Source organism: Drosophila sulfurigaster, chromosome 3, assembly GCF_023558435.1.
Source record: "Drosophila sulfurigaster albostrigata strain 15112-1811.04 chromosome 3, ASM2355843v2, whole genome shotgun sequence".
NCBI classification, from domain to species: Eukaryota; Metazoa; Arthropoda; class Insecta; order Diptera; family Drosophilidae; genus Drosophila; species Drosophila sulfurigaster.
The window spans coordinates 19,231,610-19,303,698 of NC_084883.1; the positions used below are offsets into that span (position 1 = coordinate 19,231,610).

At 38.9% G+C, this 72,089-nt stretch overlaps 8 protein-coding genes across 8 annotated transcripts in view; 2 read left to right on the forward strand and 6 right to left on the reverse strand.

Annotated features, from left to right (window-relative positions):
• The window catches only part of LOC133844784 (uncharacterized), a 785-nt gene extending 188 nt beyond the window's left edge, over positions 1–597 (forward strand). Inside the window, exon 1 of the mRNA XM_062279041.1 lies at positions 1–597. This exon is cut by the window's left edge and continues 188 nt beyond it. Coding sequence (XP_062135025.1) covers positions 1–532 — 532 coding nt within the window. The 3' untranslated portion in view covers positions 533–597.
• Positions 598–27,028: 26,431 nt separating this feature from the next.
• LOC133845984 (serine protease 1-like) lies at positions 27,029–32,857 on the reverse strand. The gene is made up of 2 exons (XM_062280682.1): positions 32,765–32,857; positions 27,029–27,829 (listed from the first exon to the last, which is right to left on the reverse strand). Exons 1-2 carry the CDS (start codon positions 32,855–32,857, stop codon positions 27,029–27,031), a joined length of 894 nt encoding a protein of 297 aa, XP_062136666.1.
• Positions 32,858–44,020: 11,163 nt separating this feature from the next.
• On the reverse strand, positions 44,021–45,189 carry LOC133843712 (putative phosphatidate phosphatase). The gene has a single exon (XM_062277365.1). It carries the CDS (start codon positions 45,122–45,124, stop codon positions 44,165–44,167), a length of 960 nt encoding a protein of 319 aa, XP_062133349.1. The 5' UTR covers positions 45,125–45,189; the 3' UTR covers positions 44,021–44,164.
• Positions 45,190–47,832: 2,643 nt separating this feature from the next.
• LOC133842469 (putative phosphatidate phosphatase) lies at positions 47,833–49,036 on the reverse strand. The gene has a single exon (XM_062275562.1). It carries the CDS (start codon positions 49,030–49,032, stop codon positions 47,986–47,988), a length of 1,047 nt encoding a protein of 348 aa, XP_062131546.1. The 5' UTR covers positions 49,033–49,036; the 3' UTR covers positions 47,833–47,985.
• A 47-nt stretch (positions 49,037–49,083) lies between these two features.
• Positions 49,084–53,565, reverse strand: LOC133842470 (putative phosphatidate phosphatase). The gene is made up of 2 exons (XM_062275564.1): positions 51,692–53,565; positions 49,084–49,472 (listed from the first exon to the last, which is right to left on the reverse strand). Exon 1 carries the CDS (start codon positions 53,253–53,255, stop codon positions 52,311–52,313), a length of 945 nt encoding a protein of 314 aa, XP_062131548.1. The 5' UTR covers positions 53,256–53,565; the 3' UTR covers positions 49,084–49,472; positions 51,692–52,310.
• A 592-nt stretch (positions 53,566–54,157) lies between these two features.
• On the reverse strand, positions 54,158–56,314 carry LOC133843637 (putative phosphatidate phosphatase). Its single transcript, XM_062277273.1, has one exon. It carries the CDS (start codon positions 56,229–56,231, stop codon positions 55,200–55,202), a length of 1,032 nt encoding a protein of 343 aa, XP_062133257.1. The 5' UTR covers positions 56,232–56,314; the 3' UTR covers positions 54,158–55,199.
• An 8,882-nt stretch (positions 56,315–65,196) lies between these two features.
• On the forward strand, positions 65,197–67,123 carry LOC133841971 (putative phosphatidate phosphatase). Its single transcript, XM_062274839.1, has one exon. The coding sequence runs from the start codon at positions 65,251–65,253 to the stop codon at positions 66,358–66,360; it is 1,110 nt and encodes a 369-aa protein (XP_062130823.1). The 5' UTR covers positions 65,197–65,250; the 3' UTR covers positions 66,361–67,123.
• A 3,540-nt stretch (positions 67,124–70,663) lies between these two features.
• Positions 70,664–72,089, reverse strand: part of LOC133845698 (trichohyalin) — a 2,555-nt gene continuing 1,129 nt past the window's right edge. The window contains exon 1 of the mRNA XM_062280240.1: positions 70,664–72,089. This exon is cut by the window's right edge and continues 1,129 nt beyond it. Within this exon, the coding sequence (XP_062136224.1) occupies positions 71,359–72,089 (731 nt within the window). The 3' untranslated portion in view covers positions 70,664–71,358.

Below are 72,089 nucleotides of genomic sequence, written 5' to 3' on the forward strand. Positions count from 1 at the left end.
TCTGCTCATTCTCTCACCCCTGGTGATGCAGACAAACGCGTCCAAAAATTGCACCTTCATCGACGGCCACATTCTGGAGTTTGTGTGCCACGGATTCTATAATCGCGACCTTCGGCTACAGTTCAAGGATCGCATACCGGCCATCGATGCGCCCTACGCCATCTGGCAGAGAGCCGATTACTTTGCCTCATCGATGCTCCTGATTGTCTTCTACGAGGGTCCACTATCCAATTGCTATAATCTCGTATTCGAAGATGGTAAATTCTATTGCGATGGCCGCAACTATGCAATGGACGTTGAAAACTCGATACTTGTGAACTGTATGCCCTTTCCATTTTCCTACTCCGACGAATTGCACAAGAGTTGCAAACGTAAGCGAAAGTCACACTCGGCAGAGACGGTGTCGTCGGTTATCATTTACATGGAGTCGAACATCTATGAGAACTCAAGAACAACAAGGTCTCAGCATTGTTCGTATCTGTATTTTTGTATATCCACATTACTCATAGTTTTTCACATTTGTCTATACTGAAACTCAAATTTTGTTGGTAATCACTCTATTATTAAAAAAAACTAAATGCAAAGATGGTGGTTTTGTAGTCTGCAATTAACAGACTATTTATTGAAATATTAGAATCTGCTGCATGAGCTGCCATTAAAATCGATTTAACTGAAATTTCAGACAACGCAGGCTGGACAATGGCAGACGCAAATGCACTGGACAGCATAACCAAAGCAACTGTCCAGCTGCCATTTACACACACACACACACACACGCAAAATAGACATGAACACACACTAACTGACACTGGAGCATCGCCTTTCATTGTCATCATTGTCATTGGCGTTGGCGTTGGCGTAATTTATGTGCTCATATGAACTGCCGCCATATTGGCCTGTGGCGTTCAACTACACCAACAACAATTATAAGGACAACAACTACAACGACAAGAGCAACAACATATACCCTGCCACACAGCTTTTGTTTCTGTCAGCTACTGGCCATAATCTTGCAACAGCTTTAAGGCAAATGTGTTAACCATATGTGACTTAAGAAGCTGCATTGCAAAATTTCAAATTTATCACATTTCTCTTGGATGAAATTTCGTCATTTACACATTTAATTTAATCCATTATTTTAGAATATTTGCAGCCACATTATTTGAGTAGCCTTTTGATCACGCGCTGACAGATTCGCTTCGGTTGTGGTCGCCTCCAAGCGTAGATAGTTGCCCAGCTTAGAATGTGGCCTAAATGGAAACGATCCTTTAGCTCTTTTCTTTGCATTCGCTGCTCACACTTTTTGGCTATGTAAAGCAAAACAAACATGGAACAGAAACGCACATTCTTCAAAGTCCAAGTTGTTGGCATGTTTATTCATAATAATTGTTTTTTAAAATATATTTGACATTTATTTCGCAGCCAAAATTTAAAATAAATATAAATGATAAGGATTTAGTATTTCACTATTAAAATTTTAATTTAAAGAAAGTTAAATTTGCGCTGTCAACTATAAAGTTACAAGGACATAAAACATACTCGGACACTCCACCAAGCAGCAAATTCTCAGCACTAAATTTACATCCTTTTACACAGGCAGAAAATATAGATTCAAAAGATTTAAGATTTTTTTGAAGCTAAAATTCTTGTTTTAATATTCAAAGATCAAAAAATCTTAAATCAAGATTTATAAAAAAAATGTCAAGATTTCTTTAAAAATCTTTATTTCAAATTGTTTTAAGCTTAACATTTTATTTCAACATTTCACAATCGAAAAGCAACATTAAAATCTTGGATTTCAAGACTGGGCAATTTTGAATTTTTGTAGAACATTGATCTTGATTGAAAAAGAAACCTTCTTGGTTTAATTTTGTCATCATATTATAGATTTTAGCACGTTTTTTCTTTCTGTGCACCCCTTTGAAATGGTTTAAAGAGTTAATGTCGAGTATGTCGTCTAGCAAGTTACTTGAATCTATTATGTGTTGTGGCAACTGCATACTTTCTATGGGAGTCGTTCTGTATTTGTTTAAATTTTTGTGGTTGTAGCTTATCGCAACATTCACACTTAAATGACGTCGCACAAAATGTGCGGTTCACTTTCGCATAGCAGAAACTGGCAGCCAGGCAGCGATGATTATCCTTTGATAGAAAAGCAGCAGTGAGTTTTCTCTTATATATTCTTTTTTTCGGCCCACAAACAACACACATAGAGAACACAACATAATACACAGAGGAGGGAGATAATCACCATTAGTTCAGAGCATGCAAAATAAAAGTGAACAAAAGGTTTTCCTCTCACGCGCATGTCCTGATTTTTACGCATGGCTGATAATGCACACACGCACTGAAAGGACATGGAAAGGACACCAAAGAAAAGTGCGCATTTGCGCGCGGCTTTTTATGAATTTTATTTTTTTGTGAAGCAGCCTTTCGCTTTTCACACACACATTCATTCACACACTCATACGCACACGCACATCCACACGCGATCATATAAATATGGTTCTAAAAAAGAAGGAACACAAAAACAAGTTGAATGTAAAGAAGTGTATGTGTGTTTAATGTGCCAACAAGGACATTCGGAATGGCGGGAGAGAGAACAAGGACGTTTGCCAAACGATTTAGTGAATGGACATAAACGAGATGCAACGCTGAAAATCTTTATCTTTTGTCAAAGCTTTCGTCATTTCAATTCTATAAAGGATCAGTCGCGTATCCTTAAATTTCAATAGTCTGCAGTTTGTAGTACTGCAATCAGTGTGTTGCTGAAGTGCTCTTTGCTTTTCATCATATTTGCAGAATCCATCTAAACCCATTACGTGTTTTCCAATTCAAAAGGCGAAACTGTCAAAGCAGAATTGAAATCTCAGCTCAAATATGCAATGAGAGAGACAGAGACAGAGAGAGCGAGAGTACATAGTGAAATATTTTATTTGATTTAATTTACTTTGATTGAATTAAAAGTCATAAATGGGACGCCGGACAGCTGGATTGCGCTCTCATAACGGAAGCAAATTTAGTTGACTCCGCCTTCCCCCTATCGCTCCCTTTAACCCAACTTCATCTCTTGGGGTCGCTTTTGAGCAATTAAAATTTCTGTGCGCTGTGTGCCATTTTTTCGCGTTTTGTTTTTGTTATTTGAATGCATTTTTCAGTTCAGAGTCTTTTTGGTTGTGTATGAGCGTAAAATAAAAATTACGTATACGCCAACAACTTCAAATGGCGCAACATGGCGTATGCGTATTCTGGTCGTCGCCGTTATTGCCATACATACATATTTCGCTGCACACCGGTTGCCATTTCCGCGCGCCAAACAAAAGCCAAACCAGCCAGCGACAACGCCAGATACAACACCTAGCGACACTCTCCTCCCCCTCTTCCTCTTAAAGACTGTGTATGAACGTGTGTGTGTATGTATCTATAAAATACGCAATTACAACATGTTGCCGCAGTCACCGTCGCATGCTCTCTTTATGAATTTATACATGGCCCACCACAGTTGCTCCACCTCCGATGTGCTCTTCCTCTGCTCTTCACCTGCTGCTGTTTGCTGCTCGAGAACCTGCCGTGTATCCCTTTCTTCATGTTCTACCCCTCCTCTTGCCCTTTGCATCTGCACACGCTTTGTTGCATCCACTCAGCAGTTGCCATTAGAAGAGAGCTCTGCATGAAAAAATTGTCAACGCTTTGGCAATTCAACGAATTGAAAATGCTCTTAACATGCGAGAGACAAGATTAATATGAAACTCCTTTAAAATATTTGTATATTATTTAGTTTTCCAGTAATCAGCTAATAAATTGATAATCAAAATGAAAAAAATGTCAACGTGTGGTAAAAGTAATGTGAAAGAGTTGATTAATTTTAATATAATTCAAAATAAAATATGTATATTAACTATAGAATGATAAATGGTATTATTTTGGTTGTCTTCTATTGTTTAATATAAATAATGATTTCTACAATTTTAAAGCCCCCATTATTTGTATTGATTACTTTATATTAAAAGGAACTCTATTGACTAACTATGTATATTAAAATAGTTGCAATAAATTGCAATTACAGTAGATACTCATATATGTAGAATCTTATTAATATTAGATTTATTTAAGTAAGAAAATATATATATTCTCGCACTATAATATTAAATTAATATAAGTTTGCATACCTTCCTCTTTTCTACTACTCCAATTTATTAGTCACATTCATAATACCCTCTAAGAGCAAGAGCATTCGAGCTGTTGCAAATGCTAGTGCAAGTATTATGGCAATATTTTAGTTTAGTCATATCTAAAAAATGGGTAACTACTCGACCGCGGGGAGTGTGAGGCGAGGTAAAAAGTCCCATCCCCCAGTCGGGGTTAGGGGACCGGCAACCGGCAACAGGAGACTGGGGCAATCCTCTGGCAGTCACCTCAGTGACGCTCGTTAGAATTGGTTTTGCAGTTACCGTTGCCGTTGTCGTTGTTGCTGTTGTTTTTATTATCACGGCTGGACTGTTGTCTTTGTGCAGTCAGCTGCTCTGGGGAAGGCTGTGAAACATACCCAGGACACATTCAGGTTGCACTGTGAAGGGCCATTCGCATACAAGGGTATTTTTGTATGCGGATTCTCATGAGTTATGCCCCACGATGTGCGGCAACTAAGTTAGTTTTTGTATATTTTATGTGCAGTTAAGCGTTTGGATTGTGCCATCTATGAAACTGTTGTGTCGAGATACAGTTTGCTTTGCCATACAAATGCTGAGTGGCAAAATACCTGTGTTCTTAATTGGCAACAGCTCGTTGTTGTTGCTGTTGCTCGACTCTCGACTGTTGGAAATCAAAGTTATCAACTTGACAACAAAAAAAAAGTAGAAAACTCAACTCAAAAATCTGTCAACAATTTGCTCACAATATTTTCGCACAATTGGCCAACAAAAATGGGAGAAAACTCAACGAACTCGACGCGATAAATTTAAAAGCAAGTTGAAAACAAAAAAAAATAATAAAGAGAGAGAAAAAAGGAAATCGAGGTTGCGGATGAGAAATGTGAAATCTACTGAAGTGTCGTATACGGCGAGTACAACATGAAATAATTGGAGCAATAAAACCAGAAAACCGTGTGAATAAAAATAAAGAAGGCGACATGAAGAGCACCAGGATAATGATGCAGTGTGGCTGAAGTGCCAACCAAACGAGAGCGTGAGTGGGAGAGAGAAATGGCTGCATCCTGGCAGGTACTAAAGGAACAGAAATCAAAATAATAAATCAAAATACTGGCTGCCACTGTTGCTGTTGCTCTTGCTCTTGCTATTGCTGCTCCTGTTGCAGCCAACTCTTGCAACAGGCATGTGTGAGTGTGTGTTGCATCGCTGCCTGAGCATCCACCCACACTTTTCAAATTGTTAAAAATGGCAAATAAAATAAACGTACCATGAGCAAACACACACAGAGAGAGAGAGAGAGAGAGAGAGAGACTAGCTAAAGGAAGCAGCGCCACTTGCCACTGCAAGATGTGGCATTTGATTTACGTTTGCAACTGCTGCAAGCTGTTAAATAGACTTTTTTGTACCTTCTAAGTATACTGAAAATTATCAGCTTACTAAGAGACTCGAACTGTAAAAGATCCATAAAAAAATAATGATTATTATATTATTGAGCGGAATAGTATCAATTAAAGCATTCAAAAATTCTATTCGGTTGGCAACAAGCAGCAAGCACTTTATGTTCTGTAAATTCCATTTAATACTAGACTGAATATAACATATAAATAAGTAATATTTGTATTGAATTTTTGTAACCGCTACTTATAGGATAGAAGGGTATTATAATTTTGAGCCGTCAGTTGTCGAAGTTATTAAAGAAATACTCTTGTATGGATGCTTTGGCTGCCAATCTAGAATAATTTAACCTCTATAGTATATTGTTGTGCTTTGATTTAAAATAGGTAGCTTTCTTGTTTGCTTTATGAATCTCAATATATAGGTATGCAAAAATGAAATATTTAGTGTAATAGATCTATTAAACTAATTTCTAATTTTAAATCTCAGCAATTTAATTATTTAATGCTAAACATCCTTTAAACTCAATTTCACAATTTAACTTCACCACACTGCGTATAACTAATATAACTTTTATGTAGAATAAAGTGCTTTTATACTATAGTAATAAATTTCTCTTAATTTCAATTCCAAATTTCGAATTTTAAATGCGAATAACGGATGTATTAAATGCTAGATTCTCTTTTAACTAATATGCAGAAAATAACATGACCATTCAGCGTATACTTAATATAACTTATATGTAGAATGATGCGCTTTTATAGCTTGACAATCGACTTGCTGGCTTTTAGATAAATTTATTTCTTGGCAGTCAACATTCTAGAGTCATTTAAATTTAGCACATTACTTGACATGTTGCCCTACTTTCGAGTAGCATAAGTTATAAATACCCTGCATAAATACATTTGCAAATGCAAAGAATAAAATAAGAAGAAAAACTTCTGAACTATAAAAGGTTGTTATATAGTTATAATAGCAATAAAAAACGAATCTACGACACAACCCTTATTTATATTCCTTAGAAATGCAATTAAGAAGTAACTTAAAAAGTTCATGCTCGCTCTCTTGTGAATATGAATTTGTCAGTTGACAGCATTTATCTTTGCCTGCTCTGTGTGTAGTAAATATATGTTTAATTGCATGCAATATTTGAAAATCTGGGTCATGAGCAAACAGCTTGGCAGTAAAAAAAACAACAACAAGAAAGACAACGCGACAAACAAATGGCAAATATTATGCAAGAAATACTAAAATGGAGATTTCGAGTGTGAGAGGAGGAGGAGGAGGAGGAGGAGAGCTAAAAAATAATAATAACGCTTGACAAGCGACAGTCGACAGTCGAGTGGCGAGAGAGTAGACAGGCTGCAGGCTGCAAACACACTTTTAGCATTTGCAGCACTTAAAACGCCATAAAGTATGCAGCAGAATGCAACGACATCGCGACTGTCGTGCATTTTGCCATAATAATTCAAATGAGATTTAAAGTCGTCCCCAGTCTCCCAAAGAGTGAGAGAGAGAGAGAGAGGGAAAGAGGGGTAGCGCTGTCTCCCTCGCAGCTCTCATATGCAAAAAGCAAACAGCGTTGATGGCCGCATCCAGCCGCAAAGTATGCAACGATTTATTTAAATAACAGAGCTAACGTCTTTCTCGCCTGCTGCATTTGCACAACACAAATGTAAGCACTTTCAGTTGCAAGCGAAGCAAGCAAGCGAGGCAAGCACCATGGCCATGCCACAAAGATAAGCAACACAATGCGCCAATGGAGGATTTGCGACGGGATAACGCGCCCAACAGCAATAGCAATGGCGAGAGCAGAGAGCACACACAGTGTAAACAAGCAAACAAAACGGAGCACAAAGCGGCAAAAACGAGCTAGTGAACTAACGAACAAAACGACGCAACGAGCACCAAGAATACTTTATGCAGAAGAAGAATCAGCAGCAGAAGGAGCAGCAGCAGCAGCAGCAGCAGCAGAATGCCAAGTGCTCAACTCGGATGAAGGGGTTACCCCTAATGATGTTAGCAACACCAACACCAACACTAACACCAACATCAGCAATGCCATCGCCATTACCAGGACAATAACAGCACTTTCCTCTCCGTAGGGTCGATCGTGTTTCTAGGCTCCTGGGGCTTTGGGCTCTGCGAGTGCAACTGCGACTACGACTACGACGTGGCTTGTGGCATGTGGGCGCAGGATTATGCAATTGTAAATGATATGCGAGATACATATTTGTGTGCGCTTTTGTCTGCGCTCCAAATGCATTCAGGCGAAAAGTCTTCAGAAATGCACAATGAGAAATAAACCCATAAAAAGTTAACGATCTTAAATACTTTACGAGCTACAATTTGTTTAAAATTTAAGCATTAAGAGAGAAAGAGTTTTGTTAATTTTGTATCCAAACTAAAGATCGATAAGCAAACTGAAAATAATCATCATCTCATTAAAAAATCTGTAAATTTTTGCATGTTTTTAATTTATGGCAAATAATTGGATAATGCTGATAAATGAACAAACAATTTAGTTTTGCAATTTGTGCTTTAAATTAATGTTTCAATTGAAGTGTGGATGCGTTTATTAGTTCCATTAGTTCCATTAGTTTAAAACGACATTAAATGAAAAGCAAAACTATTGCCACGCCCATAACACGCTGTTGGATATTGCCAACCTAATGCTGGGGCAATAAAACAACCTATCAAACTTAACTTAATTAACAATTTTTATAACCAAGCCAACAAAGCAAATGGCAATGGCAACGACGTCAAGTTTTACAACCGTAAAAAGGAAAAAAATGGAGAAAACATGGCCCGAAACAGAAAAAGGCGAACCAATTTAATCGGCTTATGAACCCAGTGGCCACGAATAGAGGGCTGCAAAATACGAGCAGCGACTACAAGAGAGAGTGAGAGAGTGAGCAACGAGTGCACAGCAGCAACAAGCATCGAAATTGCCACTTCGCACAACTTGCTGCGATTTTTTGGGGGGCTACACACAGCAAATCGAGGAAAAAGTCAAGCGACGGCCATATACCACAATAAATACCGCACAATAAAAGCAAATCTATAAAACCCGCAGCGGGTGGAGTTACCCTCCCCCTTCCCCTATCCACCACCACCCCTCTCTCACTTTGTTGCCAAGCCCAGAGGCCCAACCTATTCAGTTGCACGCAAAGAGCTAACGAATTGCTTGATTTTCCAAAAGTTTTTCCCATCGATTTTCGCATGTTGCCCGTTGTTATTGTTGTTGCTGTGTTGTTAGCTGCCTTTTTTGCATACATACTTCACGCCATTGACGCGCCCGCGGCCAAAGTGCCAAACCCCTGATCCTGTTTCCCTATTCCCCATCCCCCATATTTCCATTCTCTTCTCATTCGAATACCCCGCTCGATATCCGATCCCCCGCGCTTGGCACAAAACTGAACGAACGGAAAGTGCACGAAATCCCCAACACTTTATTTTATTACATTTTAGTGTGAGTTCTGCCCCTGCTTCCGAGTGCCAGCAATAAAGGAGTGCAAAAAAATGTTCTGTCCTGCAGAACACATAACATAAAAAACACAGCCGAACATTGCACTAAAGTTCACTTAGCGCGTTGCCAAATACGCATAAAATTGCCCGGGATCCTCATCTTTTTCGCTCACATCGATTATTTATTTGTTATTGCAGCCTTTTGCTAGAACAATTTTAATTTGCTCTTTAATCTGCGCCTTTTAGCTCCCAGCACAGAGATCTGCCTCACAAATTGTTGGGGCTGTGTTGGAGTTCAGTTGTTGTGTGTTCCCTCAAGCTTATGCTTCCCCCACCATGAGTAGAAAGTTCATTGCTGCGAGAAGTCTGCACGTAGCTGGTCATCGATTTAAAACTAATTAGCAATAAGTTGCATTCTTCAGGGGCACAGTGCATTAGCACAGTGGAACCAAACAAGCAATTATATTGTTCTTTAAAAGAGGATTATATCTCTAGGATGTTATTTAAAGATATTAAATAGTAATAATAATTGTTGTTTTTTTTGTTTTTTTTACCTAATTGTATTTTCCACTTGCTGATGGCTTCGATTGTTCTTAAATTAATATTTTAATTCACATTATTTAAGCACTCAGATAACTTTGTAATGCATTGAAATGTAGTCAATGATTGTCTAGCATGTATATTAATTCTAGGCATAAAGAAAATAAGGTTAATTTATATAGAAATTGAAAACATTTCAGCAAAACAAAAAATACAAAAAAAAGTATTTTTTATAATTGATAATATTTATCAGCATTTCAAATATTTTGATATTCCTTTTTATATTTTCAACAATTTTTTATATATATATATAGATTTTATAATTTATGCAATTCTAATTTGAATTTGAATTTATAGAAAATCATAGGTTAAAAAAACAAAGGACATTAAAACGTTAACTAATAAAATAAAAATATAAATTTAATTCGTAAAAATGGAGCTAAAGACCTGATTAGTTTTCATAACATGTGTTTTAATAGGGTTTGTATTTAATTTTGTTTTATTATGATTATATTATTGCAATAACGAATGCAATTCCATATTGCAAAGATATGAGATAGAGCTAAGGCTAGTATTTTATTTTATCTCTAAGTTTGTAGCATAAAACTAAAAGTATTTACGATTATGTAAACGCAAGTTAACATATCTATTTAGCCATCAAAATAAAAGAATTATTATTATTAAAATTTAGTATATATATATATGTATATATAAATTATTAACGATATCAAAAACAATCCATAATGAGCTATTATCTCATCTCTAGCTCTTGTTGCTAAAATGCCAAAGACTGCAGGAGTAATTAGATTTGTTTTAACTTAACCTTAACCTTTGCCAGACGGAAACAATTTTCCTGATCTTACGCCACACACACACACACCCACACACATACGTGGATGACATGACATTGTAAAGCGTTCCTCCCCCAATTGGTGTTGTTGGCTTCTCCCACTGTGGCACTCAACTAGTTTCCGTTATAATTGCAGCAGACACATAAATAGTAAGCTGCAATAAGAGTAAAATAGCAAGAAAGGATGGCATATAGCAAAAGAACGGGGAAAGGCGTTAGATATATGTATGTGTGTGTATGTACGAATGAGGGAAAAGTCGAGTCGAGTCCTGAGTCCTGAGCTCTGAGCGAGGAGTTGGCTATCAAAAAGTTGCCAGCGACGCTTTGGCATAAAATAAAAGCAAAATGTTGTAAAACGATTGCAAAGTGAGATTGGAAATTACCGACACATAAACAGAGCGTGTGGTGGTGCACGATGGTTGGGTGGTTGGATAGCTTGGTGGTGCGGTGGTTGCGCCAGGTCCATGCCAAACGAACGTGCTAAAATAACAAGAGTCAAGCATGCAAAGCTTGAGGATGGGAACAACTCCCGGGTATATTGCTCTGGGTGGTAGCTATTTCGCATTACAATGCAATTATTTCGGGCTGCTTGAACTTTACAGGCAGGCAGGCAGGCAGGCAGGCAGTCAGGAAGGCAGGCAGTCAGGCAGGACAACAGACAGGCTGGCTGGCTGGCTGGTCTGGTGGACCGACAGGGGAACCAGCAACAACTTGACGCGCTCTGATTGCCAGGCAAAGACGAAGAAGGTAGTCCACCCCAAAAAAACCGGGTTGGCAAAAAGGGTTAACGATCGACAAAATTAAAGCGAAATGAGAATATTTTTGCACGACGCCCATCACGTGACTCTGGGCTCTGTTCTTCTTCTTCTTGTTCGCCAGTAGTTCGCAAACTAACAACAGCCACTGTACACGAGTAGCCGATTGCACTTTGAACTTGACTGACGTGCCTGAAGAGGCCAGCTGACTTCAGTTCACTTTACTTGGCTGCTTGCCTCGTTTGGTTTGCCCGGTTTGCCTGGTTTGACTGGTCGATTATCGCGTGCTCGAAATAATTTTCGAAAAATGCCTCGTTAATGTTTCTATTAACGGATTAGAGAGACGAACGTTCGTTCGGGCGCCGTCAATCAGCAAAAGAACCGCGCCCTGGCACAGTTTCTCCTTCACCCCAAACACACACTCAGAAAATTTCGCTTTGTTGACTTTGCACGTTCGTCAGCATTGCATTTGGGAACGAGATTGGGATTGGAATCATTCTCGGTTTTTTCTTTTTTTTTAGTTTTAGTCACATGCTGGACGCGAGGTTGGTTTTCTATTTGTTTTTTGTTGTTAGCACATTGACACGTTTTGCATAAATTTGCATTCAAATGTGTCATGGCAAATGAGAGTGGCATGCTTTCTATTCGGCTTCGTGTTTGATTGAAGACAGCTCAAAGCACAGCTTAACAGCATTGTGACATGTAGGGCACTATTTGTACTACATGCAGTCCATGAAATAATCGAGGAGCTTGAAAACAAATCAAAATCTTTGATTACCTTTTACATTATTATTTAAGTTGCCCTCAGAAGAAAGTAGTAAAATTCAATGTATAAAAGAAAATTTTTAAATTAATCTAGTTTCAGTCTGGGGTTTTTTTTAGAACACACTTCTAACTTGTTTGTCTGTCGAGAGTGCTTGATATTAGGAAGCAAAGCAGTGTGGTACTCATTTTAAAATACACCAAATACCACAAAAATCCTATACACAAATTACTATATTTGGTATATCCATATAGTACCGAAATGAAATTCTGCTTTTAACCGGCAAAAAGTATAAATTGCGGTTATAAGTACAAAATAAAAAAGGAAAAAATAATAAAGAAAATCAAGAATTTTGTATTTTAAGTAAAAGTAATTTTCTGCATTTAATTCTGTTTAAAATAATATTCATTAAGTATATTTTCAATTCAAATACTCATTTATAAAAACTATTCATTAAGTCGCACACACGTATTAATTGCTTATCTTTGACCTGCTTATGTTAAGCGTAAATAAAAATAAATATGAAATTTGTGCTGGTATTTCGACTGCATACTTTGAAACAGGTGGAAGCATCTAATGAATGTTCGCTGGAGTGCAAAAGGGTTGCCAAGGGACAAACGTGGGGACTGAACCACATTTGCATTCTTTTTGGCGGTTTTAAATTATTCACCGAGTGCACACACAAAAGCTGAAAGCAGCAGCAGCAACTGGAAAAAAATGATGAGAGTGGCCAACTAGAGGGACAAGCTACTTCCTCGACTCTCGTTGCCAGTGACAATTAAGCTGCAACTCAAATTGCTGCCGGCGTTGCCATACATTCGCTTGTCCGCCGTCTGCCGTATGCCGCATGCCACATGCCACATGCCGCACGACGTAAATATGCAACAAGATTTTTATTTAAATACCACTCCATTTTTAAATCAAATCCCGGCACAGACACTGAATGTGAGTGTTATTTTTTGCTTTCGCTTTGCTGTTGCTGTTGCTTGTTGCATCCACTTTGCCTTTGCTTCTTCGGCTGGTCGAGTTGCCCGCTTTTAATTTTCATCTTGTTTACTTTAACGTCATTTTCAACTCTTCGGTGTTTTCTTGTGCGCTTTTCGCGCGCTTTGTCTTTGCATAGCTTCGTCTTCGTCTCAGTCCTCAACTTTGCCTCGTCGACCAACTCTAAGATCCATTGTGTGTTGTACTTTGCCTCATTCTCCAGCTCAACCTTGTGCTTCGCTTCATCCTCGTGCTCATCATTGTCGCGTGTGTCGCTCAGAGTCGCTCCTTTGCTCCTTGTGCGCTCTGCTCGTGAAGTGGCACTCATCCGCCCTTTTAAGCCCTACTGAATTCCTTTTATCCCTAAAATAAATATCTTCATCCACAGCAGCACATCTTCTCCACTTGCTCTACTGCATTTGCCATTGTTGTTGGTCCTCGGCGCAAGGTTTTTATAGCCAAGGCGACAACTTCGGGACCCAAGACCTAAGACCCATTGTCTGCGTCCTTCTTGGAAGCTACCGTGGCTGCTGTTGCTGCTGCGTCTACTTCATCATCTGCTTTATACTTTCGAGCTCTAAAAGATTTTTAATAGAGTTCTTGGGCGACACTTTCGATTGTCATTGTGTGCAACTTATGTGCAAATTAAACCTGAAGTGAAGTAGTGAAGTCAGGTCAGACTTTAAGCTGGTTAAACCCGTCGTATGTGTGCTTTCGCCCCTTAAATTGCACATCAAATCGAAGCATTTGTCGTGCGACTAACATGCGTCAAGGACAAGGACGAATTCCAGATGTGAGATTGCCCTTTTACTTTTTCTTGTTCTTGTTTGATGCCTCACTCGAATGACATTATAATGATGACAATTGGCATTGAGAGACGGAGACAGAGACATAGACAGAGACGGACACAAAAGGGATGCACTACGTTTTGGGTTTGAAAATGGGAGAGAGAGAAACAATGCCAAAAGAAATGAGATGCAAAGCAAAAATACAAATCAAATGTACCGCAAAAGTGAATGAAGTCAACAAAGGACATTCAGCTGACTAATGGACTGAGGACACCCTCACAGAGGATCGTCAAAGGAAGGACGACGAGGGGAGTCGAATGAGTGGCAAATAAATTGGCGATTCCCATGGGTAACCATTGCCAAAGCTACACAACTCTGATTGGCGTGGAGAGGGGGGCAAAAAACCATTGTCAAATGCTCACTTTTATTATTCAGCTGCATGAGTGTCTGTATCTGTATTTGTATGTGTATTTGTATCTGTGTGTGTGTATCTGTGTGTTAAGCACATAAGTTGAAATATTCCAATTGAGTAACTTTCATTATTCGAGCAGCAACAGCAACAACAAAGTGCACATTTTGTATAAATAAAACAATGACAACGATTTCAACTCATTTAAATTCTGTGCTGTGATAAATTTGACTGCATAATTTCTATAGATACAATTTTAGAGCGTCCATCCGTCCGTCCACATCGACATCACTTGTGGCATTTGGCTTTCAGGATTGTTTAGCACTTTATATATTTTCGTATAATTTCGTTTTTGCATTTTTCAATTTACTAATAATTGCAGCACACCAGCAATTTGTCAATTTTCAAAAAATTCACTTAAAACAGGAAAAAAATCAAATGTGTAATGGGAAAATGTAAATTTTCTTGTGCCTGGCAAAATGTGAAAATGCTAATTAAAGTCCGAACGCAATGTTGCGGAAAAATGTTTACAACAAGCAGCAAAATGGAGAAAACTTTAAGGTTTATGATGGCATTGTTATGCCTTCTGTAGCTGTGTGCTTTGAATTTTTACTGTCCCAGCTGCCAGAATAGCTATATTCTTGTCTCGCTCCTCTCTCCCTCTCTCTCTCTTTCGCTCTCACAATTATTGTCAACTCTCGACTGAATGTTTTTGTTTAAGGCGTAAAATTTAAAGCAAAAAGTCACACAACAAAAAAATTATACTCGATTTAATTTTCCAGTCCAGTTGCCGCTCTCAGTCCGTTGCCCTCTCTCCCCCTCTATCTCACTCTCTCTATGTACCTCTCTCTGTCTGCCTAGTTAAGGCTCTGTTCGTATTCGGTTTTCGGTGTCAAGTTTGACTGTGCGACGGCAACAACTCCGGCTACGGCTACGGCTCCGGTTTTTGGGCTCAGTCTCGAGCACGGACATGCTCGGACTCGGACTCGGGTAACGGGTAACTGGTAACGGGTAACGAGTAACGGGTAATCAGGGGAGATCGAGGGGAGATCGGTCCCTGGTTCCGGTTTCACAGTTGACGTTATGCATTGAAATTAATTAAATCACAGCAAACTGCGGCGCAGCCTCCTCGCCGTTTGTTTGTTGTCTTTGTCTTTGGTTTTGCCATCGTTGTTGTCATCTTCCTCCTGTTCGTATTGTTGTTGTTGTTGTTGTTGTTGTCAACCAAACACCAAACACAGGCGAGCCTGGCGCGTTTGTAGCCTTTTAATTAGTTGGCAGGACCACCAATAGAGGCAAACAGCACCGCAACTAGAAGAAGATGAGAGAGTCAGAGTCAGTCAGAGTTAGAGTCAGAGCGATGTGCAGCTGGTAATTTGTAATCGTTGACTTATTGTCTCCCAAACAAATCTCTGGAGGTCTTTGAGGTTTTAAAGTATGTGAAGTGCCTTCAAATTGTGTATTTTAGGCTTCGCTGGAATTACAAAAGCAAGCTAAACAAGTTTAGAAGCGAACTGTTTGTATTATCAGAAAATACTCAGAGAAATATGGCTTTAATTTTATATGCTCATTGAAAATAAACAAAATACAATATTAATATTCAATTTCAGGAAATGAAAACAAAATTTAAAAAAAAAATTTCTATTTGCAATAATATTGTCAGAAAAATACGGCTTAATATGCACATTAGTAAATTAGCATAAATAATCAAGTTAGAAGTCGAGTGTGCTCGACTGTGAGATACTTGTTACCCATCTTGAATAGAAGCCAAACAGTGCGGTATTAATTTTAAAATATACCAAATTAATATCATAGCAGAAATACTAAACATATACCAAAAGCTATATTTGGTATATTGATATAGTATCACATTCAAAATATACCATAGAGTTAAAAATATACCAGATTATCGTCCAAAGTAATTAAAACCGGTAATATAATAAATAATAAAAAAAATCATACAGACAATCGAACATGGCTGTTGACTATTAACGCTAATTACTAATATATATACTTTATATGGTCGGAGATGCCTGCACAAAGATATAAAAGCTTTCTATATTATAGGTAGCGGGTATAACAAGCAAATAAAAATAATATTTAACACATATATACGAATAAATTATAAAATTATACAGCTTGGAAAAAGGATTTTTCATGACTAATAAATAGTTTTTCTATATTAATTTTCAAATAGAAAAAAATCATAATTTAAATTGAATATTTTAATGTTTTCATTGCTGTTAATACAATGCCATTTACGAAAATAAAATTTTTTTTTATTATTGTAGCATAGAAAATAAACTAATTTATGAATACAGAAAACGGCATTTAATTCTTTGAATATTTCCATAATTGTTTAATATTAGTATGCCATTTAGTAAATACTATTTTTTTTATGGCTAATGTGAACGCATTTTGTATTCTGCAGTAAAATAATTCGAATTATCAATGATAGAAATTAACTTTCAATATTTTGATTGTTTCGATTTATTTACGAATTTAATTTAAATAATTGCTATTATTGTAATGTCTTAATTTTATTATAATGTAGTAAAAAAAAGCTAAGAAAATTCAGTTTTAATTTTAACCAATTTATACAAAATTGATTAATTTTCTAATTAAATTTAAAAGCTATTTTGATGACTTCAATTTGCGCGTATTTCAATCTAAATTGGTTATTATTTTCAACCGCTAAAGTGCGCATTTGAATAAGACTTTAATCTGTTTTTACTCGGTTGAGAAAATACGTATCATTAAAACCAGACAACTCACTAAATTGATTGTGATTATTTTTGCGACGAACAAAAACTCCACTAAAAATGCGAAAATACTAATCAATTATTTGTATACGTTTTATTTGCAGGTATGTTGATAATGGAAGCAAATCATAAAATTACTTTTTTTCTGCCATTTTGTGTGTAAGTAAACTATTCAAATTACTAATAACTATTAGCGTTTTTATGCTTTCCACTCGTCTGCATTCACAAATAATCCGAACATTGAATTGCCAACAAAAAACACAGTTAACACAAGCATTTGGTTGGCAATTTAAATATACATCTATAAAGGGCGATATATATATGTATATGTATAGGTAAATGGGCGGTAGGCGTGACTGTTCACACCACAATGCAGGAAATCCAACACTAATAAAACCTAATGGCACTGACTTCTCCCACATTCTCTCTCTCTCTCGCACTTTATTTCTGTTTTCTCTTCGCTTGAGTAATTTATTTGCAACAGCGAAAAAAAAAGCAAATTTCATGTAAATTAATTTTTTTCATTTTCTTCTTATGATAATTTTGTTTTTTATTATCTTTTTTGCGGCCGCCGCATTTTGAGACTCGACTCGTTTTATCTGGACCCTCAGGCCGAAGGCAGCAAAACGAACGAACGAAGTTTATTAAAGTACATTTTGTCGAGGATTTTTGACTTTGTGTCATTTATGCGCCAAATTTATCACCTTTTTTTTGAGGGGAGAGGCTGTGCCTTTTGCCAAGGCGTTGATTTCATTACGATGGGAATGGAGAAATGAAGAAAATGTTTTAGGGGGGGTCACTTTAGAGATTTGCTTGGTCAGCGATTAAAGCAAATTGTTGGGTCTGGGTCATTAGTGAGGGATTCGCTTTCTCTCTTGTTGTGCAATTTGTGCTTATCTTTAATTTTGTTTTTTTTTCCCCCCGTTGCGAAAAAATGAAAAGTGCGTCCTCAGCTAATAGGTTGAGCTGCAAGTTATGCTTCAACTTGTTTTTGGTAGCAGAAATCGCGCTTAATCGCAATTAAAATTGAAGCATGTTTTCGTTATTTAAAGATACAAATTAAGAAAACCTGTCACAATAATTCCCCTGTTAAAGTTTGCAACCACCGAACCGAAGCGTGTTACATAATATAATACTATTCTGCTGGGATGATGTTCTTTAATTTCGACAAAGCCAAAACCGTAACAAATCGCATTTAAATTTTACCTGCCCCAGTTGACAATGGCAAGAGGAAACTTAGAGAGAGGGGAGGGGCAGAAGTCAGCACTACAATAACAACAGAAAGCAGAACAAGAACAACAATCACCACCAAAAAAGGATGCGATAATTTATAGCGTTTCATTTGCTGCTGTTTCTAAATTCTAATTTAAATTTTCCACCGTGGCAATAATAAAATTCGGCAAGGGGCGCGAGGAAGAGGACAAGGACGAGGACGAGGCCTGCTGCAGCGGCAATAAAAAATACTTGCGCAGATATACATAAGTATTTTTATTTATGCTTCTTAATTTGTAGAGCGTGCAGAACAACAACTACTATACAAGTCGAGCCCACCTCACAGAGTCCTTTTGTCCTTGCATTTGTGTGTTGTCACCAAGTGCAATTGCCCCTTACGAGCATTTTTCAATTGTTTTACACAGAAAATGTTGTGTTGTGCTTTTTGTTGCGTACAATTAGTTTGGCAGCTACAACAACGACAGCAACAACAACAACAGCGACTGCAGGCATAAAACAAAGCGAATGACAATTTGAAAAGGACAACCAGGAACGACAACGACAACGACATCGTCAACAAGGACGAGAACGTGGCAAAAACGTCCCCTGGCTGCAAAGGTGACTTTGTAGTGCCTTTTGTGTTGTTGTTGTTGCTGTTTCTGGTTTGTCACACACACACACACACACACAAACTCATAGAGAGAATCACATCCATAACACACACAAGTGTAAGGGTTAATGGGCAGAACTCTGTCTCATTCCATTCGCTCAGTTGAAAACTGCATTGCGCTCTTGTTGCTGCTTTGTCATGAATTTGCAGTGTTTTTTTTTCTTCTGTTTTTTATCCACTTTAATTGTTCAAATTATTGCATGCAACAACAAAAAGCAGCGAAATGATATGAATAATAAAACCAGAATAAAAAAAAAGAAATGGCAACTGTTAAAAGTTGGCGAGCTGCACTCGTCCTGCAAGTGCTTCTCACATGTGTCAGCAATAAAAACCAAGAACAGAACAGAACAGCACTGAACTGAACAGAAGAGAAGAGAACAGCGCAGAGTTCATTGTTCATTGCATTTTAATAGTCAGGAGTGCAACAAAATGTTGACTATCATCAAAATGATACGAGTAATTGCGGATTATTTGTGTCGTGCAGTAAAGCAGCGAATACGCAATTGCTTCAGACTCCTCTTGAGGAATAAATAACATATTTTAACAAATCTGAAGTGGGGAAATTCTCAAAATGACATCTTAACGTGCACATTAGTGATGGTAAAAAATCGTTGATTGATATGGATTATTTCTGAGTACGAGCTTTCAAAATATCATAAGCTTAACCATGGATAAAGTTTAAAAATATAAATATAAAATATAAATATAATATATATATATTTTTAATATTCTATAGTATATTTTGAACGTAGTGTCATTTAAATAAACCAAATACTGCATTCGCTATATTTTAGTATTTTAGCAATATATTATAATTTAGTATATTTTTAAATTACTACCGCAATATTTCTCTTTTATTCAAAAAGGGTAACGGATATCTCACAGTCGAGCAAACTTAACTGTTGCTTTCTTACTTATTTTATATTTATGAATACAATACCCAAAGTAAGAGTATCACAGCAACAAAATTCGCCCGCTAAAAATATTCTTTACACAAGTTGCCATTGCTATTTGGTTAAATTAAGGAATGGCTATTACAAAGAAGCATTTATTTAATGACTACCAATAAAGGTAATTATAAATATTGGAGCTATTTTAAATTTGCAACTGTTTTTGAAAATACTTCCATTTCTAAAGAGCAGGTCTTCTCTAGGAATACTCTTCGAAAAAACTTGAATTACATTTAAGTCATTGATTTATATAGTATTCTTATGTAATTAGATTACTAAATATATTTAATTGAAAAGATCCTGATAAATTTAAAATATAAAGACTTTCAATTCTTAAAAGCAGATCATTTCTATGAATACTCTTGAATACATTTATTACGGTCTAATAATGTTAATTCTAATTTTAATGCTCATTTCACCCAGAAGCAACACTCGGTGAATTCGCAGAGCAAAGGTGAATTCCCCATGTGCAACAATTCAGTGCTAATGATTAGTACTGAGTGTATGCGATTACTTTTGTGATAACGAACAGAGTAGTATTCAGTTGTGTTCACAACAGCCATACACTCATTGCAAACGAGTGTGAGTGCACCCGTCTCTCACCTCTCTAATGAGAATTTCAATTGTTAAAGTTGCCGTTGTTATCGAATGCTTACGAGTGCTGTGCTCGGACTAGCTTTATGCTCGCTTGGGTACTCAAACAATTGTAAAACTAATATAAAAAGCAACTTTTCTAATCATCCTGCTGCTAAAACACGCACACATTCGCATTGAATGGGAAATGTGAAAAAGGGAAAGGGAAGAGAGAAAGAGAGAGAGAGAGAGAGAGAGAGAGGGAGACGGAGGAAAATGAGAGTTGTGTTGGCCGTGTTAGTAAGTTTATTAAAATTATGTCCTGCAGATATTTGCAGACAGAGCTGAAGAAGGTGTCGTCGACTAATGTCCAAGTTAACAATTCAGGTGTTGCTGTTGTAGGATTGAGAAGAAGATGAAGAGAAGAGGGAGATAAAAGGCAGTCAGGGCAAACATAAACTGAAAGCTCTAATGGAAATTTGAATAAGAGTGGCGGACAGACAGGCATTAGGATTGAGTTGAGCTTAGAATGGCATTGGAAGATGGAGACAAAGATGGAGATGGAGATGTGGAGGCCAGTTGGGGATCGGCTCGAAGAGCGTCACTTGACAAATCAGTGTGGAATGGGAGGCGAGGCATACAGTAGAGTGTGTATAAGTGTGTGTGTGTTGCATGTGGCATGCAAATGAAAATGCATTTATTTATAAAGCAAACGACAAAAGTGCCAAGTGCCAGCAGAAGCGAAAGAGAGCGAACTAGAGAAGTGAAGTAAGCCAGTCCGTGTCGAGCAACAGGATGTATCTGTATCTTTTCTATCTGTAAATGTATCTTTATCCGTATCGCTACATGGCAGGCATGGCGCAGCATGCAAAGCAGCTTCACAGTGCACCGAGCACCGAGCACTGAGCACTGAGAACTTGTGTCTGCTGTCTAACTACCTATTGGCTGTGCACACACACGGATATCCATCCTCATGCCACATGCCACATGGCAAATGCCGCCGGCCGCATGCCGCATGTTACACGCCACACACACACACACACACTCACACACACTCGAACTCAAACTCAAACTCCCAATCTTCTTGTAGCTGTTGGCAATTTTATTGACAAGCATTCGTGGAGGCGGCGTGGTCGCTAACCCCTTCTCCCTCTCACTCTCTCCTTCTCTCTCTCACTCTCCTTCTGCTCCTCTCACACTCTTTTCGTGGCTACTCTTGTTGAGGGAGAAAGGGATTGGCAGAGGAAGTTGGTTGCATTTTGTGACAATGTTTATTTAGATTTTGCTTTGCTGCCAATTGCTGACATTGCAATTTCTATTCCTGGCGCACACAGTCCAATGAACACACACACACATAGACAGTCACCCACACATTCACACACACACAAACACACACATGCTCACATTGAATTGTGCTGCGTTTGCGTTGCGCAGCATTGCATTCCATTTAAGCCACTGTGCATCTCTATAGCTGTGTATCTATATCCACTGCAACAGTATCTGCAGCTGCAACTGTATTTGTATCTGTATCTGTATCTACAAATGTATCTGTATCTGTATCTGTTGTCTCTCTATAGCCTTCAACTGGAACTGCAATTGCATCTGTTTCGTTGGCTCGTTTTGTTTTTGCGGTCATGCGTTGTACTTTTCGGCATTTTAATTTCAAATTGTCAATTGGATTTAAGTACACTCGACAGCAACACGACCACAGATGCAAATGGCAATGGGGAGTTGCCGGTTGCCAGTTGAGAGTTGAGAGTTGGGCCAAGTGTCAGTCTGTCTCTCGATTTTGGCTAAACAAGCATTCTTGTTGTTTTTATATGTTCATGTTTCGCTTTTACTCTGCTGCTGCTTCTGCTGCCTCTGCTGTTTGCTGCTCTGATTGTCTTCATCGCTCCCAAAACGCAAATTGTTGGCAAATTTTGTGCCTATTATGATCAAGAGAAAAGAATTCCTTCGGTTTTGGCTTTTATTGCCCCCAACAAACATTTACTTGGCCATAAAATTTGATTTTAAAATGTGTCAAAAGTGCTTTAAATGTGACAAAATTTGATTATGGCCTTACTGCCACAGCTAGAGCACATTCTGGCGATGGCATTTTGATTGCCAGGCGCCTCTGAGACACACATGAAGCACATTACAAGCATGTTGCATCAGCTTACTGAGATTTGGCACGCCAATTGTTAAGGGACTGCCCCCAATGGAAATTACGCTCCGCTCTGCTCTGCTCTGCTCAGCAGCTGCCTGACAATTTAATGCACAGTCGAAAAAGCATTCAATGTAGAATATACACTTCGTAGAGTTGTTGCTCTGCAACAAAATTTCAATTAACTTAATGTTATTTGGATTACGGATCCATTGCACAAAACATTTACGCCATAAACTAAACAAAAACCCATAAATTGTTCACTGCAAATGTTGCAACACATTTCGTCCAATACAAATTGGCCGAACCAATTGAAAATGCCAATGGCAAAAACTATTGGAACATTTCGCCTCCTCACAATTCTAATGGCTGCATAATGGAACCATAATTTCTAAACACATGCACATTCTATACATTTGGGGCACACACATTGGATGGATATGTTGTGTAAACAATGATAACTGGCAAACTCAAAGCATTTGATAGACAATTCGGTGATTGGTGCATCTGTTAGCCTTTACCCAACTTTTGAGGGTCCTGCGGCCGTTAGCCTAGGCTGAGCTCAGTTCGTCTGCGGCTCCTGTGGCAACCATTCAACCAACCATTCAATGTGTGAGTACTCACTATTCACAATTCACCATTCAGTATTCACCATTTACCATTTACACATTGCGAATGCATTTGCCGCATTATCGGTCTGTCAGTTCGCTCTCTGTCCGATTGGTCTAATTTCTATTCGACGACTTTATTGCAATTACTCGCACCAAAAATATTTTTCTGATTTTCATTTGTTGGCGCTCTTGCTTCTCGTGCCTTTTGTAATTGCTCTGTTGTGCCGATAATCAGACAGAGCCAAAAATCAGAGTAACCAGTCTGTTGCATTTCAAACAGCCAATTGTTGACTCTACTATTTGCAATTAGTGTCAGTTATCGAGTAGCTTCTATTTTTTTTTTGCATAGTATTTAATACTTTTTGTTTGTTGGTTATTTAAAGAATAACATCAACATCAGAAGCTAAAGTTTTGCTTTAATAATAATATAAATGTATATAGCAAATCTGATATATTCAACTCCCTTTAAAGAATGTCTATTTTACAGTATTCGATGGAAGTTAATTATATAGAATGCTATTATAATTTAATATATTCGATACGATATAGCCATGCCGTTTTTCAGTCCGTCTATCTTTCTGTCTTTCCGTCTGTCCGTATGAACAGATTCCTTACTTGTTTTATTTGAGCCTTTACTTAATTTGGTTTCTTTTTAACGGTTTCTAAGTTTTTTTTTTATAAATATTCAATTATAAGTTTATGCATATCATTTTATAAACTTACATAGGTATGTTTTATATATTATTTGGGTATATTTTAAAAGTAACCGATTTCTATTGAAAATAAATATCGAATATCTGCTATGAGTTACTTGTTTTATTTAAGTCTTTAATCAATATGTTCAAATCTATATTGAATCCCTTCAAAGGCTTCTTTTTTTTCAAATGTCCATTCTTAAAGCTACAGCTCTATTTCATTTCATTGCTAATCATTCAAAAATATATAAAAAACCTCTAAAAATAAGACATAGAAACTTCAACGTTATGTTAGATATTTAATGTAAGTATATTTATTTACTTTCTATAAAAATTCTGCATAATAACCTTTATTTTTTATATAGGTTCATTGTTCAAGCCTTATATACGCACCACAAATATTCTGCATTTCTTTTTCTTCATATTACAAAAGTAGTTTAATAAGTCTTTAGGTTGGGCTTAAGCTCTCCACCCTCGAGAACAACAATATACATACATGCGAACCCGAAATTGCACTCATTATAAATGCCAAGCGCATGCTAAACAGCTGACGCCTTACGGTAGAAAATGCTGGAGAGCTGAAAAGTGGGTAACGAAATCGCATTATAAAGGTTTACAGGGCGAACGAACGAACCCCTTGAAAAATTGTGCAAAATATGCGCACTAGAATTGATGCCCCTCTGTTGCCTCCTTAGCTGTAGCTGAAGCTGTTGCTGTAGCTGTTGCTATTGCTTGCCACGCAATTTGAAAACTTGCCAAAAGGCAGAGGCGAGGACAACAACAAGGAAGGATATTTTGCAAACAAATAATAAAAATCCAATTTTACATTTAATCACGCGCTCAGTCAAACAAAAAATAAAAAAAAAAATAATAGAGAGAGAGAGAGGAGAAGGAAGAGCAAAAAGGGCAGAAATAAACTTTCGAAGCAAGCGCCTGCTGTCGCCTGCTTGAACATCACAGCCTGGCATCCCTTTTGGCACAATCTCTCGCTATCACCCCCTTTCAGACTTGCCCCTGCCCAGATGTCGTTGCCGTTGTTCGAGGATCAAGGCTCAAGACTCAAGGTGACTCAAGTATTTTGCTTAATTTATTGCATTTTCTACGCTGAAATGCGCAAAAACTTTGAACAGCACTCGCTGAAAATTAGGCTGCTCGACATGACCCCGCCCCGTTTTCACCTCTTGGCGAACAGTGAATAAAATGTCATTATAAATTTAAAAAGCGTGTTAAATGCGCCTGCCAGAATGCCAAAAGGGGTGCATTTCCCCCTGCCCCTGTCCCTGCCCCTTTTCTCTTCCCTACCTCCAGCGCGACACAAATAAATTTCATTTTTCATCATTGCAATTTTTGCGCGTAATTTTTCGTACACGTCGCACATAATTCATTCGTCGTCTCAGTCGCATTCTGCATCCTTCGTCCTTCGTCCTGTGCGACACATGGATTAAGTGCCGTGAAATGTTTCCCGGCGCAACATCCCTGCAAGTTCTTCCTCTCTCTTCCTCCTCAGCATTCTTCTAACACCATTGAAAAATTAACATTGAAGTGCTTTGTGTCTGTCTCTGAGCTATGTGAGTTTGGCCTTTGATTCGCATATCCTGGGTCTCATATATGCTTCCCCTGTTCGCTGGGAATTTCGCACTTGTTTCCCATTAGGCTTTTGATATATATCTCACGCTGCCTTTGGAAATTAAAGCTGCTTATGAGATATCATTTGCAATTTTAAGAAGCCGCTCTAAGTGCATCAGGCATCAAGTATTTGTGCCTGGTTGTGTCCATGACTTTGGTTATCCTTTTGGGCAAAAATGTCATCAACAACTGCGCAACATTTACAGACAACTTGTCTCGCTGTCTTCGCTTCCTTTATTCTGACTGATTTTGACGGACGCAACCAAAAAATCATGACGCATATGATAATGAAAATGATTGCACTGCTGACGAAGACGAAGACGACAACGAAGACGAAGACCAGCTGCGGCTGCCTTCAAGTTCCTGATGCTGATGACAACTGTCTTGAAAGAGATGGTAATGGGAAGGGGAGGGAGCAGTCAGCCAAGCGAGAAACAGAGAGAAACATGTGTGACGACGACAATGGCCAGGAGGAGCCAACGAGACATGAATGTTGCTTTTTACTGTCCCAGATTACTCTTGTTGTTCCTGTTGTTGTGTATGACAATCTACCTCCTCCCCCCGCGCCCGCGTCTGTGTTTGTCTCAGTGACAGTTGTACAAGAAATACAAATTTGCAAAATAAGCAGAGGGCGTTGTGCAGCACTGTGGGATAAATGGCGACATGCTCAGGGAAGTGTCAACTGATTGCGCTGAGCTAGGCAGGCGTAAAAAAAGCCGCCGTCGAAGGGAGCAGACAGACAACAGACAGGAGACAGGAGACATCGCAGCCCCTGCGAACCTGCACGTGACGTATACGCCTCGTTGTGCGTGTGACGCGCGACAAATGACGAACAAGTTGTGGAATCTATGGGCTATGGCCTTTCTCACTCTCTCTCTCTCTCTGCTGACAATAAAACACAATAAAAAGAAATTATGAATAAATAATACGTAAAATAGCGACGCCATCACAAATCGCTACAAAAAACGCGTCATCTGTTTATGATTTATATATTTTTTAATATATATAGAACACAGCAGACACAATAGCCCGCAGTGACGAGCGAGAGCGAGAGATTTTTGTTGTTCACGCGCCGAAACAAAATCAGTGACCATTAGAGCAGCATTTGTTTGCCACCAGATTGAATTCAGTTTCGTTTTTCTCGTTTGACTTTGCTTGTTCTTTTTTTTCTGGTTGTGCCTTTTTTTCTGTAATTTTAATTAATTTCTCGCTATTTCCGTTCTATCTCTTTCCCTGTCTCTTGGCTTGGCACCTTTTGAAAAGGATTCTCGCCCGGACAGCAAAATTTCTCATTAGCAGCTGTGCGCTGTGTGTGTCTGTGTGTGTGTGAAAAAGGCAAAAGAAAACACACCGAAAATTTTTGGCTCTAATGAAATGTTTGCTCGACACTTGTGACATTCGCGCATCCGTTTGCAGCATTCGAGCAGCTGTCGACGATGCTCTGTTCTCTGCTCGCTGCTCTGCTCCACTCTGGCCGGAAGTGCCGCAAAATGAAGCGCATTCTGTTCAGCTAGCTAGTCGACTTCCGGCCAGAGCTGAAACTTTGCCTTGATTAGTGTTAATTAGATTTCACCTGCCAAATTCAACAACGAAGCCAACAACAACGAAATAGAAAAAAAAACTAATTGCAAACCAGGAAGAAATCTCTCAGCTTTATTGACTTTATTCGATAACTCGCTTTTGCTACTTTCTGCTCCCCTCCTCCGCCATCACCTCGGCCATCCATTGCGTATACGAATTGATTCTCGTATAGACCAAAGGTGTGTTTGATTCACATCCCAGCTGATTGCCGAACGAGGCAATGCCAAGCAACACTGTTGGCTTCAACATCACAAGTGGACTGCCCGAGTCGAGGCGGCAACTTTTCTCCATATTCGGCAGCTGGGCGCACATCATTCCTGACTTGAATCGTTCGCCATAGCCACCCGTGATGCAGTCTTTATTACCGATTATCTGAATTTGTGTCGAATGCAATATTTGCATCAGCTCCTTGGTGTCCTTATGCTGTCCCCAGCCTGCTGAATATGCCCAGACATTACGGAACATCGATCGAGTCTTGGGCAAAGCCACAGCTTTCACCTTTTTTGAGTATCTGATGAATGGCACTTTGATTAGCACAATATCATGATGATACCACTTGTTAAAGTCAAAGCGTGGATAAAACGTAGCATTGGAAACTGAAACATGATAACTTGGCTCCAGACGATTCGCAGCTCCATAGCTGATCTTCACAGAACTCGCGGGATTTGTGCAAGAGGCAACAGTGACAATCCATTCATGATCGATAATCGAACCCACGCAGAACCATGTGGTGTTTTTGCCACTAAATTCGAGGGTCACAATGTAGGGACTTCGTTCTGATGTATCCTCGAAACCAGTAGAAAAGTCCAAGAAACTTTTCGCCTGCTGCGACATAAGACGCACAAGCTTCGGCTTCAGTACTTGGGTTTTATTGCCGAAAACTGGCGACGCACAAAACAGTAGCTGTAGAAATATAACACACTTTGTATACGTTTTCATTGTAACTTATTATCAATAGATATGTGTACTTGCTACTGTTCGACTTCACAGTTAACTGAGAGTAACATACATCGAGTTCTGCTTCTTGTAGTTGACCAAAGCAAATCAATAAATATTTTAATTTTCCAGCTGGTTTGCAATTTGCATATGGTTTAGTGCCATTAAAAAACAATTTAATAAGGTATATTAAGTCGCTTTGAATTGGTTATCTGCTCCATTCAATTGGAGTGCTGTGGAAACTAGACAAGTGACAGTTGTGTTAATTCTAGTAGAAAATGTGATTTAAGCTGATTCATTTAATATGTTTTAAATGGAAAGTACAAGAGATAGCTTAATCTTTTAAAGGTGGTAAAAAAAAAATAATTAAAAATCAGTTTAGTAAATTTTTTTAGTTCCACACAGCAATTAAGTCGAAAAAATCGACATAACCCACGAAACACATACAATAATAACTGATTTCTTAAAATTTGGATGACAATCTAATATATTTTGTGCTATAGTAAATTTTGATATTAGTATCGGGTGTCCCGAAGTCAAGCACACCCGACTGTGGCTTTTATTCCTTGTAAGAATTGTTTTGCCACAAACATTACTATTGAATCCATAAAATTAAATACCTTATCTATAGCCCTGCAAAAATTGTTAAAAATACCATGATTTCAATATAAAACCAAACTTGAAATTGACAATCGCTTAACCACAAACGGATAAAACAAAATATGAAAATATCACAAAGATGTTGTTGTTATATGAAACACATTCGCACTTTGAGAAACTGAAAATGGAATGCAAATATGAGCAGCAGAGTATCGACAAATAAAAAATAACAAGAGAATACACATATGAGTATGAACACTTGTGGCCGACGTGATCGGATGGAAGTGAAAACCCCAAAAGAAAAAGAAAAGCTGGGCGAGAAAACAATTTGTGCAGCTGTTAAGCAAAAATGATGAGCTTCAAATTAAATTTGACTGCATTTTACAGCACATTTTCCGACTGGGCTTTTATGGTTTATGAAGTGTTGGGAAAATATCAGAAGGATATGAGCCAAAATAAAGCGAAACAAAGCGAAAATATAAAAAAAGATAATAATAAAAGAACGAAGCAAGAACAACCGAAGCGGCCAAGGCTTGGCTTTACTTTGGTTTGGTTTGGTTTTATTTGGTGGCACAGCCCTTTTTCTTTTCGATGGGAGGCTTCTGAATCAGCAGCAGCAGGCGATGCTGGCAACGTGTGGCAACAACGGATGAAAGAGGCAGCCAAAAGTGCCACTATTTGGGTTTTGGCCGCTTGGATTGAAGCAGAGGATTCAGCATTGGGGATTGAAGTGAGGAGAAAGCGAAGTGTTCACTCCTGGCCACTTGTAACAACATGCAAAAGGATTTTCGTCGATTTTCGAGTGCTTCTCGCTATGTGCTCCACATGTGCCCTCCTCTTCCTTTCGCTGCTGCCAATTTTATTTTTCTTTTGGCCAACCATTTGGCGTTTCTGTTGTTTTATATGTCGTTCTCTGCACTACAGTTCAGTGCAGCAGTAGTGTAGTGTTCAGTGTTCAGTGTCATTTATTGTTTTGGCGTCAGTTGTTGCACTTTTCTTTTTTTTCCCCACTTCCACTTCCAACTTCCGACTTGCCAATTGCGCGTACTAAGCATTTTCGGCAGCCAAAAGAAACTATCTCTAGTCAACCTGCTGCGAACGCCATTTTCACTGGGCCAGCTGTCTTTATTTCAAGTTTAAATTCTGCTTTATTTGCTACTGCATTCTTTATACCCGCTACACATCGGGTAGAAGGGAATTATAACTTTGTGACTGCAGGAAATATATATAACAGAAAGAAGGAAGCATCTCGAACCCTATAAATTAGCTGTTTTGTTTGACATTCTGGTATATTTTGCACTCAATGGTATATTTTGAATGCAATATCAATATACCAAATATACTCTTTAGTATAATTGTGGCATTTTTTCAGGTATATTTATTATTTACTTTTACTGGCAGTCTGGTATATTTTTTTTAAATGCAGTACTATATTAATATACCAAATTTCGTGGTATTTTTATTTGGTATATTTTAAAATGAAAAACCCACAATTTTGCATTTCTTCTAAATGTGTAGAGGGTATCTCACTGTCGAGCACACTCAACTGTCGCTTTCTTATTTGTTTTCAGAATAAATCTATGCAATCCATGTCATAAATTAAGCAAACTGACAAATCAAATTCCTATCAATGTGTGTACACAACTTTTCAAGGGCTAAAACAACAAGCGAAGAGCACAAAGCATGCAACAATAAATCCGCATGAAATCCTCAAACAATTACATGCATATATGAGAGAGTTAAGCTATAAAAAAAGCCAAATGGGCAAAAGAGTCAAATTGCAAGCGCAGCAAAGCAAAGAATCGCACAATTAACAAAACGACGAACGAGGCAAAAGCCGAAAGAGAAAGATAGAATGGGAGTGGGAAAGATTGCTGACTGAATCCTTTTGCTCCATACTTCATTTTATTTGATTTTGATATGCAGCTTATGGCAGAGGAAGTGAAAGAATGAGAGAAAGACTTTTTTACGACACACACAAGTGTCTTTAAAATAAGCGAGAGGGGGAAAAAATGTAAGGGAAGAGCAACCGCAACTTGGCTTAGGCTGGCTCTTATGGCACACATCGAAAGTATGCCTCAATAATTTGGAAGCCTCTTGGCCGAGTTGTCCAATTTGACTGCGCACTTCACACGTCAGCCAATTTTTTCACTTTCACAGCAAAATTTCCCCAGCTTTCTCTTCTCTCTTTTTCCTCTATCAACATCTTTTCGGTGCTATTTATTTCCTTTTTTTTTGGTTGCGGCAAAATATTTTATATGCAATGCATTGCCATGGCCTAGGCAAAGTCCGACTCCTTCTGCTAGTTTTATTGCCAGTGCAGATGATGGGCAGCAGCTGGACCGCAAAGCTGAAGCCAGAGCGAAGCCAAGCGCAGCCTCAGTGTCCATTGTGGGTTTTTACCCCGTTTTATGTGCTCACAGAGCGCGTGCTGCTTCAGCGGCTGCTGACGATGTTGATTGGACGTCGGCGTTTTTGCCCAGTAGACCACTTCACTAACAGCTTTGAGTGTCCTCCCAGCATGTGCGAGTGTGTGTGGGCAAGTGTGTGTGTGTGTTTAGCATCTTGAACATGACGCTATAAACTGGACAGTCGGACGTATGGACAACAAGACAGCAGGAGATGATGTGGCGGCGCTTCTGTTGCTGCAGCAGAAACTGAAAGAAATACAAAATACAACACGAAAAACAAATGCAGCATACTTCTGAGCGCCACGGGTCGTAATATTTCTTCATTTCCTTTGGCACGTGCACATTGCAATTTCGTTATTGCATGCAGCACAGCTTGATATTTTTTTTAGGAGGCTTTATGGACATAAGAATATATCGAAGTGAGTTGACTGACTGCACTACAAACATATTGCCCAAATGGTAGGCACACTTTTTTGTGTGAATAAATTAAGTGCTTCAAAATAAAAGATTTTTAAGAAATAACTCATTTATATTCGCAAAAATTTGAATATAAAATGGTAAATGCAGTTAATAAAATGTGATGCTGTAAGTTCAATTTAGCTGGTTCTATTACTTTACTCTTATCTAAGACGTCTAAAAGATTATGATTGAAATATATTTAACTAATTTTATCTAACAAGTTCTTTGCTCTATTAAAGAAATCTATTAAAGGGGATAAATATATGAACCTAATTTTACCTAATTTGTTACAAGAAATTAGAATTTGTAAAGGCTTATCCGGTTTTTTTTACAGACATTTTTACCATTAAAAAGCAAAGCTATATTATTTTGTTAAAATAAACTTTAATATCAAACTGATTCTGATTTCCTGAGTTAAGTTAATGTAGTCTTTGTGCTAGTAATTCAATTTAATAGGTAAACATTAATAAGATATTGATTTTCATTTTTTTAAGTTAACATTAACATCTCACGTGTTCAGTTTACTTTCCTTCAACTGAAGTTTGTGTAATTATCGAGCATGTAATTCAATTCAAAGCGTAATCATTAATTAGAAGTTGCTGTTATCAATTTGAAGGTGGTTTTTCGACTCGCATTTTAGCATTTGTTTTCAAGCATTACGAGAAATGCGAGCAACTGTTGCTGAACTGAAATGAAAAGAGTAATCGCATTGCTGTTGCACACAACGGCGGCAGCTCATTTTCACACGCTCTCTCTCTGTATTTCTGTCTCTGGTGACGGGCGGAGCGGTGCCCAGTTTCACCTCATCATGGTCTAATGAGGCTAGTGTCACCCATGGCGTCAATATGTTTGTCCTGTTGCAAAAACCAAACGAGCGACTGACGGTCGATATATGGACATTACGTCTCTTTCTCTCTCACTCTCTGTCTCTCCATCTCTCTCTTCGTCTCTCCATCGCTTGGGACTGTAATACCAAACGTTGGCAGCTGTTGACCCAAACGCGTAACCAATTTTGGCAGGCGCCTGCAATGTGACATTGCCCGGCGGCCACTTCGACGCTGGATGCTGCTGCACTTCATCATTACCCGGTCGTTATCGCTTTTTTGAATTTAAATGATGGCCTCGCTGCATATGTGTGTGTGTGTGTGTGTGTGTGTATGTGTGTCACTCTCTGTATGTGTGTGTGTGTGGCAAAGAGGCAAATGCGCGACTGATTTGAAATTTGCGTCCAACACGTACGCTACCAAAATTTACTCCAGTCGCAATTGCTTCACGTCCTTACCCAACTTTCCTTCTTCCCCTCTCTCTCTCTCTTTTTCACCCGCTGCCAGCGTACTTTTCGGTCTGATTGTCAATGTCGGTTCCATTGGAGCAAAAAATACAGTAGCCGAACCCCAACTCGAAATGCTCTGGGGCTTTTTATCACACATACGACTCGTGTACCGTGCGGTCTCATGCATATATTTGCTGCCGCCTCCTTCTCCTCTACGTTCTCCGCTGCTCCGCTGTCCGGTCGTGCAACCATCGCGCAAATGCTCATTAAAATACGCGAAAATGTTGTAGGCGAAATGTTTTCGGTTTGCCTTTGAAATGTCATTTTCCGTTGCCGCAGGTTGCCTACTCCATTTTTGCAGTCAGTTTCCCTACCTCTCTCTCTTTCCACCCTCTCGATCGAAACAGGAAATAAATCTAGAGTATACGTATATTTGTGTACACTGCCTTGGTTTACTTACGATAAGGCGTACGAATTGTGTTTACTAAAATGGAATTGAATTTCGCTTTAAATTGTGTAGAAATTCAACTAGTTGAAGTCATATGAAGATACTTGAAAATTAATTAACTTTTCTAAATACATTTTTTTTTTTTGTTAAATAAACTTTTTCAGTTTTCAATGAAGCTAAGATGAAGAAAGCTTTAATGACTAGTTTTCATCCATTTTATTCAAATTTAATATAAGTTAAAGAAACGTTCAAAATTATTTTCGATAGAAGACTTTTTTATTCTCATAATAACTATTGTAACTAAAGCTTTGTTTGTTAAATCGTTAAGCTAAAGATCAAAGCTTAAAGACAGTCATATTAAATTCATCGATTTTCTCTCATAAGTCAGAAGTCTTATTGATTGCATGCATTTTCTTTTATTAAAATAAAATATAAACAGAAAAAGGAAAAATGCTAATATTATAAGTTTTTAAAGTCATTTTATAACTAAAACAACATTTGGATTCATATAAAAAAAATTTTTAATACATTTCATTACGAATTATTTTATAAAATTAATAAATAGGCTTTGCTCTTTGGCCAAAACAGAGATTCAGTTTCATTTTATGTGTTCACTTCAATCGCAGTGAAATCAGCTGCAAAATTAAAATGAAAAATAAATGAAGAGACCTTAAAGAAACATTTTCAGCCAAACTTTATTATAAAATTTATTTATTACAACTATATTTCGTAAAATACATTAATTTACTTTGACCTCTCGCTTGAAGAGAAATTCATATTGAATTTATGTATTCCATTTTATGAAAATAAAGCAAGCTGCAAAAAAAAATAAAATAAATAATATATGGAAGCTCTCAAGATACATTTGAACTCATTCAATATTTGAAAATTTATTTCAATATATTAAAATCATGTCTTTTAACATATTTAAATTTGCTTTTTCCTTTCGCTTGAATAAAATTAATATCACTATACTTTCAATAAAGTGAATTCAGTTCCTCATGTTTGCTTTATTTTCGTCTTTCATTTTTGTAAACGTTTAAAAACATTCCACTTTTTATAACGCAACTCTCATTAAAGAGAAATCAGTAATATTGATATGTATTGCTTGAAGCTTTCATGATAGAAATATGTATGCATTTGCATTTATAAAGCTCTACATATTAAACTTAAGTGCTGATTTCAATGCTCGTTTGCGATATCGCTTCTAAATATTGTCGCCCATCCACAAAAGCCTTATAAAATATGCTCGAAAGCGATGCGTTTTAGCCCCATGCTGTTGTTGCTCTGCTGCTCTCGATGATAACCCGTTGATGTCATATAAATAACAGATTTAGTGGTCCCGTCCTGGTCCAGTCTAGCCAAGCCTAGCCATGTCCTGTCCTCTCCTGTGCTGGTGGCCATTTTGTTTATTTTGGACCTTTGGAGAGCGGCGCAGACAGCAGCGCAGCAGATAACGGCAGCTTTGTTCTGCGAGTCGAGTCGAGTTGGTAGCTGGTTGCCTGTTTTTATGTGTCATAACCATGCCGTGCCGTGCCGTCGACTGCAATTGTTTGCCAACTGCGACGTCGATGATGGCGGCATTTAATAGTCGAAAGGGGAACGAAGAGGGAGTAGAGACATGAAGCAAACAATGGCATAGGCTTCATTGACTGCGTTAATTGCTGTCATTCATTTGAAAAGTCATACGCGAGATTTTTCAGGCACAAGGACAGGTTTCTCCACACTGGTCACAAACACACACACACACACACACATACACACAGGCATCGCACACTGGGCGCCCATTGGTCTCGAGAGCCGTTAAAACTGATGATGATGCGTTTACTCTTTCGCTTTCGTTTGGCATTGCGTTTGGGCTTTGACTTTGGCTTTGGCTACTGGAATTGTGCTTGGGATTGCAATTGGGATTGGGATTTGAGTTGGGCTAGCATTTCTTGGGCTTCCATAACATTTAAGAGCAACGCTCGCTTTTATGTCGCCATCGTCATCGTTGTCTGTTGCGGCCGTTTCTGCAAATCTTAATCCCCCATTGGGGAGGCAAAAAACAATCTGCGCTTTTACTTTTACTTTTACCATGTGCACAAACGACGCAATGTTTGGCTCTCAACCAATCATTTATGTCATATTATCTGCTTACTTACCCCAACTCCCAGTCCTCAATCCTCAGCATCAACCCCAACAATCCCTCCCAACTCTTGGCATATTTTACCCATTCGAATATTGGTGTTGTTGTTGTTGGGGGAGGTCCACACTCCTTTTCTATTTTGCCAAATCCAATTTGGCTGCTAAGCCGAGCAAATTTTTGTGTTCGTTTATTGATTTTGCTCTTGGTCACACAGCAGTCAGCCAGCCAGCAGCCAGCAAGTGAGTCAGCTGCCCCGCACACAGCAGCCACATTATTATCACTCATACGCTCCGTGCTCCGTGCAGGTCGCAAGCGGGCAAGCTGAGGGTCACCCAGCTGAACATTGCTCCCACATCGCACATTGCATTGCACATTGTGTGTGTGTGTGTGTGGCATTTATGTCACTTTATTTTGGGTAGCTTTTGAGCATTGCAAATGCTTTTTGTTTTGAAAGTTCAATACTTTATTTTTAGGTGCAAGCTAAATATACAATTTGTATATGCTTTGCGGTTATTGATTGATAATGCTAGGAAGAATTCATGCTACAGTTGAATGGTCTAACAAACGAGATTAAAGAAACGCTTAATCACATATTCGAGTGCGTTGAATTATTTTAAATTTAAATTGTATATTTCATACTTAACAAAATTAGAAATGTACAGTTCAGATAATGCGTTTAAAGGCAATACAAAATATTTGCGCTCTAAGAATAAGTATACTAAATTACGTATTCTTTCCTTACTTCAATAAAAATATTACTGATATCGAAATAATTATTACTTTTGGAAATGTTGAAACATTACGTGATGATTGTTTTTTTGAATGGTTTACCATTTACATTTAAATTGAAACAAATTAAATTTGTATGTAATTTGTATTTAAAGTTTTATGACTATATTTTTTATTCAAATGTATTATATTTTTTCTTTTAATATTTCTCTTAAATTTGAATAGGATTGGTAACAAAATTCATTTACCCAAAAGTACAAAATATATATTATATTATAAATATATAAATTTAAATTTTATATAATCTTTTGAAGTTCACGAAGTTCCTGTTGATTGTTTTGTCTCAGAATGAATAGATTTGAGTTAAGCATGTTCCAATAAAATAACCAATTTAATGACAAAATTGTTTAATGAATGATTTGAGTTAACCATATTAATCAATATAACCTTAAGCATATAACGAAAATGTAGCTTTAATCGCTGTGCGAAAACCTTTACTTTTACCCGTTACCGAATTCATGAAGTTAGCTTATGAAACTGTTGCATTTGCAGAACGAAAAGTTAACTCCAGACTGTTTGTTTGTTGGTTCTGTAATCAACATAAGCAAAAGTTTAATATTTCTACCTGCTGCATGATGAAATTTTAATGTTTCTACTCAGTTGCAGTGACCTCTCCCAAGTCGGTTAACCCAGCCTCCCGCCCAGCGGATGCATATGAATTCCGCTCGTGTGGTTTTCCAAATGCATTATGACCACCCCCAGCGAGCTGCAGCTCTAGCTTCGGCTCCGGCGCCAACTCCAGCTTCAGTTCCATGGCCAGCTTCAAATACAGCTCCAACTTGGAGCAGGGATAAGCTAATCAAGGGCTATGCCAACAATTTACTTAGCCGAGGCACCGAGGCAAGTCATGAGTGTGGGGCAATGCCTTCCATTTAGGAGTTTCCATCATGTGAGCTCTCTCTTTTGGTCCGTGTGAATTTCCTTGCACAGCGCTTTCGGTTCGTTTGGGGGCCTCATGCATAAACCAATTTGTTTTGCATAAGCTCAGGCGAACTGGACGCAGAAAGAACGAAGAGAGAGGAAGCGACTGAAGAGGCAGCAATTGCTGGATGACGCAGCCAACTCCGATTGCTGCAATTTTTGGCTGTCCAAAGTCCACTTTATGCATTTATGCGCCTTTGTCTGCGGTTTTTCTTTTCCTACTACTACTTTTTTTTCTGTGCACTCACCGTCTGCGGCGCCGGGTCATTAATTTGGTAGCGAGCGCAGTCGAACTAGAGGCGGCGACCCTTGCCCAATCAGACGGGAAGTCGAACTGACCGGCTGGCTAGGTTCTTAACGGCATTTCCCTAGTGAGAAATTAGGAAATTGCATTTGCTGGCAGCACCAAGTGAACCAAAACCGAAACTCAGACACCAGACAGCAGACAGACAGATGGACAGACGGAGGGACAGACGGACGAACGGACGGAGGCAGAATAAAGCGACGTGGTAACGGAATTTACGCGCTGCACTCGACCAAGATTTGCAATTGACGATAGGCAAATGCGAGGCAGCCAAGGGCTTCTGGGCAGGATGCAGGCAGGACTATGCTGCACTGCCCTGCACTATGTTGCAAGCGTTTCTTCGACAGCTGGAAATTGGCAAAATGTAAATTTTCATATGCTGCCATATGCATGTATGACTCCCCTACGAATTCGGCACAGTGCATATAAAATTTATTGCTCATTCGCGGCGTGTGCGGTTAGCGCCATCATCATCATCATCATCATCATCATCATCAGCAGCAGCAGCAACAACAGCGGCAGCATTATCATCATTATTATCAAGCGACGTTATCATAAATGGGGCTCGGCTCTGGACAGAGGGCGTTAAAATATTCATAATCAATGCGGCATTAGCAACGACGGCAACGTTTTACAGTTCGTTGCGATTTCATCTCTCTCCCTCTCTGTCGCTCTCTTCCCTTGCCAGCCATAAATCTACAAAGTAGCTGCCAATCATACGTTGTAGACTTTTACAATGATACGTTTAATTGATTGATTGCTGTATGCTTAGTTTAATTAGCGCTTTTTTACCTGTCGCTGGAAAGTTATTGAACCATTTACGAGTGCGTAAGTTAGACATAATACTAGACTTATCAGCATGGTTATGTTAATTTAACAATATTAACCTTCAACTAAAATGTGTCAATATACCGCAGTAATCATAAACATATTGATAGATGGTTTAAATTAATGCGAAATTAGCCGGTGGTACCCAATATTCCTATACATTATTTATTTTAATGCCTATAATCGAAGTACAAGTGTATCTAGTTACTTTGTAGTATATTCATTTGGTATATTTTAAGAATAATACTGATTTTAAATTATTTTATTTAATACATATAATCAATATACCAGTGTATTTATTTCTAGTATATTAATTTTGTATATTTTAGGAATACTTTTATTTTTTAGTATATTAATGTGGAATATATTATATATTTTTTGTGTAATATGTTGTATTTATTTTATTGCAAATAATCGGTACACTAGTGTATTTCAAAACTTTTTAGTATATGTATTTGGTATATTTTATGAAAAATACCACTGTATTTAGCTTATATTGATTGTTTTTGAGTAGTTTATATCTCAACATTTAATGTTAGAATTACAAATTCGATTTTTAAACACAGTTTATCTCAGAAAACATTTATTGTCTTTGCCTAAAAATGCGTAGCAGGTATTTAAACAGTCGAGTTTTGTCTCCTGTACATTGGCATCACTCTCCTGTCTCCTGTCTCCGTCTGCTTTTGCAATTGCAGTTCGAGCATGGCGACAATAACAGCCATTAAGTGTGACCAACACGTAACTGGGCAATAAACAAGCGTGACAAATGATGCTGCTAAATGAAAGTTGATTGCCAGTTGACGGACACACACCTGTTTCCAAACAGCCAGGACACAGTAGCCGGTAGACAGCAGTAGTTGCTGCTGCACCAGTTGGACGGCAATCAAAATTGTCATGGCAAGCAAGTAAAAAAAAAAAAATGAACAAGACTGCCAAAGGGAAAGGAGAGAGAGAGAGTGAGGTAAAAAAATCACAGCACGAACTGCGACGCCTCGCGATGCGATGCGATGCGACGCCACGCAACGGAAGTTAGTGCAAAGGCAACGCCAAAGGCAAAGGCAAAAGCAAATGCCGCACACTGGAGCCAGAGACTCGCTTCCTGTGACGGTGGCCATATTAATAATGATGGCGCGATGGCGACAAAAACGCAAAATGGCCGCTGCCCTTTTGGGCGGCTGGCGACGTCACGTGTCGAGGCTGCGTGTGATTTCTACGACAGGAAGCAAAACGGTAGAGAAAATTTTCGACTGCTGCTGCAATGCAATCGCTATTTTTGCTGGCCTTTATTGCCGTAAGATTCACGTTCACAGAGGAATAGGGCGGGTCAGCAGCAGCAGCAGCATCGGCAACGTCCATTATTATAGCTGGTTGTTGTTGCTGCTGCTGCTGATGCTGAGCTGTCGCATTGTCACATTGAATTTGCTCGTCTTGTCAGTCGATAAAAATTGAATAAGTTCGCAGCACGACGCAAGAAGAGAAACGAGTGAAGCTGCTTCTGTTGCTGTTGCTGCTGCTGCTGATAAATGCATTGTAATGTGTCGTGTGGAGCATGCTTTTAAATTAATTTAAATAAATTGAAAATGAATGGAAAATCTGCAGTGCTATTTGAGTTGTTATTGTCATTGCGCTGCGACAAACAAACAACAGCAAAAGCGACGAAAAAATAATGTCTGAAACGAAACGCAGTTGAGAAATAGTTAGAGTCTCGTTGAACAAAATGAATTCCAACTGTGATTGCAGTAAATCTCCAAGATTAACGAACAGCTTCAATATCACAGAGCGAGAGTGAACACAATCTTTAAATGGACACTGAGAATCAAGCAGCCAAGCGGCAAACAAATTACTAATTGGCAAGCAAAACGCTCTACTTGTTTTCTAACAAACAACACACAACCCAAAAAGGAGATGGAGGGAGAGAGAGAGAGATCGAGTCTCTGCTGTGGTTTCATGCAGCATACAGGTACACACACTCCTTTCTAAAGGATGTAAAGGATGGCAGACATGGCACACATGGCACACAAGCTTCATTAACTCAAACTATGCTGCATTTTGCGATTATCAAATTGTCTTTACACACATGAAACCAATGCGAAAAGGAGAACAGTGTAGAACCCACAACTAGCGACTAGTGATTGGTGACTGCTGCTGTTGTTGCTGTTGCTGTTGTTGCTGCTGCTGCTGCTGTTGGCAAATACCAAGTGCAAAAGTTGCCAGAAGGGAGTCCAGGGCCATTGGACAAACTGGCAACCGCAGAAATATGAAGCGCATGGTGCGATGATGACAGAAGCAACAGCAGCAACAACCTCATAGGTGTTGTCTCTATGGCTATAGAGTAAAGTAGAAAATCCCAGCCAAAAATGCTTTGGGACATTCTGCTGAGCAAACTGGCAAAGAGGCATGCAAAAATGCAGCTGCGATGTGCTGATGACAACCATGTTGACGATGCCTTCCTTTGCCCCTTTACACTTCGCTGACAAACTGACTCGACGGGACAGGAATAGCAATAGCAATAGCGACAGCAACATGCAACTGCAACACACTGGACACATGAGGCAACATTATCACACCTGACGGCGATTAGAGAGTCAGTCGTTGTCGTTGTTGTTGCTGCTGTTGCTTCTGCTGCTCTTAAATTTGTGCTGTCTGTGTTTGCGGTGGCCGCAGGACTCGAGTTTCCAGTCAGTGTCCGGCGAATGCGAGTGCGAGGCCAATTGATTGAGAGTGAGAGTTAAGCGACCTGCTGATTAATGGTTTCGATACCTCACACTCTTCGCCAAACAGCAACAGCAACAGCAGTCGAAAACCGTAGCAGGAAAAGCCATTAAAGTGCTGCTCGAAGGGGTTAAGCAGCCCGATGATGTTGATGAGAATGAACTGAAAACAGTTCAGATTAATTGGCAAATATCGTAGAGAGTTTTGCACAATAAGCAAATCAAACGAATATGTGAGAGCTAAGCAAGTGGAAACTTTTTCAATTCCCCGATTTTCAAATGAATTTAGTCTGCAGGAAAAACTTCTTTTTTATCGCTTTGCAAGGTAAAGGGATTTTAGTGTCTTCATAAAAGAAATTCTTATTTATATAAACTTTATATATTTTTTTATTAAAATTCAGTACCTTAGTAACACAATTATGCATATGTTGTGTAAGCCGAAAGTTTTGATAGCAAAATAATTACATAATCTGAACTTTAACGTTCATTTATCTCTCACTTTAAATCGAAAGAACTCCGTTTTTAATAAAAGATGGTATACATATGTAAGCATACCTTATATATTAATTTTTACTACTATTTAATAATTTTATTAATAGAAAACGTAGGTTAGCGAAGAAAAGCTTTAGTTTTTTTTTGGTTTATTTTCATTTTTTTGTGTAACTTTATAGTTTACATTTTTATATTATTCTTAAAGAAGTTGTACTATAATTTTTCTTTACTTTTGCCTGCCGACTTTGTGCCATTATTTACTTAGTTTAGAATCTCCGTTGTTCACCTCTCCATTTGTTATTTTACTTAATACACACAAGTCTCAAGTAACTTCATAGACTTTCTCGCGTGACTTTGTGGCACCTCAAGGAAAGTCTCTGCGGAGTGCAATGCAATGAGGATCTTTTCGACTTGCCAGCTGCAGCTATTTGTTATTTCTATTGCCCCATCTTATAAGTCACATAATACTACTTGTCGCATAGACTCGTTGGCGTGACTACGGCTCTTCACTCCTCACATCAGAGGGGATGAGGGGGGATCCCTGGAGCTCAGTTTCTATTTGTTGTTTCTATTCGGTGCAGGCAAAAGCAAAAGCAAAACTTTCGCTTATGCAAAATGTAGGTCACTGTGTTGGATTGCAGCTAAAGTTTAGAAGCCAATCCCCCCCTCTTTCGTGTAGTTTCCTTTGCCAGCCGTTGCCATCCGTTTTTGTTGTTATGTGCAAATATTTTCCATTTAATTAACGCATGGAAACTAGCTGCAAAGATGACAGCGGGCAACGGGGCGGTGGCGGAGGGGTGGCAAGGGGAACTCTGTCGCAGCAGATTAAAATAAATTGCATAGAAATTTATCATTCGAATCTCGGGGCAGACAACAACAACAACAACTTGACACAGTTGCAAAACTTGGCAAGAAAGTGGAGCTTAGGGTCAAATTATAGCTGTAAGCGTGTATATGTGTGTGTTCGGTCTGTGTGTGTGTGGGTTTGCCATAATTAATCATAATAAAACCAGAGGCAGCAACGAACCAGGTAAATGTGAGAGTCAGACACAAACACACACACACACACACACACACACACAAACACCAAAAAAAAAGAGCCCACAATTTTCTAGCATTTTCTTTGCCATCAAAATAAATGAGCCAATTAAGCGAGCCACAAGTGAAAATGGCCGCCAAAAGCTTCCGTCTCCGTTCGTCCTGATGAGGGTAGTCCTTTACCTGCTCCTCTCTTCTATCTTCCCCATCTTCCTCCTGAAGGAGTCTCTGTGTCTCAGGTGTTGCGCATCATCATCAGCGTCTGGCTGGCTCGGTCTCTCATTGGCTGTTTGGCTGCCAATTTATGCAGCTGCTGCTGCTGAAATTTATTTATTTCTCTCTCTCTGCTTTTCTTTTACTGCTCCACTTCAGTTGCGTGGTTATTTGGCTTTGGTTTCGGCGCCATGAGCTGCGTTGACTGCGGGTTAAGTCGTTTGAAAATTTCATTCTAATGAAACTAAAAGACCCGCTAATTGTTGCACCGTTCTCAAGTTCTTAACGCGGCTTCGACACGGCGGCTTTTCACTGTGCTTTGCGCATTGCAAACTTGTTAATTGAAATCGATTTAAACGATTTTGCACCTTAACAAATTTAATAAATATATTATTGGATTGAATAAATGAATAAATAAAGGAATGTAGTCAACATATTTTTGTTTTGAATAGGAAAATTTAATTTGTTTAATTTTAAATTTTTGACTTCTCAGTTGTACTTTTTTCTGTTTCTTATTAAAGCCAAATAAATGTTATATAAATAAATATCCCAGTTGTATTTCTAATTTTAAAATATTCCTTTAAATTAGTAAATGTCAAAATATTCGATTGTTTGGTATTTGAAACAAATTTTGAATAGTTTTAACACTTCGAATTTTAAACCTCTGAAACTTGTCTTTCTCGATTTTTATTGACGAAATGTGTTTTAAAGATGAAACATGTGATATGAAATCGTTATTATTCATTATAATTCATTCGTAGTGTGAATAGTATATTATTAAGTTGTGGATCTAGTCAAAAAAATGTTTAAAAATAGTTGTTGATAACGTCAACTTTCTTTTAGTTAATTGATATACATTTCAATGTTCTAATTTTTAGAATTCAATATTCTTTTTTGTAAATGATTTTTAATTTTAACGTTCCGAAACTAAGTTTTTCCTTTGCTTATCAAAACAGAATAAAAGTTAAATGAATAAAGTATGAACTTCTGTTTTTAGTTTTCAAATAAAATTCTTGAAAATTATTAAAATAAATAAATTTCTATAAATAATTGTGTACTTTTCATTTTGAATTTTAAAGCTCTAAAACTTTAGTTTCGCATTTGCATATAAAAACTAATTTAATTGGCATCAAAGCGGTATAAATGCCAAATGAATAAACTATGAAGTTGTATTTCTTGTTCCCAAAATTTCTTTAAAAATAGTACTTGATATTAAAATTTAAATTTAGAATTCAAAAACTATAATCTTTTGTTTTGGCATTGCTCGTTTCAGGTACGTAATGATCGCCTTCTGAATTCCGGCATTTCCGCTCATCAAAACAAGTTTCCCCGAATGTTTTACGGTTTGTATGCTTAGAGATAGGAAAGGGAATCTTCTTTGCTGACGTCAAGCCGATGTTTGCACAAAACTGGGGAAAGAGTTTCTAGCGAGAATTCGCAGATTAATGTGAGATTATGCAGCTGATAGAAATGTCATCAAAAGTCAGCAGAATTTCTTGTTTACATTCAGCTGCTTACAGCATCAGCAAGTAATGAGAGTAAATTAAAAGACGTTGCTTTGAATTTTAATTTAATGTGAGTGATGAGAAAGTGAATACATAATCAATGAATTTTCGTTATGCTAAAACTTATCGCTATGCTAATTATTAGAACTTAAAGCTAGAATGCAAAACGAAATGAAACGAAACTAATTGCTACTGTGGCAAGTGACTTCACACAAATCATGCGGCAGCTGCTCCGTTGCTGTTGCCGTTGCCGTTGCCACTGCCTCCACATTGCCTCCACTTGCAACTGCAGCACTTTGAGGTCCTTTTGCAGTTACAGCCTGCAGATGCAATCGATGCTGCTGCGCCGCTCCACGGACAACCGCAAGGGCAACGCTGGCGCCCAGCAGTGAACCGGCCACAACATCCGACCAATGGTGTTTGTAATCCATGACACGGCTAAGGCCGACAAATGTGGCGAGTGCAACGCACACCAGTTGGCACAAGGGACGCAGCAATGTGGACGACGGCGACAGGCGAATGCTTTGCAAATATAGAGCCATAAACACGAGGCCATAGAAGGCCATGCTGGAGTGGCCGCTGGGAAACGAGACATTCATATCGCGCAGCATCTCGGGCGTGGCATCCGCTGAGAGGCAAGTGTAGTCCATATGATAGACGCCACCGTGGCGATGCGCTTCATCCAAACAGGTGCCACCATCGGCCAGCTGGGGGCGACAGACGTCAAAGAAATGCGGACGAAGTCGTCCGATCACTTGCTTGCCCATGTCCTTGATGAACTGCTCCACCACATGGCCAAAGAGGAACCAGCGCACAGTATTGAACACAGGCCAAAATTGATGCCAACGGCAGTTTCCAGCGGCAAAGCGACGCCAGCAGCGATAGGTGTCGATGATCACAAGTGCAGCGAGTGGCAGATACAAGCTGATCCAGTGCAGCATGTTGGACGTCACCGTGTTCTCCTTATAAGGATACATGAGCGACTCATCGTCGCAGAAGAAGCCGCGCTTTGTGGCAGCTCCCGAAAGGCGTCTCACATTCCGGGACAACAGGAGAAGGCCGCCCAGCAGGATAATGTCCAGTAGAAGACGTAAATGTCCTCGATTCACTGACAACCAGTTGAGTCGCTGATCCACACTCATTTTTGGATTTCTCGTTTGCTCGGCTCGACGATTCACGCGTCACTGATCGCGCCTTGGAGTCGAGATGTGGGTTGAAGCCGCTGCCTCTGCCTGTCTTGATTATTATTGCGACACTCTGCGATCTCAGCTTCGGTTCAGTGATTTCACGAGCTTAATTTATTTAACAATAACAATAATAATAATGGCAATCGCAAATATCAAGCATGTCGCTGCTTTAATACACTAGCTTTGCAGAGCTGACAAATGTGAAATAAGAAAATTAATTTAATGTGAAAGGTTGGCAGAAATAATAGGAAATAATATATAATTAAAACGGAATTATTTTCATAAATATTTTATGTTAATATTTAAAATATATACACAGCTCAAAAAGCATTAATCAGTTAAATTACCTCTAAGCAAATTTATAGGGAACTTTTTTTTCATAAGAATGTGTAGAGAAGAGTTTGTAGAGTTATTTTGAGATATAATTCTGAGAATATTTAAGGATCTTTTCATCGCAATATTTGCAGTTATAATGTTTACTTAATTGTACAATTTATTGATTAATTGTGCTAATCATTTAAATTATTTATTAATACTTTTATTTCACCTTTTCTACGATTCTCAAGAATTACAACCTATGCTGTATAATTTATGAAAAGTTGACACAGGAAATAATGTATATTTAATTTGAAATAGTCTTTACATTCGCCATACATATTTTACGCATATGCTTGAAAATTATTTACAGAAAGTTACAAAAAAGTTGAAATACCTTTACTCAAATTTATAGGGAACTTTTTTAATAAGAATCTTTAGAGAAGAACCTGTAGAGTTATTTAAAGAAATAATTCCGAGAATATTTAAGGATCTTTCAATAGAAATAATGTTTACGTAATTGTGCAATTGATTGATTGACTAATTGTGCTAATCATATCAATTAATTATTAAGACCTCTATTTTACTTTTACTTCTATTCTCAATTAAATTAGAACCTTTGCTGCATAGCTTATGTACCCCTTTCTCGCATTCTACTCGTGCGTAATAAATGTGTTAATGTTGTTTATTCATAATGATCACACTATGGGGGCTTATAACATAGTATTCTACTACTAAACCAAATTAGAAATTCTATTGATCTCCGTCAGCAGCTCAGATTTCGCACTTGAAGAAGCGTCAGACTCGCCTTGGTCCGCTGATAAGAGGTTAAAGTAGGGGCACGTGTTTTGAGGGATTTACCAAAGCAAAGATCTGTTATTATTTTCCATTTATTTATTTGTCTGGCCTTCAAAGTTCACAAAACACGCGAGTTATTTGCTGTTTTGTTTTCTGTTGACGACACGGAATTAGAAATTGTCTATTCATAATAATATTATTCGATTCGTTAGCTTGGCAACTCAATTAATTGCGACTATTTCTTAGTGCACTTTGAACGAGCTTTTGAATCGAAGCTCTTAAAATTCACACTTCTCTTGTGATGCTCTCTTTATAATTGGGGTGATGAGTGTCATAAACATTCAAAACGAGCATTCAACACGTAAATCTAATAATCAAAAATAATTTAATAAATAGTCATCAAAAGCTTTTAACAAATTTACTGCTCGAAAGTATCTATTATAATATTTATGTATTTCTTTTGTGGCACACACAAATTCCCACGATCGTAAAAAGGGTTTATCGCTAACAAATCTTAACTCTAATTCAATTTTTTCGGTGAACTTGCATCGTGCGTATGACGCAGCAAAAAGAGTTGCCCGAAAATAACTTAGCAGCTGTTTATAGACTAGAAAATACCCAGTAATTAAGCAAACAGGTTTATTTTTAGAATCTATAAAATGTCAGCTTAAAGAAGATACTAACTTTTAAGTAAAGTGGCGATATTTTTTCTTTTATGTTTACTTTAATTACTTGCATTTCATTTTGTTTAATTAAGTTTCATTCTCTTTTACTTCAGTTGAGTGTATCCAACGTTCAAAGTTTAGGCTGAAATTTTTGGGTGAAATATGTATTCAAATATTGTTCGTGAGTCATTAATGACGATCGGCTTTTACGGTTGCTGTAGACTCATCAAACAATGATTACGCCTCAAAGAAACATACTTATATGAATCTACACTTTACAAATAAGATAAACAATGGAATTCAGTTCAACATGTTGTGGAAGCCCGACTCATTATTATAAATAAATACAGCAAAGGATTCCCTTTCATTAAAACGTATTTAAATTCCTGAAAATATTAGTTTAAATTAGGTAGTTATTTCTTTATATGATTAGAAGCATTTGAACTAACTTCCACTGCATTTAAAGTTCAATAAAATTTCTCTTATATCTAGAATCTCAACAAACAGTTAACGTGATATTTATCTCCAATAACCTTCGCTTTCGAACAGTGTATTATATTTGTACTTGTCGCATGGAATGAGGTTAACTTTTAGTCCGACTTAATGCGGATAATTTGTATTTGTTTTTGTGTCTGTGTTGAGAGACAGCGAAGCATGAAGCCCGCAAACAAAATAAATACGAGTACTCATGACAAATGCGTAATGTGGTTTTAAATATTTATTACATAAATAATACGAGTTTCGATGGAATAGCGTAAGGTGTTAAACGTACAATGAATGACAACTATACATATGCACAGATGAACGATAAGACAAAAGACGATATACTATTATGACGTTATCAACTAAGGAAATGTAAACACTATATACTAGAAATTCTCGTCATTTGATTTTGCTTCACAGGTAACTCTTTTATTAATAGCACGGGCGCGTTTGCTATAAACTAAGTTAACTATCTTGTATTTGGTATGGAATGTTTTTTATTTTTGTGGATTTTTCACTTTATCTCGCACATCTCGTATCTCTGCCAACTGCGCCTTATACTTTGGTACAATACTGATCGTCATTATAGTTGCTGTTCACACAATATGGCGGCGGGGTGGCGGGGCAAACCTCCTCCTGCAGCGTGGCCGATGTATTCTCTCGCCTCAGTCCAGAGCCTAGCACAACATCATGAAACTGCGGCTTGAAGAAGTGAGCGATGTAATGGGCTGTGATCAATGCGCCGGCGACGCCAATTAACGATCCCGCCAACACATCCGACCAATGATGCCAGCTGTCCATGACCCGGCTGAGTGCGGTGTACCAGGCCAACATGATGAGCATAAATTGGAGAAAGTGCCGCGCCAGCTTCGAGCTGCTCCACGTGAGTTTCCGCTGCAAATAGAGCGCCACATAGAGCAGGGCATAGAAGGAGAGACTCGAATGGCCGCTGGGGAAGCTAAGCCTCGTCTGTCGGACATCTGCAATGGTGTAACCTTCGCCGGCACACTCGTAGTTCTCCACATAGCGATGCAGATTGATGGGATCCGTGCACAAGCTGCCATCGCTCAGCTGCGGCTGACACACGGCAATAAAGTGTGGCCTCAGCCTTCCAATCGTGTACTTGCCCACCTCGGTGGCATCAAAGGTGAGCAGCATGCCAAAGCCAAAGTAGGCAAATTGTCTACCCAGTTCCACATACCAGGCGGACATCTGCCAGCCAAAGAGCTGCACTGTCGTCGCCAATTCTCCAGCACGCATCGATCGTACATACTCTACAAGTACAAGGATGAGCAGAGGCAACGCTCCAACGAGGAGTCCCAGCATCACTGGCGTCACTGTATTGTCGTGGAAGGGATATCGTATGCTCTCATCGTCACAGAAGAAGCCACGTCGCACTGGCTCCACGGCGAACTCAAAGATGCAGATCGGTATCACCAGCACCGTCACGATCAGCAGCTCGATGAGAAAGCGTCGCGTCAGTTGCCGTTGCGCCAACGCTGTGCGCTCCGTTTCCCGCTCCCGCTCCCGCGATGTTTGTCTCTGTGTCTGGGATGGAGTGACCCCAGTTGTGATGTTGTCCTCATTGGCGGCGTCGCGCATTTTTTATGTTGTCGACTGTCTCGATGCTTTTTTAATTAGTTAATATTCCAATTTTATGCTGTCTAATTAAGTTTTGGGTTCGGGTTCGTTTGCTGGTTTTTTTTTTATACCCGTCGAACTATGCTTTGGCGTCGTTGCGGGTTCGTTGTCAGTGGCTGACTGATCCGACCTCGAGTGGGTAACGTTCTTTTAATTTAACGATCATTTCATGCTCCACGACGCAGACGCTCTTGTTATTTGTTTACAAAGTTTCTCTCGCTCTCCCAAAATTGTCTCTCTTTCTCTCGTACACACTCTCTGCAACCCGCTCTTACTCTTTGTATCTCGCTGTCTGCGTCAGCGCAAGTTTATTACTCTAGTAGAGTGCTTAGCTAGAGGGCAGCTGAGGAGTATTCTGCATTAGGCTAGATTAGACAACAATTGGCAGCCGACGCAGGGCACTGCAAGAAAAACAATACTTAATTATTTGCAATATCATGATTACAAATAGACAACTAAATAACTCAGATATATGTTTATGGATCATATTTATAAATAACTATTTCAGAAATTGGCAGATAGTAAAGGTATAATAAAGTATAGTAAAAAGGGAGTGCAAGACTAGAAATTACAGAGTTTCACATAATTTTTCACACAACAAATTTATAATTTTATTAAACTCAGAAATTTATACATCACGTCTATTAAAAAATATATGTATAATAAATACGCAAATAGTAAATGCAGTAAAATGATCTACTATACTTCATATAGAAGAATGCAATACTCATGTCTGAGATATGATCATCAAAGCAAAATAATTTAATACATTTATAAAAAATATGTTCTTTTGCAACACAGCAATCAACACTAAAAATTTCAAGACTGTGGCTTCATTAGTTTTACAGATAGACAGGCTTAAATCGATGGACGGACAGAAAGACAGAATTCTAACCGCTGTTAAAATACGCAAAACACTTCTCATATTTACACTTGTTATTCAATTGATAATGTAATCGATTCCCAACTCGGTCTCACTACACTTTTTCTCTCAGTGTTGCAATTGTCTGTCTCAGTGTTTTGCTGCTCACGGCGCTCTCCGAGAAAAAGCTCAAGATCATTTTGATAAGATAAATCAACGCGTGTTCCAGATAACAGCAAAAGTAGACGTTCAACCTGCCCACACACAACATTTTTTTGCCAATTCACTGCAGTTCAGCTCATTTTAGAGGCAATTGCGCAAATACTATGAATACAAATAATCGTCGGCTTTTGTCTGATGACTGATGTGAACGATTAAGCAAAGTCGCGTTAAGCTTTAACGCTACTTTGTGACTATCAACTAGATACGAAAAATAGAAGGAGAATGATTACTGGCCAATAAATAGTCGTATCTCGTATCTTGGGTCAATAGGCGCTACTGTGAGTGAGTCACTCACTTGTTGTGTTTACTCATCACAGTCCAATCTGAGGTGGAGGGAGGGACTGAGTGGCTGTCTATTGTTGTGGCCCAGTGATGCATAAAATAGGCGCGTCGAACGCACCAAGCTAAAGATTTGCATTATCATCATCCAGCGGCAGAAAGTGCAACAACAGCGCGACACGCGGAACTCGAAGTGGACACATAGAGCGGCACGCTAATCTGTTGCAAGAATGGCCCCCATTGTGCGTGTGTGTTTTGTACGCACTGTGGCAACTTCTGCTCAACTTCTGCCCCCAAAAATAACAAATATAAAAAGCACATGTGACATCGTATGCACAAAGTTGAACAGTCGATTGCATTAAAAAACATACTCCCTCCCTCTTTCTAGTGAGTACTCATACTTGGACTCAGACTCACATTCAAACTCGCACTCACACTCATACTTATTCGTATTCGTATTCGTATTCGTAGTCGCTGTGGGATGTCAAATGGCGCGACCTTTAATTGAATGAATAAGCGACATTTGATTGAATTAAGGCTCTGCTCTATGTTCGCTCTCTTTCTCTCTCTCGCTTTCACGCTGTATGTTGCTCTCTTTTTAAATATATCTACATATATGGGAAGCATGTGAATGTTGTGGAGCAACTGGCGCTTATTTGCCTCTGTTTGACTTTGCTGTTGTGCGGGTTAACCGTTAACCATTGGCATTTTAAAATGCACTTTGAACTTCACTCGTTTTTTAATACCCTGTTTCCTTTGAAGTGTGGAAGAAAAGGGTAACTCGACTATATGGAAGTCCACTCAATATCCAAATTATATATTCTATATAAAGAAAGACTGTCTGTCAGATTTCAGAGATTGGACGATTTAAACACGGATTTTTGGAAAAAGAATAACTCCACTTTGTAAAAATATACTCGACATACACATACAAAATTCTATAAAAAATTGCTTTTGTTGAAAAGCCTCTTCTTCTTGTTTGTCCAATTTGTTCACATAAACGTCACACTCTGTGGAATTTCAAATTTCGATAATTTGAAATTTATCAGACAAATTTTGCAGACGGATTAATTATAAAAATTTCTTGTTATAAACTTTTTTTATTTTATACATGCACTGACATTAATTTTTTTGTTATCAATTCTTTTAGTTAGAAAAATGTATCATACAATGAACTGATTTTGTTTGACAAATCTAATAACTTATATGGTAGATAGTAGTTCTTCGCGATTGAAAGTTCTGTTCTGATTCACTTACATTGTATTCATTTTTATTACGATCCACTCTTTTTTTTTTTGCACAGTTCATTTCGCTTTAACTGCACACAGCTGCAGCTCACACACATACTCACACAAACGAACACGAAGCAGTTCACTTCACTGGACCACGCATCAGCATGTGCATTAAAATGAAAACGTAAACATAAACGACAATTGTTCGACGATCGATCGTTTATTGGTTTTACGACGCTTGGCCACTGTGCTGAGCCGATTGTAAACTTGGAAGCGCCGCTTGTCGTTGCCGACTGAATGAAAACAAATGCCATGAAGCGCTGTTTGTTGTTGACTTTGTAAACAAATCGCTCCGCACTTGTCACTCTCTCTCTCTCTCCACTTGTTCGCATTACCCACTTGTTGCTCAATGGGTTATGGCATAGCCAGAGCGAGAGAGCGCTAAGCAGAGAGCGAGCATAAAAAAAAACTGTTGAGAGTAAGCTTGCGCATGTGGACTGTGGTCAGTGGGCTTTCACTTGTTGTGTGGAACGCAAGCCAACAGTAGGTTTGAAACTTGACTGATCGCAGTGAATGAAACACATTCCACACTCTTGCATACATTTATTGAGTTATACACTTACAAAAAGACTTATACTTAGAAGCTAATAGCCGTAGGTGGCGCGATTATAGTAACCAGCATAACCATAGATCTGTTCATTCCTGGGCCACTGACGTCGCTTCACTCTCACCTGCCGAAACAGATGCGCCACAAACACGGCCACAAAAGAGGCCCAGGTGGCGCCTAGGAAGACGCCGGCAGCGGCATCCGAGATGTGGTTTTGGTTGGTGGAAATGCGCTCCAAGCACACGAGCAACGCGATGGCGCCACAAGCCAACTGCAGGGTGGAGCGCAGCAGACGCAGCCAGGGGGCAAAGAGACGCGCCTGGGCATAATAGATGAGGAAGAACATCGCATAGCTGGTGGACGTTGCAAAGCCGCTGGGGAACGAATGACGAACTAGTGAGAGCAGCTCCAGCGAGGCGGCAAACTCGGTGCACTTGTAGTCCTCAATGTAGCTGGTGGCATTGCCCGGCGACAGCAGTTCGCAACTTAGCAGCTGCTGCTCCTCTTCCTCCTCTAGGTCATCCTCCGTGCTCCACTTGGGCTGACAGACATCGAAGAAGTAGGGACGCAAGCGACCAGTTGAGTATTTGGTCACTCGAATCACGAGCAAAGTAAGCCCAAGACCAAACAAATAGACGCCAACGATCTTGTAGCACTCGCTGATGAAGCTGGGAATGCGGGCGCCAACGAAAACGAATCTTTGTTTCAGCTCCGCTGAGTTGGGCACAAAGGCAGCTCGAAGCATCTCCACGACAAGAATGAAGGCAGCAGGCAAAGCCACAACCACAATGGTCAAATGAATCTTCGTCAGCCAGGCCTGGCGATAAGGATAATGTAGACTGTCATCGCTGCAGTGGAAGCCACGTTGCACCGTCTGCAGTTGCTGGGGCAGCACAACCAAGGCAACGCAGTAGATGCCCAACAGCAGCAGAAAATCGATGATGAGACGCGAAAGAAGTCGCGTGTTTGGATTGCCGCACATTTTGACACTGCTGAAGAGTTGAGACTGAAGACTGAAGACAGCAGCTCATGGTCCGAGAAGCAGCTACTTAATTTACATGTCTATCTCGCAGTTACGAGTGGTCGAGTGTGGCTGTGTGGAAACTTGTTTCAGTGCGCCTCGGTTCTCAGTCTTAGTCTCAGTCTCAGTGCCGAAATCTCGGACAAAATAATACAATGCAAGCTTAGAGTTTCCAAGTCCAAGTCGCCATGGCATTCCCAAGCTGTTTATCGATTGCTAAACTATGCAAATTTCCTTTAATTTATTCCTAATTTCTCAACACTTTATAACCAGTGTGGGCCTAATCTTTTTTTTTTTTTTGTTGGGCTGGCTTTTGAATATGTGTGTTGAGCTTTTGGCTTTTGGCCGTTCTACTGATTCTTTAGGGTTCTTAGGGTCAGTAGATTGCGAAAAGAAATCATCTTTTAAACAAAAGCAAAAGTAACTGTTAAAGTAAGCTGTAAATATTGTGGAATTCGAATTGAATTTTAATAGAACATGTTTGCAAAACAATAGCCCTGAATTTGCTGCCTCATAAGACATGTTGTCTTCGCTTTGAAATATATTATTTACTTTATAAATCCGGTTAAGATTATAAGACGTATTACGCAGTCATATTTTCAAAATAAAAACTAAAGTTTTACTTTGAATTTGGGAAAAGTTCTAGGATTTCATATCGATTATAAGTAAATAATTTATTTAAGATCTCATCTAAGTTCTCTAAAATAATTCATATACTTTATAAATCCAGTTGAGAATCTTAGACGTATTATACAATTTTGTGTTTAATATTGATAAAGCTTCAAACTTCAGAATAGTTTCTTGACTTCTTGTCGATCAACTCTCTGAAATATTTTCTTAACTATATAAATCTGCTTAAGATTTTGTGGACCCTTTTAACATAAATGCTTAAGTATCAGTTTAAATTTAAAAGAATTTCCTTGAGTTCGCTTTGATTATAATCAAATAATTTATTGTTAAGCCATCTTCTTGTCAGGAAGCTTTTGCGGAATTGTTCTCAAAATAATCGCTTTCGAGTTTCTGAGTCATGGGATTTGTTTTTGGTATTTAACACACTTGATACAAGCTCAGATAAATTGGAAATATATGTTTCACCGACTTTTACAACTATAACGGTGCGCTGAGTGCCTTTAATTGTGGATAAAATATGGTGAAGACATAAGAAATTAACGTATTTGAAGATCTGTTTGTTAAATACAAATATTGTGCTCTCATCAGCTAAAGTAATTTTCGAAGTTTAACTGAGTTGTTGTGCGTCAAAATTATTTCCACATTATTGACTTGCATTTGGGATTTTCCCTTCTTGCTATCAAGTAGTTAAATTGGCAACTCTGACTCATAAATTCAGCACTGAGTATTTTATTTATTTGAATCATATTGTCAATCCTTTAAAAAGCTTTAAATTGAAAGTTAAAGCAAACTTATTTCTACAAAATATTTCCAACCTATTTTTAAATAAATCTCCATTTCTAATTGAATAAAATGTGTATTTAATTTGGTTTAATTTAGGCATAATTTGACTGCATCTTGTTAAATTGTAAAACGGTTCCACTTTGTTGACTTTCAGCGGCTTTCAGCTCTTGTTTTCCCAACTCCCCATTCTTCTTCATTCTTCCATTCTCTTTGCAACATCATCTTCACAACTTGATAAAGCCAATCGATGCGGCACTTTCTACTGATGCTTAAGCATTAATTTTTTTTTGTTGGGAGGCGATCAAATAACAAATTCATTATTAATAAACTTTCTTTTAAGCACTACAACATCGTATAATATCATAATATCGTATATATTTATTTTAAGCTAAAGTTAAAGAAAACGAAAACAGAGTTTTTATTTTGTGAGAGAGTTCTCAGGCAACTCTATAATTATGGACTATACTCCTGAACATATCTCCAACGCTCCGCTCAAGGCACATAGCCATAGTTGTGATAGGTCTGAGCGTATTGCGCCTGCGCCGGATGCGCTGCCAGATAAGGAAGAGTGCCAAAGGTGTAGGCGGGGAGTGCGGGAGGAACATTTGCTGCCGCTGATGCAGCTGCCGCCGCTTGTGACTGGGATTTAGTGGAACTCTTGGGCGACACCTGCGCCTTCTTCAGCGTATTCGCCGAGTAGCCAGTGCGATTGAAACGCTTAAAGGCAAACAAATCCGCCACATAAACACTTGTGAGCCAGGCAAACAACACGCCAAGAAAGACGCCAGCCAAGACATCGGACCAATGATGCCAGTAGTCGGTGATGCGGCTGAGGGAGACATACCATCCAAACATGACGAAGAGGAACTGCAGCAGGTGCTTCAACAGCTTAGAGATACGAGTGCTAAGCGCCGCCTGGAGATAGATGGCCAGATAGAGCATGGCATACATGATCATGCTGGCATGTCCGCTGGGAAAGCTCTGATTCAGTTGCTGTGACTGGAAGATCGAGATGTTCGGATTGCTGCAGCTGTAGTTGGTGATGTAATGTCCCGCATTCTGTGCATCGTAGCAGGAGGAACCATCCTCCAGCCTAGGCTGGCAGACTGCAAAGAAATGCGGACGCAATCGACCAATGCAGAGCTTGGTCAGCACCGTGCTGAACGTCAGCATGGCCAGGCCAAAGAGATAGTATCCCGCCTGCTTGTAGAGCTGCCCAATGCGATGTCCCAGACGGTATCCATCTCGCTTGGCCGCCTCCCGACCACCCGGACCAAGGGGCAGCTGCTTGAACAGCTCGACAACAACGATCACCGCCGTGGGTACTGTGAGTGTGATGCCAATGAGCATCAAGCTGCCGATGGTGCTCTCTTTGAGGGGGTAGCTGAGTGATTCATCGCCGCAGAAGAAGCCACGCTTGAAGGGCTTGACCAGCTTCATCAGCAGCAGGCTGGCGGTGGTCAAAGCTGCCCACAGCAGCAGATCGCAGATGCCGCGCAACAATTTGCTGTACTTGCTCGACATGACAACCGAAAACAACACAAAAAGCTACCGTCGATGTGATGTGATGTGGTCTCTACTGAATGCCAAACCGCGCTTAACTAAACGAACGGCAACGCTTGAATATCTTGTCTGGCTCTGGGTCCAACTTAACCGTGATTTTGCCGACTCTCTCGCTCTCTTTGCGGTCTGTCAGTCACACACACACACACACACACACACAGAGGCAGAGAGTGAGAACGAGTCTCCGATTGAGACTCGTCTTGCTACCGCTCTACGCGTGCTACATTTGCACCTACCTCAGTCGCAAGTCGAGGCGGGTTTCCCTCCCCCCTTCAGGTTGCCTGGCTACGACACATACGACGCTGGCTGGCCATCAAACAAGCCATAAACAATTATTTTGTTTATTTATTTGTCTGTTTTGCACAGCCTATAGAGTCTATAATTACTTTATACATACAAATGATTTGAGTTTACATTTCTTTGGGCCATCAAATAATTGGTTTACTCGGCAGTTTGCAATTGATTCATAACTCGAGTGGAGTCCCACATTCGCTTCGCATTGCGAAACTGGTTTCACTTACCAGAGAAATTATTTTGCGAATCTCCCTCCCAAAAAAACAGAAAAACAAAACCCGTTTACATTGCGAGTGGGCGAGAGAAGCGAAGAAGAAGGGTTTCTGCCTCTTTTTGCGGCAAGTTCTCCAACTGCAACTTCACTCTCGGATGCGTGTGCATAATTTTTTTGCGAGTGGTTATGATGTGGAACCACACACTGACCACTCAACTGTTAAGACCAAGGCAGAGAAGAAGGCTCGACTAATTGCTGATTCGAACATGAGCTTTGTGGCTTTTGGGATTTTCTCTCATACAGAAGGAAAGCCCCCCAAGTCTGTTTTAGCATATGACTCAGTCACGCATTTCACTGGAACTGAGATTCGTTGTCCAATGACCCAGTGAGTATAGGTTCACCTGTATCTCCCTCGCGCTCTCTCTCTCTCTCTCTCGCTCTCTTTCGCTGTCTTCCCTCTTCTCTGACACCTGCTGTGACGTCACACCTCTGCCGCATTCCTCAGGCAATGGCGTAGTTGGCTTCGACCGTCGGAATGTTGTGACGTTCTTTTCTGTGAGTGGCGATTGCACTCGCAAAAGCTTTTTCAGCTTAGCATTGGGAGAATGTCAGCGAAGCTTTTTGGTCGAGCATCGTGCAAACAGGTTTGATTAACGTTTCTTGCTTCTTTTTGTTGACTTCTACACGCTTCATACACTGCGCTCATTAAAAATGCAAATTACAGGGTATCCAAGCTGTGTGCAGACGTTTGCAGCAGCCTTGAATAGGAATTTATCTCTAAGAGCCAAGGGAGTGTCTATGGTTAACAGTCTTTAAAAGAAGTCCACTAAAAATATTCCATAATCGATTAGAGGTATTTTGAGGCAATTGAAAATATGTCCCTATATAATATTTTCATTTCATTACTCGAGTCTCTTAAAGACTTCTAAATTTATAATTTGTATTTCTTATTTCTTAATTCGGAATTCTAAATTTTTGATTATTAATTCTTCATTTTGTATAAATAATTATGAGTTCCTAAGTTATTCTTTATTCTATATTCTTAAATCAGAATTCTTAATTTTCATTCTTTATTCTTAATTTTGTATTCATAATTCTTAATTATGAATTCTTAATTCTTAATTCTATATTCTTAAATCATAATTCTTAATTCTTAGATTTCCATTCCAAATTCCCATTCTTATTTTTTCATTCTTCATACTTAATTTTTAATTCATAATTCTTAAATCTTAATTTTAAATTCCTAATTTTTAAATAATAAATAATTCTTAAATAATAATAATCAATAATTAATTTTAAATTCATAATTTTTAATTCATTATTCTACATTTTTAATTTATTTATGAATGAATAAAATATTCACTTTAACCATTTTATTACCTTTATATTTATGAAACAAATCTAATTATTTTTACTTTTGTTTCTCAATAAATAAATCGCAGAGTATCTCTACGTCGACTCTCGTCTTCATCATCTTTTAATGCTTGCAACTATTTTTAAACTTTTACTAACACAAATCGCAACTGGAAGCGGCTGTGGTTGCGCCTCGTTAACTCTTCAAATTAGCATTAGGTTTTTATGTTATTGTTTACTATTTTTTAACCACTTTTCTTATTTGAGTGTTAATTCATGACAATAACAATTATGTTGATTGAATTTGCTTTGTATTGTGTAAATTGAAATCAACAAAATTACTTTTCTCTGTTAAATAAAATTCATATTCTTTGAGCTGGATCCCCCTAAGCGTTATTCAATTAAACTCATTAAAACTTGATAAACTTGATGTGTGGTTTTTTCACCTAAGAAATTTAACAGAATTTCTCATAACTTGTTTCCCCTCACATTGTTGAATGTGTTTTCGTTTTTGTCGTAGTCTTGATTTATTTTTATTACTCGTATTTGCTGAATGTTTATTATGTATTTATTTGCATTCTGGGCATCAGGTTTATCTGGGCCGATGTCCAGTTTCCGTGAGTGCATTGCACGTGCACAGAATTAAAAGCAATTTATTTTCATGCCACTTAAATTGTTCGAACTGAAATGCTCTTATTTTATTCATTTATTTTTATTTGAGGTAGGTCGCTTTGCCTGCGAGAGTTTATTAAAACAAGTGGTTAAAATGTTACATTTTATTTATTGCAAATTTATTTGGACTTTAATCGAATTGCTGTCATACGAATCCCATATTAAAATCGATTTGTTTCATTTATATGGTTAGTTTCAACTTAATCTTCAGTGCGTGGATAACAATTTATGCGACCTTAAAATGTAAACAATGCATTAAATTATAGTTATAGTGGCTATAACATAAATACTGCAAGGTAATACGATATTTTATTTGCAATCCGATGAGCCACCTACAATCTTTTTGGCTGTACCACAAATTTAATGTGATAATCTGTTTTCTTATAGTAGATTTAAGTTGTATATAACGCTATCAAATAATATATATAAATTAACTGAAAGAGTTGGCAAATTGAACTAATTGTACAATATTGTCAGAGAAATTTTATTTATTATTGTACCAAATGGAAACTTAAATGTCAGTAATTAAGAGAAGTATTTTTGTTTTCTTACCTAACAGATAAAAATTCTAAATAGTATAAACCTAACGTAAATACTATTAAGCAATAATTCTGAAGCAAATTAACCACTTAAAATTGTATGCCAAAAGTTACTAGCACTCAAATAATATAAATGTTTATAATTGCCTAACATTGTATATAAATACAGCACAATCAAATAGTATAAATAAATTATCTGACACAGTTCGAGGGTTCAACTAATGACATAATCTAGATTGCTGATTTTGATTTGAAAATAGTATTAGATACATAGACAAGTTCTAGACAACTTTTCGAAATACTTTGATTTAAATCATCCTTAAAATATATCCATATTTTTGCTAAGTGTGTAGCTTTGATAATTTATTGCTGCACTGGTTCAATAACTTAACAAATAAGACAAATCAAAACAAAGAAAAAAATTATATCATCCATCTATTTGCTGAGTCACATACCCAAACTAATATATCTTTACTCAGATTGCATTTATTATTAATAGCAAATTTAAATGAAGCATCCATCTTAATTTAAATTAAAATTTTTAAAACGAATTTTTAAATATTTAAAACGAAAATTTGTGAACGAATTTCACAAGAGAAATAAATAAAGCTCAAGAAACTTTCATTGTATTACTAAACAAAGAACAATTTTAATACTCTACATATAGTAAGAAACAATACTGATAAAATGGTTTTACTTTATTATTATATGAATTATTAAAAATTCACGAATTTAATAATTTCATTAAATATACAAAGCGAAGTTGCGATAATGCTTTTTTTAGACTATGAATCCCGGAATATCAAACACGCTTGACTAGAAGCTTCTTAGTATTGAGTTTCTTAGTATTGGCTTTCGTTTTACATAATTTGTGCTTATCAAAGTTCCCTTTCAGCATTTAACACTCACTTCCTGTCCGAATTGCTCACTTCAGCACATTCCGAATAAGTTAGTTGCCCCCATCCACTCACTTGCAGACTTTGATAGCGTGTGCGGTGCTTGTGTGTGTGTGTGTGTTTATCTACTTGCCTCGTGCACCTGCTGCTGCTTTGGCGAAATTAACTATGGCAATAAGAAGTGCACACACATAAACATGTCGCTGAAATTGCAATTACCCCGAGTTCCCCCGCATTAATAAATAAATATAAACAAAATATTGTCGCGACACAAATATTAGTTCGCCTCTCTCTCTCCACGCTCCTACAAATTGTATTCTCGGCAACTCGAAGCTGAGCCTCAGTTTCCTCATCTGCCTCAGCTGTCCGTTGTCTCAACTGCGTCGTTGTCGATTCGTTTGCTATCTGCACTCGCAATCGTACAGTAATTGCAAGCGTAATCGCATTATTTTACACCTTTCGCTTATCAGTCACACTTCCTTCTCCTCCTTCACCGCACACCTGGATCTGGCAGGTGGTGGAGCGAACTGTGACGATCGTGTGACGGAACGTTTCTATTGCCCATTTGAAATTCGGATTCAACAAAACAAATAAAATTCAATTTGAATATGAAAACAAAAAAGTGGAAAACAAAACCTGAACTGTGACTTATTTTGCATAGTCAGTCATTGTTTTTAGTAGCGTTTTATCCAGACATGGCCTCAGCTCTTTTGTTTATTCGCAACGGATTTGTGAAGACTTGTGTAACCACTTGTACACTTGTCCACTCAGCTAGCTCAGCATATTTGCATGAATTGTGTCAATAATTGATTTCAATTACATCGATCAAGACAAGTGTTTTACGGTGTCCAGACTGAAAGTCTCCTGGTGTTAAAATGACCGATTAACGTAAGGCGATTAACGTGATCAACGATTATCGATTTTGACAATGATCATGACAAAGTGACGATCGTGAGCATGGCGAACGGATATTTCAATTGCCTGCTGGCAAAAAGATCGATCATTTCCGTTCGTTGATCGTGAGCAAGGTGTGGAGTTCCATAAGTTTTGAATTAATGATCATGATGATTGCGATGATCATGCGCAGAGTGTTGATTCTGAGAAGGATCGCTCGATCTCTGCAGTTAATAATGATGAACGATCGCAGCAGAAGATCTTGAAGGTGATATATTTGGATAATGATGGAGATCATAGTGAAGAAACTAATTCAAAGTTCTGATTACTCTGTTTAGGGTGTCGATCATTGTATGCAAGCTAATAATTACGATCATAGTGATGACAAAAAACAGCCATCAAAACAATAATGATTATTACCTTTGGGAATAAATCGCTTGGTTTTAATGATGATCATGATAAAAGGAAATCTAAAATGAACATCTTATGTATTGATTGATCTAATAATGATTGTGGTCGTTAAGTGAATTCTTTCCATATGCTATTCCCGCCTTAATGATCATTCCAACAGTGTTGATCGTGATCATGATCTCATTTCAAGACTGTCGCGTGCTGCGGCTTTGCATTGATATAACGCTCGACGAGCTGCGGATCATTACTGTGGCTGGGCTCCACAAGTGGGGCGTATTTAATTGCGCTGCGGTTTCGATATCGGTTTTCAATGGATATGTTTTTTCGTTCGGTCTGGAACAGACTGCCAGATAACCTTCTACCGCAACAAAAAACCAAAAATGTGTAGTAAATAATGCTTAAGATACATTGAAAGCACATTTTACACTCGAGTTCGAATCGTTTGCTAATGGATAAAATGGCCAAAGAGAATTGTGTGTGGAATGTGTTCATTAGGGTGTCCGGCTCTGGTTGGAGAGTAATGGTTGTATAGCGAAAATTAACATAAATTAGCGCGAAACGACAATTTCTATGTAAATTGAGCAGTTGCAGACTTGTGGGCCATAAAGAAGCTCAATTCGTTGTGAAAATACAAAGTGGCCATAAACTTGTTGCACTTTATGAACTGCATTTCCACTGTGCCCAAGCAGTGTTGTTGTGACTGTTTGCTGAGGTTGTTGTGGTGGTTGTTGTTATTGGCGCTGTTGACGTCGTCTCCATTACCGCACACAGCTTGGGCTCGTAGCAACGACCTACATCAACAAATGCTATAAAGGCACGCAGCAACCGAAGCGATGCGATCTCTCAGCAGCAGCAGCAGCAAAACTTTAACCAACTCTTGTTGCAATGACCTACTCCAATGGTCTAGAATGGGGAGAAGAAGGAGGCGTGGAGTAGAAGAAGGAGGAGTCGCTACAATGGGTAAGGGATTCGCAGTTGGCACTCCTTCATGCCAATGGCATTCGTCGAGTAAATGCAACTCTTTCATTATGCGCAAATGCCAAGAGTCTCGAGCAAACAGGCCTAAACAAACATACGGCAAGGCAAGCAAAAAAAAAAGAGGAGAAGAGCAATACATAAAGTAAACCTTGAAACAATTCAGCAGTTTCCTCATTAGCGTCGAAGAAATACGAGAGTGCAACAGATTCCAGTTGCGACAACTTCTCATCATCTCCTCATGCCTCACTCTCTCTCTGTCTCTCTTTATGTTCTGACAATGCGCTGACAACGCTGCCGACGGCGACGCAGCTAAATTGATAAGAAAAACATAGCATTGAAATTCAATATCAGTGCGAAATACACATAAAACATTGAAAAAGAGCCTCCTCCACAGTCTGCGCTGTGGTGGGTTCTCTTGTTGTTGTTGTTGTTGTTGTTGCTGTTGTCTCAGCAATCGACATTTGCTACCGGCAGCTGAAGCAGCGACTGCGACAGAGGCAGTGGCAGAAGCAGCGACAGCAGCAGCGCACGATCGTCGTCGCTTCAACTACGTCTACAACTCAGTCACAGTCTCAGTCACCGTCACCGTTGCCGTTGCCGTTGCCGTCGCCGTCGCAGTCAGATTCGGTCTACACTTCCAAACAAAACGACGACGTCGTCGCTCAGCACCGGATAGACAGCGTAGTGAGCGCGGCCAGCGAGGTTGCTTGTTTTTTTTCGCTGCCCAGGAAACCCACAGCCCACAGGCCCAAAAACCACCAACAACAATAACAACAAGAGCACAAGCAACAATTCAAGCCAACTACCAACTTACAACTTGCAACAACAACGTTCAACTGACAGTTGGTCTAGCAGGCCAATAGCGTTGATTTATTTAATTTGCGACGACTCCGAAATACATAAAAATACAACAAAATAAAAGCTGTGACCGGCAGTTTAAAGCCAAACTGCACGTGGTGCCATCTCCATCAACTCCTTCTCCACCAACTGTTGCAGCAACAGCAGCAGCAACAGCAGCAGCAGCGAGACAAAGGAAAATTCGCCTTTGAAGTGTGCGCGTGGATTTTTTTTAGAAAGCCAATCGCATTGATAAATAAATGCTCGAAAATAAATAAATGCGCAATTCGTGTGCAGAAAGAAAAAAACAACACCAAGTGAATGAACAGCGGGAATGAACAAGTGAAAAATGTTTGAATACTCGAAATACCCCAAAATAATTGAGTGTCTCAAACATTTCCTATAACTGCGGTGCCATTATAAAACCAAATCTGTCGTTGTCGCTGTTGTCGTTCGTCTCTATAGTCTCGGGATCAACTAGTGCCACTGCGATAAGGCGCATAAACAATTCGAAAGCGCGGCAAAAACAGTTTCGTTCCGAAAACGTGCCATGAAATGTGCAAAAACTACAATTTAACAGAATAGTAAACAAATTAATCAATTGTTAATAATTGAATTAAAATATACATCGTATTTTAAAGTGTGCAATAAAGCGAAGCTCAAAGTGTGAAATTTAAACACTTAAAATTTAACTTTATAATATTGATCCAATAAGTATGCAAATAATTCTGTTAAATCATTGCATCTGCATTTAATTGACTACGAAAAAGCAGAATTTATTACAATCATAAGTGAAAACTTTACTAACTCGATGTGATTCCGAACTCATTCCGAATTTTGAAGTGTAAGACTTTATTTTATTGCCAATGCAGCCTAACCCAATGAAGCTTATTTAATAAAAACTTAAACGAAAATAAAACAGATTTACTCCGAATATACATCAAATCAACACTGTTGTTAATAATAAACAATAACTCCAAAAAACGCCAAATAAATTTAAGTAATTTGGTAATTAATATAAAGCTTAAAACGGTGCTTAAGAATTAAAAACAAAATTTACTGCATTGACATTGAATTCCTGAACTGTAAACAAATCAATTTTTAAAACTCGCTGCCAAAATAATTCAACTAAATTGTAAATTCTACTCCAAAATTAACTTCGACTTGACGATTTGACAAACAAAAAGTGCAAAAGCAAATCAAGGACAAGAATAAAAAAGTGCCTATAAATTAAATCCCACCTTCAAACCGAACATTTAACCTAAATAGTTGAACTTTAAACAAATCAATCACTACAACTTGCGGCTAACATAACTCAACCAAACAAAGATTCCAGCATCACTTAACTCACTCTAAATTGACTCTGAATTTGTCAAACAAAAAGTGAAACTTAAATTAAAGACAAGTATTGAACTATAACTAAATCAAATTTACTGAAAAAGATATTAAAGCCGATTGACTTTTAACAAATCGATGATTAAAACCTGCAGTCTTAATAACTCAACGAAATAATAATTCCATTAGAACTTAACCCACTCAAAACTAAATCCGAAATTTGCAAAGTGATACAAAAATTAAAGACAAGTATTGCAAATTTTCTACAAATTCAATCCACGCTTCAAACCACAACAAAAACAAATTGACTTTTAGCAAATCGACCGTTTAAACTTGTCAATATAACTCAACTAAACAACAGTTCAAGCAGCGCTGCACTCACTCCGAATTAACTCCGAAATATCTATACAGAAATCTTCCTGCATATTCAATCAAATTCAAACCACAACTACAAAAAAGTTACTGCATTGACTGTTAGCAAATCAACTATTGAAACCCACTTTGCTGACTCCGAATTTACTCCGAATTAACTCCGAAATTACCAACAATCAATCACAATGCGCACGTTTAAGCGCGGATTTTACTGTGCGGATCTCTCGCTTCGCTATCCGTACCACGAATGCACGATCACGGTGCCCATGCTACTCGTGATGATGCTCCTAATGCCCATGCTCTTCATCAGCGTGGTGGAGATCATGCGCATCTGTCGCCATCTGCGCATGCGGCAATATCTGCGCAATTTGTGGCGAGCGCAGGCAACATTCAGCTTCGGCTTCATCGCCACCTATCTGACAACGGAGCTGGCCAAGCACGTGGTGGGTCGACTGCGTCCGCATTTCTACAGTGCCTGCCAGCCGCGACTGCACGACGGCACCAGCTGCTCGGATGCCCACAATGCCGATGTTTACGTGCAGCAATTCTACTGCAGCAATCGCAATCTATCGACGCAACAGTTGCGCGAGCTGCACGTTAGTTTTCCCAGCGCCCACAGCAGTCTCAGCTTCTATTCGATGTGTCTGCTGGCCTTCTATGTGCACAGTGTGTGGCAGGGACGCGGCAGTGTGCGCGTCATGAGGCACATTCTCCAGTTTCTGTTGCTCATGGCCGCGTTGTATGTCTCGCTGAGCCGTGTGGCCGACTATTGGCACCATTGGTCCGATGTCTTGGCTGGTGCCGTGTTGGGCGTTGTCTATGCCACAATCACGGCCATTTATGTGGGCGATCTGTTGCATGCACGGCCGCCGCACAACGTTAATCCCGTTGCACTCGGCTACGTGTGTGCGCCAACCAGTTGCTGCTGCAGTTGCCACCACCAGCGCCATCTTAATCATAATCACCATCATCATCATCATCACCAGCTCCTGGGTGAGAATAATAATTCGACGACGTCCACAAAGGTGCATTTCTTGGCTGCCGCCGCCGCCGCTGTGGCAGCCACACCGCACCACACCGATTGTGGGCAGCACCACATTGAGGTAGACGACAATATCGAGATCGACATCGACGACAGCAGAGACGATCGCGACGACTGCGACGACGATGACGACGGCAGCAGCAGCAGCGACGCTGACGTTGACTACAAGCTGCCCACAACGCGTAATCCGACGCCGTCGCCACCGCCCCCGCCACCGCATTCTGGAACGCTGAGCTTGCCAAATGCGGTCTAAGAAAGAGAAAGAGAAGGAGAAGGAGAAACTTATCTGTTTTGGATTTGGTGGGGTAAATGCCCATTGTGCATTACGACAAAATTTCGACAATTTTTCCATTTAGAAATCGAAGCAAAACACCGAAAAAAACCAAGAAAAAAAAAATGTGATAAGCGCGCGGCGCAACTCTTTTTACCTGATATGCACAGTAGAGTAGACCATGCTCAGACCAAGTACTCTGCATGATTTACGAAATCCAATGCCTCAAGACACGAGCACACACATTGTGCAACACTCTGTGCGGTGCTGTGTGCTGTGGTGCTGTGGTGCAACAGTCTGGCAACGCTGCGGGCGCGCACAGTGGTCACGAAACGTGTTGTGGGCCAGCAGAAGCAGAAAAAGGCAAATCTTGCACATTAAATTAAAAGAAAATTTAATTTGATTTGGCAGTGGCAACGACGACGACGACAACAACGATGACGACGACTTTGGCGTATCTCTTGCCCCGTCTATCTGCCTCGTCTTGTGGCTACTACGGCGGCCGGGCGCTTGTTTTGTTTGTAAACAAAGCCGCAGTCACGTCGCAGCCGCCTCTTTGAAGTGCCAACAACAACAACTTGCTTCAATCAGCTGGCACAATCTGCAGCTGCAGTCGCCGTCAACTGCGACTGCGACTGCGACGTCGAAGTTGCTGCATAGTTTTCATTGCTTGCGCAGAGATAAGGCCTTATAAATAATGAACAAATTACAAATAAAAAAACAAAATCTGAAAACAATATTAAAAGAGACAGTTGTAGTTAAAGCACTCTAACAATTCATTATAAAAGATTTATTGAACAAAAAATATAAATAAAAACAATTTATTAGCATTTACTTAGTGTTAATTGAATGTGTGAAAGAGAGAGACAGAGATGTTGTTTGCTCTTTCGTTTGTGGAGGGACAAGTGTTTGTTCTCCGCTATAATAAATAACACTTGTTTGTTTATTGTTCAATTGATTTATGGAAATTACTGCGAGGGGGGGACACTTTATAAATATATTTCAAATATTCACTGCAAAATTCATAGAATTCTTATCTCCTCGGCAATTTCTTGTGGTTCCAAGATCTCTTATCACACGGCGTCAGATAAGACAAAGAAAAAAAGCACCAACCAGCTTTTTGCTGATAGCTCTTGTCGATAAAACAAATATTTCTGTAATTGTGGTTTACCCCCGAGCACAAATTGTGAATAAACTACGAGCTTGTAGTACGAGTACTTAGGCGTGTTCCCTATCTAATCATATATACTAAGTAAACTTGCAGGAATTTCATAATCATATCTTGTGGAACTACGCTGCGACTGATAAATCAATATAAACATATTGTCTTTGCACATTCATAAGACATTTGGCGCCGTGCTGCCAACACTTGCTTTGGGTCAACAAAATGAAATTCGAATATGCTTAAACTTTCCATTTATTCTGTGGGTAAAATTGATCTTGATCTGAACACAACTGAAGAAGAAAATCGCAATTCGATAAAAATCAAAACACCAAGCGTAATTTTGAAGTTTGATTCTTGTTAAATACAATAATAACTTTTTATGATTCCTTAACTTTTGTTTGCGAACAGATAAAAATTGTAGTAGTTGTATAAGAAATATATTTGTATGTATATTTTGCACTCTGTGGTATATTTTAATGTAGTACTATACTATATGTAGCATTTGGTATATGCAGTATATTAATATGGTTTTATTTTGCTTTCATTAAAAATAGGTAGCGGGTATCTCCCAGTCGAGCTCAGTCGACTGTAGCTTTCTTAGTTATTTTTTGTCTTTAGTTACTTCAATGGTTTTTAGCAACTATTTATATACTTTATTCTCCGCATTCGAAGAAAATAAAAGTTAGCCAGCAATAAGAAAATAATACTTTAATCCTTCTGATAATCACCACACGTGTCATTAAGGCTTAATGCTTTCAAGATTTAGAGCTGACATATTGAATTGCAATTCAATTGTACAATAAATATGCTTCTTTCAATTGCGAATTGTTTATAAACTATATTTTCAGTGCTTATTATAAAAATGTACTTCACATTCTGCCCACAACACAATTCCATCGAATTGCAATTCTGTTCCCATATCATATAGCTGATATGGAAACTATTGGCCTAAATTAGACATTTTTATATAAGAAAACTTTATGAATTCTTTATAAATCATCATAAAACCTATCATTACTTTATGGCGAATGACTGCGTTCTATTTTTCGATAGTGTCCAAAAGAATATTCGCTTGAAGTTTGTTTATACTGAAAATACACTCGATAAGCAACAGTTGCGGATATTGAGTGATTGCTCTCTTATAGATTTTCTATTTGATTGATAATTACATAATGCTATTTAAGCAACCGAAATCAATTTGCTCAGTTGCTCTTGTATGACCTCCATGTAGTATTTGCTTGCCGCAAATCCATTTTGATGGAACTCTGCTCGCATTCGTATTCGTATTTTGCATTGGCATAATTAAGTGAATTGCCAATCTACTTATCTCCGCTCTCGTATATATTGATTTTTACCTTCCCTCCCCTCCCATCCGCCCACACACTATATGCTAGATAATACTTACAAGTACTTGTAGTTAGCATGTCAGGAAAACGTACGATTGATGTTTAAATTTGTGCAATTGAGGTGCATTACCTATTCACCTAGATATGCATACACTTTGGAGATACATTTACAGCGAGATACGGATACTGAGATACAGATATCTGCCGCTTTTGAACTGCCTTCAAGTACAACGACAAAAGACTTTTGTGGTCCACACAGATGCGAAAACCGCAGAGGCAAAAGCGAAAACCACAGCGAGAAAAGCCATAGAAATAAAACGCAAAACTAAAGCCGAGCAATTTATTTTTAAGCACACATATCGTAGATACTCGTTGCTACTCGAAGATACCAATACCATACCATTCGCATATTCGAATACTCACATATGAAGGGGGGCAACAAAAGATCTCTTTACTAATACAAAACAATTGTGTGCAATCTTGCAGATAAATTTCGTCTACTATTTTGAGGGTGGGGCATGTGTGTGCGTGTGTCTGTGTGTGTGTGTGCCATTGAGTGCAATGCAGCAGCTGCATTTTACTATTTTTTCCAATTACAATATCTGTTTCTTGGCTTTTTACCTTTTGCCGCACATGATATTTATAAATGCCAACGAATCCTGCCAAACAGTGGGCCAAAAAAATACTTTCCCATCGCTGGGGTGAGATTTGCAATGGATTCAAAATATATTTATAACTAAAATTATGAAGTGAAATCAAATATTATTATGTCTGCAGCTAGTAAAATATAAATATTAATTTGAAAATTAATTTCGATAAATTTCATGCTCATTTTAGGTCTTCCCATACTAGTAATAGTAATAGTACAAAATCTGCTTCTACAAGTAAATAATATCGTTGACTAAAATTTAAAAAAATTGAAATTCAATCATATATATATCAATCATATAATTATGCAATATTGAGTTCAATTATTTTGTCAAATTATGTGTATTTCGTGTTTGTTTTACTGTATACATTATTATATTAACGGATTATGCGAATCAATAATGTTGTTTGAATCTTTTCGCAGCTTTCCACTGTTGCTGACAGACTTCTTTGCCTCACATGCCGCACATCAGCGTCAGCTTCGACATCAGCATCGACGTCGACATCGATGCATAGTTTGTCTCAGCGACTCTATTGACATTTCCTCAAAAACTTTTCTCATCAATTCATGTCAGTGTGCGGGAGTCTGCGTGTGTGTGCGTGTGTATGTGTGTGTGTTAGTACTTGTAAATACGACAACGTTTATTGTCATTGGAATTATTACTGCCACATGCGAGAGCGAAGCGAACCGAAGGCAGCCAGCCAGAGAGTCTGCCAGTTTTCCATGCCGTCTCCAGCGTCAACTTCATTGTAGGTAGACATCACAATGGTTGCTAGGGGAAAACCTGTTTTTCAGTTTGGCTTTTCTTTGCCAGCACTGTTAGGAAGGGGGGGTGGAGGGAAAGGAGCATTGCAGGAATCATATGCAGGAGCAGGGACAGGCAAGAGAGAGGTGGAGGTCTCTTTGGGGGTCTCTCTAGCAATGTCTTGCGTATTTTTTTGGCGTATGCGAAAATTTAACGAATCATGAAATACGATAATTGAACCATGCACAAGAGTTCTTCGTTGTCGACGGCAACTGAGGCTGAGACTGAGACGCTAGCATCGACGCAAGGCATCTTGAGCTTCAGTTTCAGCGTCAGTTGCTGCTTTGTTTGCCTCCCTTCCCGCTCCCCACCACACTCTATTCTACACATGTGTGTTGCGTTGCGTATGTGTGTGGCATAATAAAATTTTATTGTAGCCAAAAGTTGCTACCACTTTTTCACGGTAGTGAGGCGTAGTTTTTTGGCATGTGCACAACTCGTCGTCTCTCGTAATTGTTTGTGGTGTGTGTTTGTGACTGCCTCGAGCTGCCAGAGTCAGCCAAGTTAGGCCAAGACATCTTTGGAATGGCAAACTGAGCACCCAGCTGGTTAGAAATTAGCGCCATGTGAATGTGTTTGCGTGTGTGTGTGCGTGTGGGATTGAAAGGTCTTTAGTTGGATCTGGATGTGAATAACTGTGAGCACGCAACAATGTCATGGTTATAGCGTCAATGCCTTTGATTTCATTTCCAGCCAACTTAAGCTGCGGTTGCCCAATTCCTGTAGCATACTTTCAGGCGGAAGCTTAAATTTGCTTAAGCTTCACTATTAAATCGACATTTTACGATTGCCACAGTTTTGTGGTTCATTTTATTGAGTAAACCATATTTCAATCAATTATTTGAGTGCATTATTGTGTGGTGCTTATCTTAATTTATTATACGTTTATACGTAGTTCAGCAAAGTTCAAGTTCACATTGCAAGGTGGTAGAAAAGTGTTGCATACTTCTAGGCGCGCTATGTTAATACAAACTGACTGCGACGACTGCCGCAAGCTATGCCGCTTTTAATCGCTTTAGCGTATGCGATTGCGGTTGCGCGAGCTTTGAATGTTCTTTAGCTGCTTCTCAACCTCTTTTAAGTATTTCTCTGGCAAACAATTCTCTCGCATCGCTGCGATCTTCGAGCTGATCACATGCTTGATGTTGGCATCTCGTTGCTGCTCTTGCTCCAACCATTTTTGCATTCGATCCTGCTCGATGTCAGCGCGTCGTCGTCGCTCCGCCTCCTTCTCCGTCATCTGTTGCTTGAGATCACGTCTATAGACTTGACTGCGCTCCTCTCGTTCGCGATCCAAGCGTCGCTGCTTCTCCTCCTCGTCACGCATGCGTTCCAGCACCTTGTTGAACTCCTCTTCGGCATGGGCAATCTCCTGGGCAATGCGTTGCTTCATCTCCTGCGCCTGCTGGGCACGCGACTCGAGGAGATCGCGTTCGGCCATTCTCTTGGCCATCGCTGCCTCCTTTTCGCGCTGGCGGTACTCGCGCTCCACACGATTGCGTTCCTTGAGATACTTCAGCTCCTCGTTGGTTTCGCGAGTCTCCTGCGCCTCGGCTGCGATTGTGTAGATGCGCTGCTGTCGCCGCTCAAACTCCTTCTTCAGCAGCTTCTGTGTGTCCTTGAGCTGACGCTCCTTGGCCTGCTTCTCACGCATATAAGCCGCCACACGCAGCTCAGCCAAACGCTCCTGCTCGATGAGCATTGTCTTGAACACGCTGGACATCTCTCGTATGCGCTGCAGCTCCT

Bases quoted from the DNA above. Each gene is read 5' to 3' on its own strand.
- LOC133842470 (XM_062275564.1), bottom strand. From the start codon at position 53,255: ATGTGCGGCAATCCAAACACGCGACTTCTTTCGCGTCTCATCATCGAT.
- LOC133843637 (XM_062277273.1), bottom strand. From the start codon at position 56,231: ATGTCGAGCAAGTACAGCAAATTGTTGCGCGGCATCTGCGATCTGCTG.
- LOC133845984 (XM_062280682.1), bottom strand. From the start codon at position 32,857: ATGGTTGCACGACCGGACAGCGGAGCAGCGGAGAACGTAGAGGAGAAG. The intron at 27,830-32,764 runs GTATGTGTGATA...ATATTTCTACAG, and splicing joins GACCGCACGGTACACGAGTC to CTACTGTTTTGTGCGTCGCC.
- LOC133842469 (XM_062275562.1), bottom strand. From the start codon at position 49,032: ATGCGCGACGCCGCCAATGAGGACAACATCACAACTGGGGTCACTCCA.
- LOC133843712 (XM_062277365.1), bottom strand. From the start codon at position 45,124: ATGAGTGTGGATCAGCGACTCAACTGGTTGTCAGTGAATCGAGGACAT.
- LOC133841971 (XM_062274839.1), top strand. From the start codon at position 65,251: ATGCGCACGTTTAAGCGCGGATTTTACTGTGCGGATCTCTCGCTTCGC.